Below are 72,089 nucleotides of genomic sequence, written 5' to 3'. Positions count from 1 at the left end.
GCGAGAGAGAGTAAGAACAGGTGGCGGGGCTCTTGGATTTGGGATTTGGGAGGAGCGAAGAGTCTAGGTTTGTCCCTATACTGGTGGGCCAGGCAAAAATTTGTGCGCGAACTGCTGGAGAGACGGGACGCGTGAGCTGGTGGTGGGGACCATTTTTCTAGCGACAGACGGATCAATGCTATATCTATTTTTAGCGACAGACGGACTAACGTTAAATTTGAATATCTATAGCGACAGACAATAAATCGCTAAACAAGGATTTAGCGTCAGATAGTCTCTGAGTTATCTTTTGGGACAGATCATCCATTGACAAGGTTGCGGTGCGGTGGGAATGGTTTCTATAGTTTCTTGTGATGAAATTAGGGTGTTACAGTGATGAGAGCATCAACATCGTTCACCACCTTTTTCTTCTGAATCTTCTTGGAGTGCTTCAGAAACCTGATTGTCTTGTGCACCAACAACTACTGGCGTGGTAGCTAGCTTCTCATTGAACACCATGTCATTTCTTGTTTTTCCAAAGCGACCACATAGCAACCTGCACACACAAACAGAATCAGTGCTCTAGCTCTTACTGATTTTCCTGTTAGAAGGACATAAAAAATCAGTGCTACATGTAGGTATTGTCTACCATGCCCGGACTTCTATGAGAAAGGACTAGTGGAAAATGGCAATGGGACATTGGAAAATGGCCTCAGCCCCAGGCCATTTTTGCTTCTTCAGTTGAATTGCATATTGAACTCTATAGTGGAAAAGCATCCACATAAAATCTCTCACATTTGTCTGAGCGGTGCCTTCCTCTCCCAGCGAGTGGGCGCGAATCGACCAAGCGTGGCCTAGAAGCCCATCACCTCGCCTGCGCCTCCACCCGAGCTCGCCGGCACCGCCCTTGTCTCCATCTCCTGCAGCTCTCTCCCTCCCTCATCTCCAACTTCGGCGGGCTTAGAAGAAAGAGGGGGCCGGGGGAGGCAGGGAAGCCAGGCGGTGGGGATGGTGACCGGGCAGTTAGGGGCCCTAGTGGCGGCTGCGGCGGCTGGGCTAGGTCAAGGCGGGGGCATCGCGGCGTGTAACACCCTAAAACTTGACCTAGTTTAAAAATCTCTAAAAATTTGAACTTTTTAAAACATTGCATAGGAGCTAGCATTTATAACCAACATAGATAATTTTTACAAATAAATTAACATAGGAAAATAAAATTTGATGCGTGAATGTTTGCTTGGCTTGTTGAACTTATGGTGGTAAACCTTTACATACTCATGCATTCAAATTTGAATTTAAAATCAATTAAACATATGCATACTTAAGCTGGGAAAAAGAAAAAGTAAATAGAAAATGGATAAATCCCCACGGGCTCATTTCCTCCTCCTCTCCCCTTTCGGCATGCAGCAGCCCACTCCACCCCTCCCCTCCCCTCTCCCCCTTCTCCCGCACGAGCTGGCCCAATCAGCGCTATGGCCGCCGCGGCCCAGCTCCGGCCCAGCCTCGCCCATGCCCCTCTCTTCCCCTCTCCTTCTCGTTGACACCCAAGTCCCACCCATCAGCTTCGTCGTCCACCTCATGGCTGGCAGCCGTACGCGGCGTAGCTGCGCGTCAACGCCCGCCAGCGCCACCCCGGTGCCAGCAGAGGTAAACGGCAACAACGAGACCTCACGGTGCTCCCTTTTCCCCTCCTATCCCTGTTGGCGGTCACTAACACATATTTAGAACCGCCAATTTAAGTCCAAAATGGGAGAAATAAGCAAACTTTCACACATATGCCTTTACTATTGACCTATTTCCACTTGTATTCGAGAGAACATGTTTTGCATGACAAATTCTAGAAACAAGTGGAAAGTGCACAAAAAGAGAAGAAAAAGCGCAAAGCGGAAACACATTTCAGAAGTGCGCAAGAGGAGAAATAGAGAAAGCCCACTTCAACATCAAATCTGGGCCATTAACCACCGTGGGTAGGGTCAGGGCCCACCCAGGAACCAACCAGGCGAAGGCGGTCACGAGGTGGGCCCACCAGGGTGCGGGCGCACCGTGGGTGCGGCCGCACCCCCGCTGCCTCTACTCGGTCCCACCTTCCACCGACTGATGCATGGTGGCATGCAATGACAGTTCCTGGTGGTTTCCTTTTCTATTGGCGCCAAACCGACCCTGTCACTAGTATAAATAGAGGGCTAGTCTCCCCTCTCAGACACACCATTTTGGAGCCTCTACCTCACCACCTCTCTTGTACTCTTCTTCATAGTTTTAGTATTAGTATTTGGAGCTCGCAAGAGCTACAAGGAGAGCTTGTGTCCTTGGAAGAAGAGATACATCTCAGTATGAATACAATGAGTTCTTCCAAGTGCAAGTTTTTATCTTATTCATATAGCAATGCATATGATTTAGAGTATAGTTATGATCATGTTATAATCACGATATATGAACTAGCATATAGTTTGTATGTTATGATCTTGACATGTTTAACCTTATACTTAACCTTTCATACTATATATATGTGATGAGGATTAGATCTAAGTTGAGGTGGTGGTTCGTCGTGCCTTCGGGTGTGCCCATGTGCTATGCTTGTCGATCCGTAGGGTCGGAGTCCGAGGGGGATGTGGGTAATTTCCTTGTAAACGGGCGTGGTGCTCGGGTACAAGGGAGTAGGCGGATACATTTCCCTTGCCACGATTGAGGGGTAGGTGGCAGGTGCTGATAGCCCTGTCCATCCTTTGTATTCCCCCACGTTCATCTGAGGTGTAGGAGTCTAAATCATCACATGAGGATGCTGGCAGACCAGTACTCGGTGGCCTCCCGATCCATCTCATGCCTAGCTCTAACTCTTAATCACGTATATGTATGCTCACTCACTATTCTTTGCATGGCTATTTTAGAACATGCCTGCTCCACCTAGGGAGTATTCTTTTATTCTTTGTTTTCCTTTTATCCTTGAGGTTGGCCCGAATGTGTGTCACACTATCTTGAAACATATCATGGCTTACCCCTGTAATGAGTATTGGTCTGGTATATAGTCATGTTATCATGTTTATATCCATGCTAGACTCTTAACACCATGCCTTCCTTTGGGAAAATGTAAATAACGATACCCTAAATACTTCTGGGTAAAATGCTACAACGATAATTCCGTGCGCTTGCGGATTCGTTTTGTGATCGTTCAGAACTATCGTAGTTGGTATTTCTTGGCGGCGTTGCTAAGATTAACTCAATCTTAGTAATGGTGTCAAGGATTACCAACTGGCGTTTCTAGCGTCGTTACCTAGAAAGGATTTAAAACCTCCTTACTTGGTGATTGCGTTAAGAAACACCAATAAGCATTTCTGACGCCGTTGCTGAGGAAGGCATTGGTTAAAATAATCTAGTTGGACATGTCCATGATGATATGCATGTATGGTAGCCATTGTTCATGCAGGGTAACTCTGTTTGCTTTCATCCTCTTATGAAATGAAAACAAGATAGTGTATGGAAGTCTTGCCAACAGGCTATAAACGTTGAGCCCTTGGAAGTCTTGCCAACAGACTATAAATGTTGAGCCCTTGCCGAAGGTAAATCAGTAGTTATCTTCAAAAAAATTGAAGTCTTGCCAACGGACTATAAATGTTGAGCCCTTGGAAGTCTTGCCAACATTTTAAAGAATTTATGCATTGGTTTTAGCCCTTAAAGTTTACACTTAATAGTTTGGAACAATGATTAAACGTGTCGTTTAATCAAGGTAGGCAATTTAACCTAAGCTCCATGGTTAATTTAAAAAGCCTATGAAGATATGATCGTACACAAAACCATACTTCAAACAAAAACATGCTTTGTGCAAAACTTTAAAGACAAACCAAGATTTTAAAAAAGGTTTCCTTTTTTTATTTTTTTTTTGAATTTTTAAAAGATAACTACCGATTTACCTTCGGCAAGGGCTCACCGTTTTAAACTTTGAATGCTAAAATCAATGCATAAATTCTTTACCTTAAAATAAATCTTTGTTATCTTACCATGTTCTATACAAGTATGCTTTGGTTTGGGTATGACCTTCGTTAGCGGTCTTACTTTCATAGGCTTTTTTAAATTAAGCATGGTGCTTAGGATGATTAGTCTACCTTGATCAAGTTTAAACATGTTGTTTAGTTTGATCATTGAACCAAAAAGTACAAATATAGACTTGGGTAAAACAAAGCAAAAATATGCAATAAATAAAAAAACAATGTACCTCCATCGGGGACTTCACCAAGCAAACTCCGCATCACAAGTTAAGAGCTAGCTTGGGGGAGGAACCCCACGAGGTAACAAGTATCTTGCACTCTCACCATTTTCCGTTACCTTGCATAAAAAACAATAATAAATAATAATGAAAAAAAACTTATGGTTATATATTGTTCACCATTCAAATATTTTCACCTCTGTTGGATGAATCTCAGTTATCATTTCATGCTTCCTCTCTTTATGCCGGTATGTTTTGGTTTGGGTGTTGGTCATGCATGTGATGATCATAGTCCCATAGGCTATCTAAATAAAGTGTGGTGCTTAGGTTATATAGCCTACCCTAATCAAATTAGGCATGGAGTCGAGTTTGATTATTGAACCAAAACTACTAGTGTAGATTGTGCTTGATCATATGGACTAACCCTTATAGGAATTTATCAACTTCATGAGGGTAAGTCTTTGAGATGACAACATAATTGAAAACTTATTTGGTGAATCTTGGTAATAAAAACAATAACAATAATAATAATAATAATAATAATAATAATAATAATAATAATAATAAAAATAATGGTAAAATAAATTTTGCTTGCAAGTTTGCCTCTTTTTAATAAAAGTAGCTGAAGGACTATAGGCCTTGGGCTAGCTTGGGGAGGACCCCCACAGAGGTTCTTGAGCCCCTCCTCTATCTCCCTTGCTAGCTAGTTGGTTGTTTCTCTCTCTATGTTGCGCTGCCACCGTGAGCCCTGCTTCGCCGAGCCGCCATGGCCGTCGGCCATCACCGGCAAGGCCACCCCGTGGCACTCCACCACCACCACTACACTCCCAACTCTCTCGCACACATGTACACGTAGTTAGTTGTTTAAGATAGGGCCTCTAGGGCCAAGGTCCCCGCAACGCCGCCGTGACCTCTCCAACGAGCCACCACCGCCGTCGTAGGCACCCATTACCGACAGCAACCGCCCCATCGGCCGAGGCGTGACCCCGCGGGCACCATACACCTATCACACGCCAACACTAAGGATCGACGCAGCTGGCGTTACCAACTTCGATGAGCCAGGCCTCCCCCTCCCTATTCTGACAACGCGACGACCACCTCCGTCCATTGCCATCTCCCCTCCTCCCCCTCCTTTATCTCTGCCATGTGGGGGCAGGTGGAAACGACATTGCCATCATCCCTCCGTCCCCATTAGTCTCCCCTCTCTCTCCCTTTTCACTAACACGTGGGCCTGTGGCCATAACGCTGACGCCGCCGTCCCTGCTGACGTAGGCCGGGTAGCCACCTGTCATCCATACACACACAGCATGGGTACACTTTATTAGAAAATACTGGGTACACCCGGCTAGTGTACACATAGAGCTAAAAATACATCTTCCTAGCTTAGAAAAATTCCCAGAAAAACTTTAAATAAACTAGATGCATTAGGGAATTTAATCATGTAGTTTGCACATATTTTAATGCACTAGAAAATGCATATAAAATTCCACCTTGTTAAATCACTATAGGATAAACTTGTAAAATATATAACTTTTAAACCCTAACACCTTTTTATGTGAAACCACCTCTAAAATTCATCTAAAATCCAACTCAATCATTTGCACTTAGTATCACCATATTGTTCCATGTTTGCTTTTGCCTTTCTATTGTGGTTAGCGGTAGTCTTATTTCAATCGATACGCCAGACGATGGTAATCGTCAGGAGGACGAGGACCCAAATTTTGTGGACGTGTCAGAAGGTGACAACGACGAAGGCAAGTCCTAGCTTTCCTCCCTACCTTCTTGCTTAAAACCAATAAATGCTAAAACTTGGTTGTAAGATTATTACTCTAGAAAATGAACTCGGTTATTGTGATATGATTAAGATAAATGGCTATCTTGTCACTTTATGAGCTCCACATTATGAATAGAAGTAGGGATAATAATGGAACTTAAAATTGTTAAACCTAAAACTAAACCCCGACATGGGGCGAGTGGTGGTAAACTATGGAGGTAGTTTACCATGGCAGGGATACCTAGAGAGGATTTCTGTGGAAGATACTTGCCTCGGTCACATAAGGACCGGTTCGTAGTCCCTCCCGACTAGTGAGTTATTACGTACAGTCACATGTCTATATGGGTAGGCTTTATCTCACACCCCGTTAGATAGAAGTATAATTTCTACTAGGAGGCTGGTGTAGGCAATGGAATATCAGGAGCCGACACAGGGGACAAGTTTCCTTCCGTGGTCCGGTTGGCGTGGATGCTATGTGATTTTCCACGTTAAGCTTTTGGTTTTCGGATGCGTCTAAGCCCTTGATTTTCTTGGCCATGTTCGAGCCATGTTTTCTTTTGTGATGATTTGGTATCATCACGTTGGGGGGGTTCGTATCTTCCCGGTTTTGTGTTTTCAACCCCTGAGAAGCCGTAGTAGAGTTATATGGTTATCTAACGTCGCGTACATTCGGGTACGAGATCTCGTTAGGACTATTTCGCCCACTGATCATGGATGAGGTCGCACCTATCGTGTGGGGAAATTTGTACACCTTTGTAGAGTTTATTAAATCTATTCGAATAGTCACGTCCTTGGAATGGGAAATGCTAGGATGGGATACTATGATTAGTTTTACTTTTATATGTGTAATGAAACTGGTAATGGAATTGATGCTAACCCGGGTACTAGTGGGAATGGCAATACTCCGCTAGGACCCAACCCTTAATTACAATCACCGCTAGACTTTTATTTCCACCCTATTGTTAGGGCTTGCTGAGTACGTATGTACTCACCCGTTGTTGACTCACAGACTGATGAGGACATGACACCATCGGATACGACCATTATTTATAAGGTGAGCTTGTTCCTATATTTGCATAGTGATTTTTTGTATAATTCACTTGGTTTCACATGTACATGTCATTATTTGAATGTAGGTACAAATGTGTCTCAACGTGCAAGTTCATCAAAGTTGAATTTTCGGTTCATCGGCAGCTCGACAGTGCTACATTGGGAAGGCCATAACTCAGCCATCCGGAGTGCGATCGAGGTCAATGAGCACTTGATGGAAAACTTGTTTGATAAGCTTTCAAATAGATCTGGTCACATCTCAATATCACGTTGGCAAGGCCTCCAAACCATCAAGATATTCTGTCCCTGTTTCTGCTGGGAGCTACACTGTCGTCATGGGCTTGTTATTCATCCTTGGGACCCTGGCCCAAGTGGGAGCACACCCCAAGGACTTGGGGAACCCACCAAGGAAGCCCTTGGATGTCCTCCTCCTTGGCCACCACCTTGGGAGGTCAGCAAGGACGTCCAAACCAAGCCAGAGGCCCAATCCAACTTGAGTTCGAGTCCATCTCGGGCTATAGGACCAGCGTGTAGTAAAACGGACGTCCAGGTCGCATACGGACTCCGTTTTCGATGATCCACATATGGATGAAAATATAATTTCATAAGGAAACCAATGGAAGTGGTCCCACATCAAAATTCCATTAGAATCAACGGAAATCGTCGAAACAAGTTGATGTCCAGAATCTATCACAGCGCTGCGTCGTCGTCTTTTGGGCCGTTGGGCCTTGTAATATGTTGGGACACCTTTAGGACGTGAAGAGGGATCCTTGGACGTCCCTTAGGCTATATAATCAGTAGCCGCCACCTACATTAGGTTTTGGGTTTTGTTTTAGATCAATCTGTCATTGAACAGCCGCCGTTATCGGTTTGCAAGACCCCAACTTCGAGTGCTTAATCATTCATCTGCAATTGTCACTTTAATTGAGTTGCGTTTTATCTTGTTCTTACTTGTGTTCTTCGATTTATAGCAGGGATTAGCCTTCTTGGCGAGGTCAACCGGATTGTGATACGGTTGATAACCAGAGGAGACGTGGTGCTAAGGTTGCAGGGTTCGAGTCTTTGTGATCTAAAACCAGATTGGTGTATCGCTCTCCGAACAAATCGTTGTTTATCTTGAACCTGACGGAAGATCGGGAACCCCGTCCCTATCAAGTGGTAATCAGAGCTTCATGTATACTGTCAAGTTTGCATCTTACCCTTAGTTTGAGTGTTTTTGCTTTTATCCCACAGTCCAATGCCATATTTGTTTCCTGTCCTATAACCATCCGCGCCATAGCATTTGCATGATTCAGTTTTAGAGTCCGCTTTGTTGAGTTTGTGTCCTAGGTTGAAGTCTTGTTGCTGGTTTAGATTGTGTTCTTTTCTAGTTTGTGTTAATCCCTCCACCCGCCGCTATTCTGTATCACCATCGGTTTGCATCTTGTGTCCACTAAAACCCTGATTCGAGCAGCTTCCTTAAAATAGTCATAACTTTTGCATCCGAACTCAAAACGGGAAAAATTTTATATCTATGGAGAATGCTAGAAAATTTTAGATCTATTTGATCCCAGCATTACTGGGTTCGCAAAAATTAGATTTGCAAAATTCGATTAGAAAAATCGAGTTTCTAGGTCCACAAGTTTTGGTATGCTTTTTAGAGCACATTCCTAATTTTCTATAGGCCACATCTTTTATCCAATTGAGCTCAATTTTTTTGTAGTTTATTCTTGTGTGCTCCTTGTTGAGAAAAAATATCAAAAGAGCAAAATAAAGAAAAAAAAATTGGACAAAAAAATAAAAAAAATAGTAAAAGAGAATAGAAGATATCGAAAAGGAGCACATAAGGAACACCCAATAGCTCTATTGTTTGTGGTACATTTTGCCTTGTTCATATACGTTGCTACCTTTGATATTTGTTTCCTTTCATCTTTGTTTCCTCTCTTATTTATCACAACTGGTGATAGGAACATATATAGGCCAGCAACTAGGATAAGTGCTCTGGACATTTATTCAATATTATTGTCTGTCACTGACTTATGTGCCACATATACATATTTGTTCTTTTGTGTACCTCCCAAGCTCCACATATACTTCAGATCGGTACAGAAAAAGACCCTTGCAATCTTTGTGTCATACCCTCACAAGTATCACGTACTAGCCACCGGTTGTACCGTCCACTGCTTTGCGTTGGTAAGACCCTTGTAAGAACTTGGTAAGACGTGTGAGAGTGTGATTCCACTTACCCATAAATAATTGATAGGGGATTTATATTGATTTCTAACAATATCAAACAATGAGTTTCTGTTTAAGAGTGAATTGCAGGAAATCATGTACCAGAAGTTTGCAAGGATGGACCGAATGAAGAATAATGAGCCCTCACATATAGACTATAATCATCAAGGTATGAGAGGTAAATTGACCATACCATCCTTTTTGGGTCATTATGATGCTGAGGGATATCTTAATTGGGAGATAATGGTAGAACAAAAGTTTAGTGCCCACCTTGTACCTAAGCAATATAGAGTTTGACAAGCTACTAGTGAGTTTAAGGACTTTGCATTATTCGGTGGTATAGGCTAGTTGCACAAGATGTTTTACCTGGTACATGGGAAGAACTTAAGATAGCTATGTGTGATCGTTTTATTCCTCCTTATAAACATGAATGACATAACAAATTGCAGTACTTAGAGCATGGCAATATGTCTGTCCAAGAATATTATACAGAGTTTCAAAAGTGTGCAATACGTTGTGGGATAGTAGAGGACATGGAAGATACCATTGTTCGCTTTTTTGGTGGTTTGAGGCATGAAATACAAGATATTGTTTTTCATAAAGAATTTTATACTCTCAAACGTTTGTTCCAGCTTGCTATGCTTGCAGAAAAAAAATTGCAGGAATATCAGCAAAAGAACCATACCAACATTGACGACAACCTCAATCAGATTTTAGTAAGGGTGGAGCAACCATTTGTGAAGGTTGAGACTGCGATAAAAAGGCGAGTGGTTACTTCCGCCACTACAACAACATCTTCACCACCACCACCTCCCACACATACTTTGAAGTCTGGTAAAACTTTAAACCATGCTGAAAATGCACAAACTAATAGAGATAGAGCTGCTAATGAAAGGAAAGAATTAGATGTTAAATCTGAATTGCCTTTGTCACAAAATAATTATTCTAATAATGCTAGTAATAAAGAAGAGCTGTGAGAAAATACTTTTATTATACGTATGCCACAACTAGTGAATGAGTATGATGCTTTGGCTTTGGAACCAATTACTTATGCTGAACATAAAAATTTGCTTTCCATTGCTACCGAAAAAGATGAAAAGAAATTATTGTATTCTTCAAATACTTTGGGTTATATTGAATTTGATACTTTATATGCTCTTAGTAGTTTAGAAGAGAAACTTAAATGTGTTGAATTGCCATGGTTGTCTACTTGTACATATCATTTTAATGGAAAGTATAATTGTAAAGGAGAGTATATGGTGCATCGTGTCTATATTTGTTCAAATTTGAAATCTTCTTATATTGTGCAAAAGTATGATCAACCAAAGGATTGCAATTGCTATAATCTTATCATGTCGAGTTTCCCTAGTTTTGTTATAAAGAAACATGTTAAATTTCAAGAAGGGGAGCAATGTTGGCTACTACCAACAATGTTTTCTTCAGCTAATCCCAAACCGAGGAAGGTTTGTTGTCAAGAAGAGGAGGATGATGATGACATGACACCATCGGATACGACCATTATTTATAAGGTGAGCTCGTTCCTACATTTGCATAGTGCTTTTTGGTATAATTCACTTGTTTCCACATGTACATGTCGTTATTTGAATGTAGGTACAAATGTGTCTCAACGTGCAAGTTCATCAAAGTTGAATTTTCGGTTCATCGGCAGCTCGACAGTGCTTCATTGGAAAAGCCATAACTCAGCCATCTGGAGTGCGATCGAGGTCAATGAGTACTTGATGGAAAGCTTGTTTGATAAGATTTCTAATAGATCTGGTCTCATCTTAATATCACGTCGGCAAGTCCTCCAAACCATCAAGATATTCTGTGCCTGTTTCTGCCGGGAGCTACACTATCGTCATGGGTTTGTTATTCATCCTTGGGACCCTAGCCCAAGTGGGAGCACACCCCAAGAACTTGAAGAACCCACCAAGGAAGCCCTTGGACCTCCTCCTCCTTGGCCGCCACCTTAGGAGGCCAGCAAGGACGTCCAAGCCAAGCCGGAGGCCCAGTCCAACTTGAGTTTGAGTCCATCTTGGGCTTCAGAACCAGCGTGTAGTAAAACGGACGTCTAGGTCGCATACGGACTCCGTTTTCTATGCTCCACATATGGATGGAAAGATAATTTCATAAGGAAACCAATGAAAGTGGTCTCACATCAAAAATCCATCAGAATCAATAGGAATCATCGAAACAAGTTGACATCCAGAATCTGTCACGGCGCCGCGTCATCGTCTTTTGGGCCGTTGGGCCTTGTAACATGTTGGGACACCTTTAGGACGTAAAGAGGGATCCTTAGACGTCTCTTAGGCTATATAATCAGTAGCCGCCACCTACATTAGGTTTTGGGTTTTGTTTTAGATCAATCTATCATTGAACAGTCGCCGTTATCGGTTTGCAAGACCCCAACTTCGAGTGCTTAATCATTCATCTACAATTTTCACTTCAATTGAGTTACGTTTTATCTTGTTCTTGCTTGTGTTCTTCGATTCGCAGCAGGGATTAACCTTCTTGGCGAGGTTAATCGGATTGTGATACGGTTGATAACCAGAGGAGACGTGGTGCTAAGATTGCAGGGTTCGAGTTTTTGTGATTTGAAGCCGGATCAGTGTGTCGCTCTCCGAACAAATCGTTGTTTATCTTGAACCTGACGGAAGATCGAAAACCCTGTCCCTATCACATACCTCGGCACGGAAGAAGACTATGACTTCGACGAAGAAGCATACCACGAGGATTAGGGTTCCCGCGAGGAGATACGTTCATAGGAACATGACATCTTCAACCGCGCTCAAGTTGCCTGTGGAATAGGACACCGCTTTGCTGTATAATAACCCGGTGAGACCACCAATAATGCCGTTTCATGGCCATAGTCCTTCGCTAGATATGTAGCTATGACCCTGCCCCTTGGGCCACTGTTGTAAGACTTTATTTTTCTAGATATCAATAAAGCTCAGAACCTTTTATTATATATCTGTGTACTATTCCTGCGAATTTATGCGTGATCCTGACGCAAATACGGATGCACTTAGGACTCTCAAATTGAGGGGCCGACGCGGCGGCTGGAGGTCGAGCTTGGCCATGGCAACGGCGGGAGGAGTGGGGGCAGGGAGGAGAAGAAGGAGGCCACTACGGGCGCGGTAGGGACTCGCCGGAGCTCCGCGGCAGTGGCGACGGTGACGGAGCTCTAGTGAGACCCTACAGCGCCATGGGAGGAGGGGGGGTGGGTAGCGGTGGGCGCGGTCAAGGACGAGGGCAGGTCGAGGATGAGGAGGACGGAGGCGGGGTCGCGGGGGCGAGGACAAGGGCGCAGGGAAGATGAATAGTAGCGGCCGACGCGGGATTCCGTCCGAATGGGTGGACCCTAGCCCCCCCCCCCCCCCCCCCCCCCTGCTCTCTTCCCTCCTCCAAGCCTGTAAACTTGATATGTTTGGGTTTTTCCCCATTAATACATCCATTAACAGAAAAACTGACCCATGGGCCACAGCTAAATTTAATCGGGCAAAATCTATCTCGGGGTTTCGGCTCATTGTCACGTGTGTTTGTTCCGTGGAGCCTGGTTCCGGCTCGTGATAACAGAGCGTGCAGGCCTGAATCTCGGAGTGGGCTTGGGCTGGCTCGGTTCTGCTGACAATTTTTAGTGGGCTTGCTAGCTCACACTCCACACCAACCAACCACCACCGCCCGCTGCGCCGATTGGCCTGTTCCGTGTTCCCCTCTCCCCCCACCGGCCCTGCCGCCGCCGCCGCCGCGCCCTCACGTCCGTGGAGAGCATGCAAATCCCCTCGCGCCCGATTGTTCGCCTCCTCCGACGCCCCAACGGCGCACCTTCTCCTGCCCCGATGCACCGCATCTCCCCTCCCTCGCGATCTCTCCTCTCCTCCATGGCTTCTGGTGCGCCTCGCGGGTGGCTACCGACGCTTGCCCAACGAGTTGCTTCAGTCAGGGCGGTGCTCAACCCTCCTGTTCGTCATGTTTCCCGGTGCGTTCTCTTATTCTGATGCTAAAGTTCGCACCTTTTACCTGTTGCTAAAGTTTTTCATGTCGATTCTGACGAATTTTGGATTTGTATTGAGAGATATTCGTTCTTAATTTTTGTTATTATTAAGAATGCTCATTCTTATATGTTTATTATCGACAGGCGTACTAGGAATATTCTTCTAATTAATCTCATCTCATGTATGTACTACAAAATCAGATAATCAGATAAAAATAGGGCGACAAATTCGATTTCAAACAATATTACAGTATGATTTCAATCCTAACTGAGAGTTGGATGCTAAGATTTTCCTTTTGTCCTCTTGGTCATAGGTTTCCCCATGGATCTCGGAACATGGCCATCAGCAGTAGAGTGAAAGGCAAGGAATTGGGTAAACCAGACAGGTGCCACCTCATCCCTTCAGCCAAAGATCCTATCCACACAACTAAAGATAATATGATTTTCGTTGACAAGCTTTTTCCCATCACCAGACGCATGGACAATGAAGAGAATAGGGCTGCAATTGAGGAGTTCATTGCTCATTATGGCGAAGGCGGTCCTGCCAACAATGACGATGGGAGCAAAATTTCCATGTACGGTGATGAAGATGTTTATAGGACAATAGATCCCAGTGGAGCAGTCAAAGACGTAGGAGATGGTGAAGATGAAAAGGACCAAGGGGTCAGCAAGGTTAGTGATGACAATGCGTATGAAGAGTTCACTGACTGTGAAGATAACTATCCCCGTGACGGTTCTGTCCGTTGGACGGCACTTAGAAGGAGCAGTCACCATGATGGTTCCATATACTGTACCAGGGGCACCTTTGGATCTGGCTGGAAAAATGATTATCGTATTGCAGACCGTAATGAGAGTAAGTGATCAATATCTCTTTTCCTATTGTTATCTATTTCGTTCTTAGAACATTTGTCAAGCTATAGGGTCAGCTAATATATTCTTTGTTGAAAGGTTAAATGCGCAATGCTTTTTTTTTAACTTTATAAAAGGATAAAATTACTCTTCGTGTACCAATTATGGGACAAGTTGCAGAACACCACATGTATAAAAAAAGAAATAGTTATTCATGAATCGTGGCATAGCTGACTATGAAGGAGAAAGTAAGGTAATGACTAGGGGCGAAGTTAGATCCAAGAGGTGTACATATCCATGGAAGATACTTGGTGTTTCCCCTGGCAATGACTAAATGGACAAGTTCCTTTTGTGAAGCATTTTGGCATGAATAAATTGGGTACATGGAACTTTTCAATAGAGTGCACATTTTGGGTGGTCGTGGTGGTGGTGGGGGGGGGGGGGGGGGGGGGGGGGGGGGGGGGCGGGGGTAATTTTTTAGGAATAAACTGGTGCCAAGTGATGCTACCTATTACAGAGGAAGGAACCTTACATTACACCATAAGGGATTGGTGTGGAGGGCAATGCTACCGCTTATGCATCCCTAGGGTGTGAGCTCAGCATCCACCAACAATCCGACAAGTTCCTTCTATTAGAAAGAGCCTGAAGTCTAATAGATTAGGAGCTTGCCTTTTAAATTGAAATGTATCTCCTGTGTTAAGTTAGGGAAGGGCAGCACAATAAATGAAATTTGTATCAAAGCCACAACTCTAAATATTGGAAGAAATTTTTTACTTGCCACTACAAAGTATTATAATCCCAGATCTTCTATTGGAAAAGATGTAATATGGTCTATGGCATCAACATTACAAATTTCAAGACCTATCAAGACGTGGCTTATAATTCCACTCTCTTGCCTTTCTATTTCCTCTTTCTTTGTTGATCTGTGGTCATGGTCAGTTCCCACCTTGCATTAGGACGCCATCACCCTCTACGTCAACATCCACCTCCCATGTCCCAAGTGGTCATTCCCATGGCGGTCGCGATCGAACTGATGATGTAGAGGCCAGGGTTGATGAAGTGTTACAGAATGAAGTTGTGTGCTTGAGGTGGTCAACTGTGGACCTTTGCAGCAGAGCCCCCTCAACTCCAATCCATGGTGGTTTTTTCCCCAATTTGGGGTCAGATCTCCTTTTACCTTTTTTTTCTTTTCTCCTGTCTTGTCTGGATTAAGGGGGTGTTTGGGACTGCTCCGCTCCACGTTTTTTAGCCAAACGGTTTCAGCTCCACACACTCCGCTTGAGGAAAAAGGGTGGAGTTGTGAGAGCACCTAAAGAAGTGCTCCACAAACTCCAGTTTTTTGTGGAGCTGCTCCACGGTGGAGCAGAGTTTGTGGAGTAGTCCCAAACACCCCCTAAATTCGTTACTGGAAATTATGTTGGACAAAAGCTAGAATTTTTCCTTCTATTGTCCCACATGAAGTGATCTGGTGTTAGTAATTAGGTGGTATAGGGGTAGGGGAGTAAAGTAAGCCGAACAGACAACTGAAAAGTTGAGTGAGTACAGTGGATTTTCAAACTTTTACTTTTATTATACCATGCAGATTTTTTTCTATTGTTAATTTACTGTTACATTTTTGCATGTAATCTTTGATAAAGCTCGGTTGGAGGCAATGATGTTATCGGATCCCAACAAAGATTGCATCCTGGTGGATGGAACTTGCAGATGGCATAGAGCACAGTCCATGTTGCAAATTTTCTCAGTAAAGTTGGCTAAAATTTCTGTGGTCGATGGCCCAGTACAGTTGTATGGATACATTGCGGCACGGGATCTTGTCGACCCATTACTTAATTATATTGTCAATATTGGCAGGGATGATCCCATCACTGTGGAGAAGGTACACTTCCACACTTGTCTGTAGTTAGTTCAAATTACTTTATTTGTTTCATAGAAAGGCCAAGTTTATAACATGCATAGAACAAATGTGAATAGAGCTTACCTTTTGTTGGTATCTTACAGCCACTTAGTCTCTGTTACACTTCCACACTTGTCTGTAGTTAGTTCAAATTACTTTATTTGTTTCATAGAAAGGCCAAGTTTATAACATGCATAGAACAAATGTGAGTAGAGCTTACCTTTTGTTGGTATCTTACAGCCACTTAGTCTCTGTTACATTAGTGAAGTTAGGATAGAGTGGAGATGTATTAACTGTGCTCTTATGTGATAGTTGTAGGCTCAGTTTGCAATCTCATTGTCCTTAATTATTTGAAATAAGATTAGTCTATGGTCGTGGTGCCATGTAATTTTCATCATAAAAATGGAGAGTTTCTATTTTAGTAGAAATGAATAACATATGGGCCCAAAAGGGGCAGCTAAAATACGCTAGTGTTATATGAGTTGACAATTATATCTAGTACTGTATTGTGAATGATTACGATGAGAACAGACCGAAATTAACCATGAAACGAAGCGCAAGTGAGTATTACATGCTCCAAACAAAATCGAATAGAATAGTTTATAATCCTTTGGTTTATGCTTAGTACCACATAAAATTGATAGTGTGTGCATATGGAGATGACTTGAATGGTCCCATTGACCAATCACAAGGAAGTCCTTTTCCCTTTACATTTCAAATAAGCTAGCATAATTAATTTGTTGGAAATTTGGGATTCAAAATCAACTCATATATAGCTTGGGACAAACCTTTCCTCTCTGACAGACACTCTTACACACTTCATAAACATTATGTTTGATATGTGACAAACGTTTTGGGTATCAACTGTAAAATAATCCCTTCAACTAGATATTTTTATTACTACAACATCACAAGCGAAGCATTTAGCTTTAGATACCCTTTACTTTGCTATAAAGAGCTACTAAACAATAATCTTTTTGTAGGGCTCCCTCATTGAAACGACTGGCCCTAAACGAGGGATTGAATTGTCTTGCAATGTTTTAATTGAATATGACATGAGGATCAAGACAGGAGAACAGGAGAAAGGTGATCTACAGCTGATTGATGGTGTATCTATCGTTGATGAACTACTGACATCAAGTAACCCATGGACGAATCGCATTCATGGAGATTGTGGCGCAATTGACATAACTCAAATGTGCATTGATTATGCATTTGAGGCGACTGTAGAAGTTGTCATATCAGAAGTGCAGAGTAGCTTTGATTTGCTTCTCAGCTGTTTTACCAGTGGACTGCATGAGGAAATTCGGCTCTTTGATGGTGTGATTGGCAAGTCACTTGGGTTGAGGAGGCATGTGCTTGCTGTTAGGAAAGGGAAGTGTATGGATTTGAAGTTCAAGGTAGGCTTTGGGTCTGACTGTTGCACTGAACATTGCCGTTCCTTCGAAGCGACCAATCATGGATGTTCCAGTGAGCAAATAAAGATGGAGTCCGCTTTAGTCTTGGTGAAGGTGACTTGGTCGTCTTTGGAATATTCTCTAAATTGATTCCTCATATGTATTGAAAGGATCAAGATGCCCAAGAGGGGGGAGGGGGGGTTTTGAATTGGGCTTTTCTAAAAATTCTTGCAATGATTAAGTCCTAAGCAAAGTCCACTTCACCCCTAGTGCCTAAAAGTATATACTATTGTTCTATGGCACAAAAGAGTTTTGCAACCTAGTTCCAATCCTATACTAGCAAGTTAATTCTATGAATGTAAATGACAAAAAATGAATTGCTCAAAGTAAATGCACAAAGTAAAGGGAGGAAAGTAACATGGTGACGTTTTGCCGAGGTATCGGAGAGTCGGCACTATCCATTAGTCCTCGTTGGAGCACTCGCACAAGGGTATGGCTCCCCCTTGATCCGCACAAGGATCAAGTGCTCTCTACGGGCTGATTCTTTGCCACTCCGGCTTGGTGAATCGCCCACAACCGTTCACAAGTTGAGTTGGATCATCCACAACCTTCAATGGATGATCACCACACTCCCAATCACCACCAAACCATCTAAGTGATGCCAATCATCAAGAGTAACAAGCACGAACTCTTACTTACCCAACCAAGCCTAATGACATGAGTGAATGCACACTTACTGCTCTCAAAACTCTAATGAGGTCCTTAATCTTGAGATTATCAAATCACAAACTTTCTCACTAGGCACTTGCTCTCCCTTGGACTCAAAGGTGTTCTTCAGCTGATCAAATGAGCAAGAGAAGTATTTGGAGTAGTAGGAGAAGTATAAATACCCCTCACAGCCAAACATACCCGTTGAGGTTCAAAACAGCCTATTAAGTGACGACCGGACACGTCCGGTCAGTAGCCAACGGCTACATGACGTCAACTCAACAACTTTGACCGGACTCTGACACGCGTCCGATCAACACTGACCGGACGCGTCCGGTCAACGATTTCACTCTCTGGAACCTCTCTGTGTAACGACCGGACTCTGGCCTACGTCCGGTACGGAAAAACACTCTCTGGAACCTTACTGTGTAACGACAGACTCTGCCCTCGGACACATCCGATGCAGGGTCCGGTGCTCTTTGGAGAGCAACACCTACTTACAGTCGCGTCTGGTTCGCTCTGGCACAACGTCCGGTGCCTTAACCTGGCCTTGTTGTACTGACCGGACGAGTCCGGTCATTAGGACACCAGCGTCCGGTGGATTGTAAAACACTCCATTCACTTCCAAATCAAATTTCTTTGTGAATGAAAGATGTTCTATATGATCTTTAGGGCATCCCTGAGCTACCTAGTGTTATGTTTTATCAAGTGTGCACCACACCTAAATCATTAGACTCATCTAGGTCAAGCTACCCCGCTCATACCCCCTTTATAGTATGGTCAAAGGAAAAAACAAAGTCATAATCTACTCTAAGTGCCTCTTAACACCAAACGACACTTAGAACTAGATCGTCCTTAACCTTGTCAATCATCCTTTGAAAACCGAAACGATTCCATTGACAGGGGCATGAACATCATTGATTGCCCAATCAATCACCATTATCATGACCTAACTCAATTTGCCAATGCAAAACACACGTTAGTCACAATAATCTTACGTTATCATTATTCACCGAAACCACTAGGGGCCTAGATGCTTTCAATCTCCCCCTTTTTGGTGATTGATGACAACAACCTCGAGTATGTGTATAAGATAGATGGATGAGGTTTTCAACATACTTGGTTCATATAAGCATGAGACAATAAGAATAAAGGGTTAGGCATGCTTATGCGAACCAAGCCACATATAGGTACTCAAAGGATATGAAATAAGCACGAGTACTAAACATTGTGCTCACAATTAATTGGAGTGAAATGCGGAAGCATAATAATCAAGAGCATAAAACGAGTGACATGATATATATATATATATAAAGTAGAGAGCACACATTTCACAAAGTCTCGATGCATGAAAAGTTGCATGAAGTGTATATCACACAAAAGAACGAATCCACCTCACAAACTCCCCCTAACTCCCCCTAACTCTAACATACTCGTCCTCTCCCCCTTTGGCATCAAGCACCAAAACCTAAGGGTCTAAAGGTGGGGCTGGAGCAGACGAGCCGGCCTGAGGCGTGCGTGGAGAGATCTCAAACTGGGATAGGTCCACGTCTGAGTCTGAGCTCTGTGCTGACTGCCCCTCTAGAACTGTAGGTGAAGGTGAAACAGTCTGGGTTTGCACAGGTGCCTCTAAAGCTAGACCTGCCGGTTGTGCCTTTGACACAGGAGTAGCTACCACAGAATCTGTCTGAACGGCCTCTAGAAGTGTAGAAGCTGGAGTTGACTGGCTCTCAAGCTGAGGCGGCTCGGAACTGGCAACTGAAGAAGGTAGCGTGCCGGCTGTCACAATCACTGGATCTGTCAAGGTAGTCATGGTCCCCTATAGGTGTGGAGGTGTGGGGTGACCCGTAAGCTCACTGAACGTAGCAAACAGATCTCATGAAGTCTCGGCTAATGTCACTGAAGGAGTGAAGCTTGTGACGATAGGTGAGAACTGCGGTGCCTGCCCAATGCCTGGTGTAGCAAACCACTGAGAGACCTGAGCAGAGGGCGAGGCAAATTGTCCCTAACTTTGAAGTCCACTGGACTGAAAAACTGGAGTCGAGACAGTGGTAGTAGCGACCAAACCAGGTGTCTGAAGCTGTGGAGGTCTGTAGGGTGGTGCAATAGTGGCCAAAAGTATGTGCTCCATGAAACCAAAGGTGGTCTACTGGAAAGCTAAGAGCTGGGCCTAGAGCTGATCCTGTCTAAGCTACATCTGAGCCTGAGCTGCTGCCTGTGATGCGGCCTGTCACTGCTGCTCCTCTGCCTGCCTCTCCTGCTATCGCTGCATCCGATCTAGTATGGCAAGCAAAGTAGGATTCGTCTGTGGTGCCTGTGGAGCCGACCTAGACCCTCCAGCCTTAGAGTCATGTGCCCATGGGGGCATGCATGGGAGCGGCTCATAGTCCTCATCTGTACTATTAGATGGGAGGTCATTAGGTACTGGGTCATCCTGCTGAGCCTCAAGGTCTGCAAGCTCTGTCTCAACAAGGCCCCTGATAGCCTCGTCTTGCTCCTCAACTGACTCGAGAACTGGGGCTCTCTGGTGTTGTTGTCTAGCGGTCCTGTTCCCGCTTCACTGACCCATCAACTAGCGCATATCATACTTAGGAAAGGCTGTAGATGAGTTCTTCATGGCTGAAGCAGACTCAGGTGCCATCCTATCGATAGCTCTCATCAAGAGAAAGCAAATCCAATGAGCAAACGGGAGCTGATGACGGCCCATGAAGCCCTCTGCTATAGTGTCCTCCATCTCTGAAACTATCATATCCTAGACATCAAACTCTGTCTGAGAGATAAGGTAGGAGACAAGCCATAGCTATATGCGAGTCAGACCCTCTCTGTATCCAATCCTAGGAAGTAGAGTCCTCATCACTTCGTTCAGAAGACGAGCCATCAGCGTAAGATCACGCGGTGTGCGTCTTGAGCCCTCTCCGAATGGCTCTCTGAAGCACGGTCGTACAAAGTCTATAGGAGGTACCTCTCCACCGTGAGGGCGTCGAGGTGGCCCAGTGTCACGGTAACAGACATAGTGCAGACGAGTGGCTGACTCTGTCAATCTGAGGATCTCTCTGGCCCTATTGCTATAGAGTCTGTGATCAACACCTCTGAAGGTAAAGTGAATGAACCAGTGATCAAGGTCGATCCAAAGTGAGACATAGAACTCTCTGACCCATAACTCGACATAAGTGCCAGTCCGCCCAAGAAGATCTGCTAGGCCAGATAGATAGGTGAAGTACTGGCGGACCTACTCTCCTCCAGTAGCAATTATCACCGTCAGTGAACAAACTCGGTGAGGTCGAATGAAAACTCCATTGTTGATATATGCATTATAAAAAATCCTCTTGGAGAGGTGTGTAGAAACCCTCTGAAGCTCTAGGGTCCCGCTGAGGTGGGAACCACTGTGCAAACTCAACAAAACGAAGCTCTTGCACCCGCTTCGCTGTAGCAGACCTCAGGTCAAGGTGAATCACGGGCGGTGGACCATGTGGTCTAGGTGGAGCTCGAGCACCTCTCCTCTATACCTCGGGTCAAGGTGACACAGTGGTACAAGAGCGAGACGACCTTCTGAGGCCCTGCTCCTGTGGCTGCTCTAACTGCTCAGCAGTCTCTGTCTCTGTCTGTGGCTGCTCTTCCTCTCCCTCAGCTAGAAGAGTCTCTGAAGTATCATCCAATGAAACACGTCGGCCCTCAATCATGACAATGCCTCGGGGTGCAGGAGTGGCCCTAGCTGCTCTGGCTGCTGACCTTGGACTGTCGCCAAAGCACATGCACGCCTGTCATCCTGCTCAACTCTATCAAGCATGCGAGCCACTCTCTCTGCCTTCTCTGCCTCCTTGTCAACTAGCTTGCGTTTCTTGGTGGCGAGGACCTTCTGCTTACCCTTGCCATGATCTGAAGGAGGAGGTGGTGGTCTATCACCATCATCACCACCTGGACTGCCACCAACATTCTTGACACGAGCCATCGCTAACAAGAACTACTGTCAAAAAGCAACAGCTACAATAGAGTTCCCCCTGACACACTGCCATAGACACTCGAGAGGCTTGGCCTCAATCCAAACTCGCGAGCATGGGCCCGAGTAACTGACACTGTCAAACTGCCAACCGACTCGCTGCACGATAGAATAGATAGAGATATGTATAAGCAATATAATATCTAGAGAAGCGAAAAACCTAATTGAAGCAAAGCATTTTAGATAAGAAAAGATCGATGGGCTTTGCTACCTGTGACACGCGACGATCCGACTCAGGAAAGAAAGGAACAACACGGTGTAGAAAATGCACCGACGGCAATGCCTCGAAGATCGCGAGAGCTACGGCGACACGACGTGGTCACGAGCGGCACACGTGAATGAGAATGTGGCATGGGACTATGGTGCGGAGTGGCACGCGTTGGAGTAGCGTGAATAGCGTGGAGCAGCGCGGTGCGGATAGGCGAGCGAGGTGGCACAATGCAGCGTGGAACAGCAACTTGACGGCGCAGCATGGTTCCTAGGGTGCGGCGTGGCGCGGTGGTGGCCAGGACAGCGAGTGCGGCACGGAGGCGGCCAGGGCGGCGCGACGCGAGGGCATCTGGGGCAGCGAGCGCTGCGTGGAGTAGCAAGGGCAGCTGGGGCGGTGTGGATTAGCACAGCGAGCAGCGAGCGGCATGGCTAAGGGTGGCGGTATGACAACGCGGCTAGGGTTAGGATGGTGGCGTACGGAGAGAGAGTGGACTATATATGACATCGGGCCCACATAGCTCATTTGCCCTAGCGTCCGGACGCATCTGATGAAACGATCGGATGCACCAATAGTGGAGTCCGGTGCATGAACAGAGAGCTCCAAAATTGCCTTCGACTCGACCGAACACATCCGATGTATCATGACCGGACGCTGAGAGAGTCCGGTGCAACATTACAGATCGAGCGGACGCTCTCGACTTCAATCGACCGGACGCGACCGTGACACTATTCACGGAGTCCAGTCCTCCATAACTGACCGGACGCTGCTTCCCCCGAGTCTGGTCACAGAGTCCGGTCGCATTCAGCTGTGCTGCTCCATTAACAACTGACTGGACGCCGCAACAGGCGAGTCTGGTCACTACGTTCGGTGCACAAAAAACAGCCTTTTCTTCAAATTTCTTCACGATGATTTCTCCCAACCAAGTTCCAATTCAAATAGGAGCCAAATAAGCACCAATTGGAATTGGTATGAGTGACCTCTCTCAAACCCTCAAATTTTTTAAATATTTTGCCTTAGGCTTAATATCTTTTTAAGAAAATAGGCAAAGAAAATAGACAAGGAGCACCTTAAGGCCACTCAATAGGGGACATGACCAATTTGAGCCTCAAATGCTCCCCCTGAATGTGATTGAACTTAGCAGATGCTCAAAACTTTAACAAAAAAGAAACGACAAAGCAATAGACATTCATATGCAATGCAATACAAGTAGATAAATCTAGTTGCTTGTCAAGTTTGATCCAAGGTTAAGCTTTTTCACACGCTTTTGGGCGGTTATCTTAACCATGTTAGACAAGCCCTAAGTGCGTTACAAAAAATTAAACATGTTTTATCTTACAATGCAATTCAAGAGACAACACAAGCTCATCTTTTAGTAAAGCTACTTCGATCAAGTACATTAAGCTCATTCCTCAACTTACAAAACCGAGATTCATCTAAAGGTTTTGTGAAGATATCCGCCAATTAATCTTCGGTCCTTACACCTTCTAGTGAAATATCATTTTAGCCACATGATCTCTAAGAAAGTGATACCGAATATCTATGTGCTTGGTGCGAGAGTGTTGGACTGGGTTATTAGCAAGTTTTATGGCACTCTCATTGTCACACAAAAGAGGTACCTTTTTTAGAACTACACCATAGTCTAGAAGGGTTTGTTTCATATAAAGTATTTATGCACAACAAGCACCGGCGGCGATGTATTCCGCCTCGGTGATGGATAAAGCCACACTATTTTGCTTCTTAGATGACCAAGACACAAATGATCTACCAAGCATATGGCACCCTCTGGATATGATTTTTCTATCAATCTTACAACCCGCATAATCTAAATCGGAATAGCCAACGAGCTGAAAACTAGCTCCTTTGGGATACCAAAGGCCAATGCTTGGTGTGTGCTTTACGTACCTAATGATTCTTTTGACGGCACTTAAATGAGATTCCTTAGGATTAGCTTAAAATCTAGCACACATACACACACTAAACATGATGTCGGGCCTAGATGCGGTCAAGTATAACAAGCTACCAATCATAAAACGGTAAAGAGTTTGATCAATCGGTTTACCTCCCTCATCTAGGTCGAGATGTCCATTTGTTGGCATTGGTGTCTTGATTGGCTTACATTCATCCATATTGAACTTCTTGAGAATATCCTTGGTGTACTTCTCTTGAGAGATAAAAGTTCCTTCTCTCATTTGCTTGACTTGAAAACTAAGGAAGAAAGTAAGCTCACCAATCATTGACATCTCGAACTCCTTTGACATCAATTCACCAAACTTTTTGCAATCATCTTCATTTGTTGAGTCAAATATGATGTCATCAACATATACTTGACAAATGAAGATTTCTTCATCCAGCTTCTTGGTGAATAGTGTGGTGTCGACCTTCCCAATGGTGAAGCCCTTCTCAATGAGGAGATCACGAAAGCGCTCATACCAAGCTCTTGGGGCTTGCTTAAGCCCATGTAGCGCCTTGGACAACCTATAAACATGATTAGGGTATCTAGGGTCTTCAAACCTAGGAGGTTGATCAGCATAAACTAGTTCATTTATGAAACCATTTAAGAATGCACTTTTGACATCCATTTGATATAATTTCATATCATGATGAGATGCATATGCAAGAAGGATATGGATGGCTTCAAGTCTTGCAACCGGTGCAAAGGTCTCTCCAAAATCTAAACCTTCAACTTGAGAGAAGCCCTTTGCTACTAGTCTTGCCTTGTTCCTTACCACAACACCTTGATCATCTTGCTTGTTGTGGAACACCCACTTTATTCCAATTACTCTTGCATCTTGTGGTCGCTCTTCAAGTGTACAAACTTGATTGCGGGTGAAGTTATTTAATTCTTCATGCATAGCATTCACCCAATCTAGATCCTTGAGAGCATCATCTACACAAGTAGGCTCAACACAAGAAACAAAAGAGTGATGTTCAATGAAAGAAGCAAGTTTTTGTGATCGAGTCATTACACCCTTTGATGGACTTCCTATGATGAGATCTTGTGGATGTGATTGTAGTAGGGGAGTTGTTCTTCTTTCAACCACTTGGGGAGGAGGTTGTGGAGCATCAACATCTTGAGTTTGTGCCACTACTTGATTATGAGAGACATATGTGGCTTCATTTGTTTCTCTCACGTCTTTATCATCATCTTGTGGCACACTTGATGATGAAGGCTTGTCAATTACTTGCACTTGATCATCATCATCTTTAGGCTTGATGTCTCCAACGGGTATGTTCTTCATAACCTCCCTCAAAGGTTTTTCACCTACATCATCAAGATTCTCATATGCTCCTTGGGAGCCATTAGTTTCATCGAATTCCACATCATATGTTTCTTCAACTAAGCCGGTGGCATGATTGAATACACGATATGCTTTGGACTTTGATGAGTAACCAACTAGAAAACCGATATCACAACGTCTTTGAAACTTCCCTAGGTGTTGTCGCTTCTTGTAGATGTAGCATTTGCAACCAAACACCTGGAAAAAAAGATATCCAGCTTCTTCCCATTAAGCAACTCATAGGGAGTCTTCTCAAGGAACCGTTGAATGAATAAGCGGTTAGAAGCATAGCATGCGGTGTTGATAGCTTCGGCCCATAAACTTTCTGGTGTGTCATATTCATCAAGCATTGTTCTTGCTAGGGTGATCAATGTCCAGTTCTTTCTCTCAACTACACCATTTTGTTGAGGAGTGTAAGTTGCGAAAACTTCATGCTTGATCCCAACTTCATCACAATAAGCTTCTATGTTTGTGTTGACAAATTCTTTTCCATTATCACTTCTTATCTTCTTGATCTTCACATCAAATTCATTTTGAGCTCTCTTGGCAAACTTCTTGAATGATGAGGTCACTTCGGTCTTGTCATGAAGAAAGAACACCCAAGTGTATCTTGAATAGTCATCAACAATTACTAGACAATAGAGGTTGCCTCCCAAACTTGCATATGTTGTAGGTCCAAACAAATCCATATGGAGAAGCTCTAGCACTCTTGATGTTGACATGTAAGCTTTGCGTGGATGAGTATTTGCAACTTGCTTGCCGGCTTGACATGCACTACAAAGCTTGTCCTTCTCAAACACAACATCTTTCAAACCTCTAACCATGTCCTTCTTCAATAGCTTCTTGAGTGTATTCATCCCAACATGAGCGAGCCTTCTATGCCATAGCCACCCAAGTGATGATTTGGTGAATAGGCATATCCTTAAATTTTCCTCATCGGAGGTGAAGTCGACTAGATATAAGTTATTGTATCTAAAGCCCTTGAATATGACTTGATCATCATCCTTCTTTGACACAACTACTTCTTTCTCGGTGAATAAACATTGAAAGCCAAGATCACATAATTGTCCAACGGATAGCAAGTTGAAGCTCAATGAAGCAACTAGAAGTACATTTGAAATTGAGTGATCATTTGATATTGCAACTTTGCCCAACCCTTGCACTTTGCCTTCTGAATTGTCACCAAATGTAATCCTTTCTTGATCATCCACATCTTCATCTAGTGAGGTGAACATACGAGGGTCACCAGTCATATGTTGAGTGCACCCACTATCAATAACCCAATAACTTCCACCGGTCTTGTAGTTCACCTACACACACAAGAGATCAAGCTTGATGTTTAGACACCCACACTTGATGGGGGCCGACAATTCTCTCAACTAGTGACTTTGCTACCCATATTTGCCTAGGCCTATTCTTGTTGGGTGGACCTAGAAACACAACATGAGGTCTTCCTTTTGTGTCCTTTCTAACCATATAATGAGCATTGAAGGCAAAAGGTCTAGCATGCTTGGGCAAGGGTTGTGGTGGTGGAGTCTTGCACTCATGTGCAAAGTGACCTTCTTGTCCACACTCAATACATCTCTTTGGCTTTGGCTTTGACTTGTGTTGATGTTGAGCTTGATATTGAGCCTTGGCCTTCTTCATTTGATTTGCCTTGTAGCTAATACCACTCTTATCATTCTTCATCACGGTGTTCATGAGTAGCTCACTTTGAAGATTGTGACCTCTTGTAACCTTCTCAAACCCAGTGGCAAGGTGAGTCTTCTCAATCTTGAGCCTCTTGTTTTCTTCTTGAAGCTTCTCAATGTCAAGAACCAAGTTGTAGTCATCATCTTGTGTCTCTATGACAATTGAGTTGGTTGTTGATAGCTTTTCAAGATCTTTCTTTAGCTTCTCATTTTCATTCTTGATCTTGACATAGTTATCATAGTGTTCAGCCACAACCACTTGCTTGCCCTTGCCACTAGATCCTTGCTCAATGAACTCATCAATCAAATCATCACATGATGTAGCTATATCAATCTTAGCAACAAGGTTAGTAGCATCATGCGGCTCATTGTATAGATATTCATTTGCAATAACAAGATTGTCATGATTGACTTTGAGAGTAGTATAATCATCTTTTAGCAAGTCATATCTAGTGTTAAGCTCGTTGTGTATCCCCTCAAGTTTATCATGGTTTTGTTCAATCTCTTTTATGTTGGCTTTCAGCTCTTTGAGGGTAGATGACACAATCTTATTTTCATCTCTAAGCTCATCACTAGCTTTTTGAGTCATTTCATACTTAGCTAAGATAGATTCTTTTTCGAGCTCAAGTTTGTCATTTTTGGCTCTTGTTTTTCTTATGATTTTAGTATAGCTATTTAACAATTCAACTAGTTCATCATAAGAGGAAGCTACAAATTCATTGTCACTATCACTATCACTACTATCATCATCACTTTGTACCTTCTGGTCACCCTTGGCCATGAGGCATAGGTGTGTAGGGGATGGTGGTGGTGATGGAGGTGGAGGCAATGAACTCCCAATAACAAGAGCGGTCACTCTTTCTTTTTCATCATCACTATCTTCTTTGGATGAGCCACTTGATGATTCAATATCTGTGAGCCAATCATCAACAATGTAGGCCTTGCCATTTTTCTTCTTGTGATATTGCTTCTTCTTTCCATCTTTCTTCTTGTATGGCTTTTCTCTCTTCTTCTCATCATCACTTGAGTCATCTTTGTTGTCCTTGTACTTCTTCTTGAATTTGTCTTTCTTGGGCTTAGGACATTGATGAGCTAGATGACTAAGTTCACCACAATTATAGCAATCCATTTCCGAGATGGGCTTCCTCTTGCTACTAGTGAATAATTTCTTCTTCTTTGAATCAAACTTGACACCATTCTTGTTTAGCTTCTTTAGCATCTTGGTGGTCCTTCTCACCATGAGAGCAATGTTGGTGTCATCTATCTCTTCACTTGAGCTATCAAAGGAAGCTTCAACTTTTGCTTTGTCTTTCCTCTCTTGACTAGCCTTGAAAGCCAAATCTTTCTTCTTGTTTGAAGAGAGAGAGCCATCTTGTGGTGTAATATGCATGTACATCTCATGAGCATTAATCTTTTCCAATATTTGAGTTGGTGTAGCATTGGAAATATCTCCTTGATGAAGTACGGTGACAATGTGTCCATATTTGTCAATGGGAAGAACACACAAGATCTTTCTCATGACATCGGATGGTTGCAATTGTGTGAATCCAAGCCCATTGACTTCCTCTACAATGACATTCAAGCGAGAGTACATTTCATTAGCACTTTCATTAGGAAGCATTTCAAATGAATTTAGCTTTCTCATAACAAGATGATAGTGTTCCTCATGCTCACTCTTGGTTCCCTCATGGAGCGCACAAATGTTCGACCATAGTGCATGGGCGTCCTTGTGGTTCCGGACACGGTTAAACACGTCCTTGCAAAGGCCTCTAAAGAGGGTGTTTCTTGCCTTTGCATTCCACTTCTCATAGTGAATCTCATCACCAACAAGGTTTGTAGGATCCTTAGGTTTTGGAAATCCTTATGCGGCGGCTCTAAGCACTCCAACATCTAAAGCCTCTAGATACGCCTCCATACGAATTTTCCAATAAGGAAAATCATCTCCTTCAAAGAAGGGAGGGGGGCTATCTCCATGGGACATCTTGCTCTAGGCGGTTAAGCCTAATTCTAAGAGCACTCGGTTCTGATACCAATTGAAAGGATCAAGATGCCCAAGAGGGGAGGTGAATTGGGCTTTTCTAAAAATTCTTGCAATGATTAAGTCCTAAGCAAAGTCCACTTCACCCTAGTGCCTAAAAGTATATACTATTGTTCTATGGCACAAAAGAGTTTTGCAACCTAGTTCCAATCTTATACTAGCAAGTCAATTCTATGAATGTAAATGACAAGAAATGAATTGCTCAAAGTAAATGCACAAAGTAAAGGGAGGAAAGGAACATGGCGATGTTTTGCCGAGGCATTGAAGAGTCGGCACTCCCCACTAGTCCTCGTTGGAGCACCCGCGCAAGGGTATGGCTCCCCCTTGATCCGCGTAAGGATCAAGTGCTCTCTACGGGCTGATTCTTTGCCACTCCGGCTCGGTGAATCGCCCACAACAGCTCACAAGTTGAGTTGGGTCATCCACAACCTTCAACGGATGATCACCACACTCCCAATCACCACCAAACCGTCTAGGTGATGCCGATCACCAAGAGTAACAAGCACGAACTCTCACTTGACCCAACCAAGCCTAATGAGATGAGTGGATGCACACTTACTACTCTCAAAACTCTAATGAGGTCCTTAATCTTGAGATTATCAAATCACAAACTTTCTCACTAGGCACTTGCTCACCCTTGGACTCAAAGGTGTTCTTCAGCTGATCAAATGAGCCAGAGAAGTATGTTGGAGGAGTAGGAGAAGTATAAATACCCCCCACAACCGAACATACCTGTTGAGGTTCAAAACAGCCTGTTAAGTGACGACCGGACGCGTCTGTCGGGTTGACCGGACGCGTCCGGTCAGTAGCCAATGGCTACATGACGTCAACTCAACAACTCTGACCGGACTCTGATACGCGTCCGATCAATACGCAGGTGTAGTAGTTGCATGCTATGTGGGGGTGAATGTGCAGGCGCAACAGAAACATGCGGGGCAGTAGTTGCATGTGTGTCAGGCGGGACAGGCTTAGCAGCATGCGTGGTAGGCGTAGCAGGCGAGGTGAGCGTTGGCGTCCGGACTGGGGCTAGCGTCTCTAGGCGCTAGCCACGCCAAATATATTTTCTTGACTATGGGACACTAGGTTGCTGTAGGACACCGCTCAGTGTACCTAGAGCAAAGAAAAAATACAGTGTCCTACAGGACCGGTGTCCTGTTGCAAAATTTGCCTGTTGTTTCGGACCTCACTCAAATGGGTGAATTTCACCAAAATTTGGTTTTTTTTTTGGCCAGAAACGTATGACAACTGCATGCTCATCAATGATGACTCTGTGCTCACCCGGTGCAATTACTTCGAGGAAGAAGGCGTGATTAATTCGAGGAAGAAGATGCCAGTAGAGATGGACACAGGAGAGGTCATTGCCAAAACAAAAAAAAAGGGAGGATAGCGAGGGCTCGAAGTTCACGGGTATTTCCGCATGTAGAGCTCGTTTTTGGAAGTACGCAAGATTGGGAGTTATGATAACGATAATATTATGCTAAGGACGTCTATCCACCCTCACGCTCCCATTGGTAGGCCGACACTAGCCCAACACTTTCCACTCGCCCCAACCATATTTGCCCACCCGTCGTCTCCATTCTCTAGACCACCACTCTTCTCCATTCACCGCACCGCCGTAGCATGGTCTAGCACAACCACATCGCTACGACACTCTCCACCACGCCTGACCGGACACCGTCCTCCTGCTCCACCATGCTCCAGTGCCACCTCTTGCTATCCTTCCTCTCAACCGGGCCATCCACTCGTCACAGCGTTCAACACTACGCCGACCGCCTTCTCCACCAGAGCGGCGTGCCCCTCCGCATCGACGAGCCTCCATTTGTCTAAACAGTGAGTAGATATTTGCGCTAAAAGTGCATGTTGGAAGCATATGTTTAAAGTGTTTCAGATATGTGTACAAGTGTTTTATCTAGATGTTGTAAAAGAAGATCCGGATGTTGCATATGTTGTAATGGTTATATATACGTATGCTGCAAGTGTATGTTCCAAATATTTCATGTGTTTTTAGACATATGTTGCAAGTGAATGTTCCAAATATTTAGACCGGGGACATGGAACGATAGGGGACGATGGCGGCGCGGCAGGGACGGGCCGCCGCGAGTGACGCACGCGTGCTCCGTTCTATTGCATGGGGACAAAGAGGGATATAAGTGCTCCAATCTTTTTTTGTTGTTATTAGGCTGAGATTGGATGGGTGAAAACAGACGGCTGGGAGCTACGTCCGAACGCTGCTTGGGCCGGACGTCTGGGCGCTAGCTGTCCCATTAAGATAAAGAGCCGTTGGAGTATGTTTCTTTCTTTTTCTGCAAAACAAAAACGATCTTTGGAGTAGATTCACTAAACTATTGGAGATGTTCTTAGGTTGAGAAAGATCGTATTGTAAATTTAATCTGTATTTTGATAACCCTTAAAACAATCTTACTCAAAATAGGCACACGAGTACACAAACCAGTAAATAATAAAGACTATTGCATTAGTTTTTTACAGGCCTTCCTTCAATCCAAAGGCACCCGCCTACCATGTCGAATAACATAGAATTCTACTTTAACATTTGGTGGGTAGAAGCTGCGGATCTTCTCCGTTACCTCATTGCTTTCCACATGAACACGGAACTTCTCATTATCATGGACACACTAGTAGAAAAGAGCTCATAGCTGGCTCCCCCAAAACATACCACAGGCGGTTTTAGTTATCACGCACCTATGGTATGAAAGGGGCCCGTCCAGAGCTATCAACCGCCAGTGTAAATCCATTACCACAGGCGGTTGACTTAACTCAACCGCCTGTGTAACTCAACCGCCTGTGTAAATCATTTACACATGCGGTTGAGTTCAGTCAACCGCCTGTGGTAATGGATTTACACTAGCGGTTGGCTTAACTCAACCGCCTGTGTAAATGAATGATTTACACAGGCGGTTGAGTTAAGTCAACCGCCAGTGATATATCTTGTATAAATACCCCTTCTTCCTCCCCGACCAGCACTGTTTCTCGCAGCCACCTTCCATTGGAGGTGATTTTGGAGGTCCAGATTTGTCAAAATACAAGGGGGGAGGTTTTGATCTTCATTTCTTGGAAGGAGATTGCTAAGAAATGTTAGTTTATGTCCCTTTTGCCTCATTTTGCTCAATTTGAGCCACTTTTTGGATCTAGGGTTTCACCGTGAGTGAGAGAGAAGAATACCTAGGTTATTGTCTTTATTTCTTCAAGTGAGGTTGCTTAAGATGGTTATATAATATCTCTCCTCTCTCCCTTTTCATGTTTGCTTCTTAATTTAGTTTATGCAAGATATATTTCCTTGTTTCCATGCATCAATGGTGTGTTAAAGAGTATTTATGTAGAGAGGGAAGTGTAGATTTTTTTGTTAGTTTTTTTTTAATTATGCTACTTAGGTTTTTTTATTATGCTCTTTATTTCTCAATTTATTTCATCCACTATGCATTTATGTTTCATGAATGGTATGTTTTTAATAATGATACTTAGGTTTTTTTAATTATGCTACTTAGTTTTTTTACTTTAAACCCTACATAAACCCTAAACCCTAGCTAATAATCCCTAGCTAAATCCTCTCTATACCCTAGCTAAATCCTAAATCCTAGCTAATATAATCCCTAGATATGGTTACTTGTTTTACATTGATTACAATCAATTCATTGTATTTTTTTTACAGGTAATGATGGAGATGTCATTCTGGATGTATAAGTTATCAAGACTAGATCCATCATACATACCCGAGGTCCATAGGTTTATTGATGCCGCTAAGAACCATGCTTGGAGAACAAAGAAGACGCACATACATTGTCCATGCATGGACTGCAGGAATGTTGTTGTATTTGATGACCATCAACAAATCCTTTCTCATCTGGTCCGCCGAGGATTTATGAAGGATTACTTGATTTGGACAAAGCATGGAGAGGGTAGCTCTGCGCCTTATACAACTAGAAACCCTGCGAACATCGACGCCGATGGTCCAGATATGCTTGTTGACGGGTTTCAGTTCATACACGAGACACAACAACCTGACACCGATGGTCCTGATCATGGTTTCGCTGGAGGAAATGAAGGCGTCAGAACTCATGTGATGCCAAATAATATGGCTGCGAAAGGCGCAGAATTGCTGGAGGCAATGTTGCATCATCATGCGGAAGATCCATCAATGTTCTTCATGAAAGGTATGGAGGCCCTAATGAAGGCAGTAGAAGAGCTTTGTACGATGAGTCTAAGGGTTGTACCAAAGAGTTTACGACACTGCGGTCTGTGCTAAAGTTGTTGGTGTGCAAAGCTAGGTATGGTCTTTCTGATGCTGGCTTCGATGCGTTCTTGAGTATTATCGCAGACATGCTTCCAAAGGAGAACAAAGTGTCTGCTAACACGTACTATGCAAAGAAGCTAATCAGTCCACTGACGATGGGTGTTGAGAAGATCCACGCGTGTAGAAATCACTGTATCCTATATCGAGGTGCTGATTATAAGGACTTGGACATCTGTCCAAAGTGTGGTGCAAGTAGGTACAAGACGAATAAAGACTACAAAGAGGAAGAGTGTGCTGCTTCTGTGTGTAAAGGAAAGAGGAAGAGGACCCAACAGAAGACCCAGAAGAGTAGTTCAAAACCCACCTGCAAAGAAAATGAAGAAGTAGACTATTATGCGCAGAAAAAGATTCCTGCTTTGGTGATGTGGTACCTTCCTGTGGTCGATCGATTGAGGTGTTTGTTCGCTAACCCAGAGGATGCCAAACATATGAGCTAGCATGCTTCTGATGAGCACAAAGACGATGGGAAGCTTCGGCACCCAGCCGATGGCCAGCAGTGGAAAGATTTCAATGAAAACCACAAGGACTCTACAAAGGAACCAAGAAATGTTAGGTTCGCACTGAGTACTGATGGAATGAATCCATTTGCTGAGAGGAGCAGCAAGCACAGCACACGGCCGGTGATCCTCACCATCTACAACCTCCCGCCATGGTTGATGCAGAAGCGAAAGTACCTCTTGCTAACCAACCTTATCTCTGGACCTACACAGCCTGGAGTTGACATGGATGTTTTCTTGGAGCCCTTAATGGAGGACATGAAGATATTGTGGGAAACAGGTGTTAAAATGTTGGACGAGTACCGCAAAGATTCATTCATGCTGAGAGCAATTATCTTTATTACGATCAACGATTACCCTGCTCTCTTCATATTATCAGGGCAGTTCAAGGGAAAGGTTGGTTGCGTGGTATGCATAGATGGAGCCGCTTACATGTCCCTTACTGCATCTAAGAAGATAGTGTACATGAGGCACAGATGCTTCTTATCGAAAGGACACAGGTACCGCCAGAAACAGATGGATAAGTACTTCGACAATAACGTTGAACTATAGTCTACTACTCCATCAGGTAACAGTAAAGGCAAAAGAGTTTTCAACATAGTCAGCAAACTCAAATTTGTTTTTGGGAAGAAGACAAAAGACGGAAAACCAAGAAAGGATGTCAAACCAACTCCAGGGGCTACATTCAAGAAGAAGTCTATTTTCTTCGAGTATTTGTCATACTGGCCAGAGTTAGACGTCCGCCACGCGATCGATGGTATGCACGTTTAGAAGAACGTGTTTGAAAGCCTAATTGGAACCTTGCTAGATATGAAGGGCAAGACAAAGGAAGGACTAAATTCACGCATGGACATGGTACAGTTAGACATAAAAAAAGAACTTCACCCTGTTCTTCAAGAAAATGGGAAGTACCACCTCCCGGCAGCAAGCTACAACCTCAACAATGATGAGAAACATGCGATGTGTGTGTGGTTGAAGAATTTGAAAGTCCCATCTGGATTCTGCTCTAGCATACGGAGTATTGTGTCAATGAAAGACCTTACACTCACCAACTACAACTCACATGATTGTCATGTCATGCTGACTACTTTCCTCCCTATTGCCATCAGGGCTATAAATCCAGTGTGGATAAAGGTTGCAATCACACGGTTTGCTACTTCTTCAACAGGATGTCACAGAAGGTGATTGACCGTGATGAGTTGGCGTCTCTTAAGGAATTCGCAGTGGAGACAGTGTCACAGTTTGAGATGTGTTTTCCCCAGCATTCTTCGATATTATGGTTCACCTTGTGGTGCACTTGGTTCCACAGATAGAGGCACTGGGTCCCATGTACTTGCATGAGATGTGGACGTATGAGCGTTTCATGTCAATACTAAATGGCTATGTATCAACTCGTGCTCGTCCTGAGGCGTCCATGGTAGAGGGGTACTTAACCGAAGAGGCAATTGAGTCCGGAGGTCCATTCTGCAACAGGGTCCTAAAAGACCAGGTTGCAATAGGTTTGCCTCCGTCACGACACGAGGGTAGGTTGAATGGAAGAGGGAGGATGGGAAAGAAATCAGTGGAGTTCGATGTGAGGCCTTAGACTCTGAAACTGGTGAGGAAACTACATACTTTGGCTTCGTTGAGGACATATGAGAACTAGACTATGGTACATTTCAGATCCCTGTGTTTCGATGTCAATGGGTTGAAGACAAACATGTCACAGTGGACAACTATGGGGTCAGAGTTCTTAATCTAAGTAAGGTAGGCTACAAAGATGATCCGTGGATAATGGCTAACCGTGCTGCACAGGTCTTCTATGCTGAACAGATCCTTTCTCCTAATGAGAAGAAAAATACCGACAAGCCAAAGCATGTAGTTTTTCCTGGAAAACAACAAGCTATAGGAGTTGATGGTGTATCTGACCTGGATGAATTTAATGAGTTCAGCGACATGTCTCTCTTTGTAGACGACCAAATAAGGAATGTTGAGCGAAGCATCCCACAGAAATCGTTACCCTGGGTGCGCCACGATGGACAAGGAAGAACAGTAGCTGCCTAGATTATTTTTGTTATTTGCCATGTAATCCATTTTTGTTACAATGTGTACCTTATGCTACGTACCCTTCCATGTTTCTACATGTGAGACCCTATGCTTATTTCACCTTCATGCAATCTATTTCTATAATCCGAGCTGATGAACCCTAGGCTAAACCCAAATGAACCCTAGCTAATCCCTAGTCCCTAATCTACCCTAGCTAAACTCTAGCTTAATTAACCCCAAACCCTAGCATTTAATTAGGAAAAACACAAACCCTAGCATTTTATTTATGTATTAAACGAGATATGAGACATATATTCAATTTAAATCATTTTAAATATAGCTACATATAAAAGTATCTCAAACATGGCATTTCATATTTTTAACATGTATATCTTCTCAAGACAAACACCACAAAATTTATTTCACTAATTTTGGAAGAATATTTCTCAAGATATGAATTTTTGAAGCTTTTAAACTATTTCTGCAAATTCCTTACTACAGGCGGCGGTCAATGCCATCCGCCTGTAGAAATGGATTTCTACAGGCGGTGGTCAATGCCAACCGCCTGTAGAAATACGTTCTAAACTATTTCTGCAAATTCCTTACTACAGGCGGCGGTCAATGCCACCCGCCTGTAGAAATGGATTTCTACAGGCGGTGGTCAATGCCAACCGCCTATAAAAATCCATTTCTACAGGCGGTGGTCAATGCCAACCGCCTGTAGAAACCATTTCTACAGGCGGTGGTCAATACCGACCGCCAGTAGAAATACGTTCTATATTTATATCCCGCGCACTCGCCCGAAATTTTTGTAAGTCTGAGGCGCTAGTCGATTCGTTTTTACGCCGTCAGGCCGCTGAAAAATTCTATGTCGCCGTCTCGTCGCCGCGCCGCCCTCCCTGCGCTTCATCTCCGCACGTGGTAAGTGCTCGTGCTCTCTCTTCTTCTCTCTCTGTGGGCGCGGCTGCCGTAGCTGTGGCGGTGGCAGAGGCCGGGAGGCTGGGGCCAGCGATGGCGGTGGTGGTGGCGGTGGCGGTGGCAGAGGCCGTAGTGGTGGCGGAGCGCGCGGTGGCGGTCGCGGCACTGGAGCGGTGGCCGTTTCGGGACGCCACCACGCGGGAAGCGGCGTCCACGAGCGCGGCGAACGAGGGCTGGAGACGCGAGGCGGCCGTGGACAGGGGCACGAACCACGGCAGCGCGACACCGTCGTCGGTGCGCGAGTGGAAGAAGCCGAGCGCGAGGCTCCAAATGCAGGGGTCCGAGCGCGGGGTCGCGCGGGGGCAGATGAAGGCGGCGGGCGCGGTGGCCGTGGTGGCCGGTTGCTGGCGGCAGCGGGGCGTGCCCAACAGCGTGGGCAGTTGGGCCGGCCTGCAAGCCAGTGGGCCGGCCCAATTTGCTTGGACTCACTTTTTTTTGTTTTTTTTATTTGCTGTAGTTGATGTATGTAATGATGTAATGATGTAATTATTATTTCTTTTTATGTATGAAAATTAATGAATATATCTTTATAATATATGTAGCTTTATTTATGTAGCTTTATTTAAAATGATTTAAATGGAATATATGCCGCATATCTTGTTTAATACATAAATAATTCTAGGAATACCAGAAAAATGTGAATCCTTTTTTGTTAGCTTTATTGTACTGTGTAGATGCTATGAAAAATGATGTAATGATGAAATTATTATTTCTTTTTATGTATGAAAATTAATGAATATATCTTTATAATATATGTAGCTTTATTTATGTAGCTTTATTTAAAATGATTTAAATGGAATATATGCATCATATCTTGTTTAATACATAAATAATTCTAGGAATACCTGAAAAATGTGAATCCTTTTTTGTTAGCTTTATTGTACTGTGTAGATGCTGTGAAAAATGATGTAATGATGAAATGATGTAATCTTGTGAAATATATGTATGAAAATATATGTAAGTATATGTCCTTAATATATGTCAGATTTTCGCGATGAGTTCTCCGCGCAAGGACCAAGCACAAGGGTCCGAACACACGGAACAAGCCCCAGGGCCCGGCCCCATGGTACAAGGGACCCACTAAACGGGTCAAGCCCTGGGTCGTCCGACCCCATGGAGCAAGTACAAGGGACCCACCAAACGGGTCAAGCCCTGAGGTCATCCGACCCCACGGAGCAAGTACAAGGGACCCACCAAACGGGCCAAGCCCTGGGGTCGTCCGACCCCACGGAGCAAGTACAAGGGACCCACCAAGCATCAGGGGCCTCTACTCCGGAATACGAAAGCGTTAGCGACGACATGGAGCCTCCCGAAGTGAGGAAGGCTCGTCTTGAATTGGAACGTGACCCTGATTATAATCCACAAGCCGACGAGGTAATTATTCCGTGTCTATTATTACATGATTTCATGTTTTCATGTTTGTATGTAATTACATGATTTCGATCCATAATGTCTATATATAAACCCATCCATACGATTCACAATGTCTATATTCAGGAGGCATTGTCTCAGATGCAAGAGCTGATTTGGCAACACGAAGTGGCACATGCCGAAGACGCACCGGAACCGACCGCGACGACGAGCACTGAGAGATCAAGGAAAAGGAAGCGGAGCGGTTTGAAACGAGGCGAGAGAGGATTGAATAGGTTTCCAGACGACGTATATGCCATCTCAGAAGTCAGCCCGATCGGACAGCCCCTAGCTCCAGAGGAGGCCCTACCCAAGTACCGGAACGCAATTGGTTTCTGTGTTAGGGACCTTCTTGACATCACTATTCAGCAGTGGTCCAGTGTGTCGGACGATGACAAGACAAAAATTTGGGATAAAATCAAGACGAGGTTCCAGTTTCCTCGAAACACACCAGAGGCACTGATAAAGGAATATACAGTGAAGCAGTGTGCGATCAGTTTCCGAAACTGGAGGTCCGAGATGAATACCAAGTTTGCGAAGAGAGGGTTGGACCCTACAACAAGATACAAGATTTCTAAAGGGCAGTGGGTGGTCTTTCTAGAGCAGAGGAGAGAGCCAGACTTCTTAACTCTGAGCGAAGCCAACTCCGCTCTCGCTATAAGAAGAACAAGTACCACCACCGTCTAGGCACAGGTGGTTACCAGCGCCAGGTTCCTAAATGGAGGCAAGAAGAGGCTACGAAGAAGGCGGCAGGGTTGCCGGCGCTGTCCGAGCAAGTTGGTGAAAGGTCCGCGAATAGGATTCTTGCTCGGAAACCAAAGGAAACTGAGAGCGGTGTGTTCTTTGATGACCCAATGGTTGAAGAAGTAGCAAAGAGCATCTTTGCGGTGGCAGCCAAGCAGCAGGAAGGTAAATTCAAGCCACGAAGGGAGAGGGACATCCTTAGTGCGGGCTTGGGTAACCCCGAGCATCCTGGCCGTGTTCGAGGCATCTCATCCAAAGAAGGATGTAAGGATGGATTCGGCCCTCAGTGGCAAGGTGAGTACAAGAAACGTGATCGATACAAGGAAGAAATGGCAAGATATTTAAAGGAGGAGGCTAAGAAAGAGTTCACAGAGATGATGGGGAAATTGCTACAAGATCCTCCTCCTGAGTTGATGCAGAAACTGGCGAGTGCGGTGTCAAATCAACAGATGAGCGCTCAGGCACCCCAGATGCAGCTAGTCCCAGTTGTGTCACAGTGTCCAACCGACATTCCAAGCAGTGTCGCGTCTACAACGAACAAGGTTCACTATCCGATTGACGACATTGTTGCTCCCATGCCTTGCTCCCTAGTCATAAGATATGGCATTAATAATCATCGTACAAGGGAAGTAGCCACGGGCAAAGCGATCCTAGGAGGACGCAAATACCATGGCGCTGACATTCCTGAAGACTACTGCAGAGTACAAGTATCGACCGTGGTCCAAGGATATGAGAACGAGATTTTAGACATCCCCGGTCCCGAGGACATTGAGAAACTCGGACAGGCTATAAACAATTTCATCCTTTGGCCTCGGCGGGACGTCCAGCTGAGGGAGCCACCACCATCCTCTCAAGAGATACCACCAGCTGAGGAGTCATCAGCACCTACCGATCCTCTTCCTAACCCACCACCATCACCTCCCCATTCTCTTCCTGACCCTCAATCATCACCTCCGCCACAGTCAGCACCATCTCCGCCACCATTCAATTCCCCACCTTCCCCACAACCCAAAGATCCTGAACAAACAAGGGAGCCACCACTGCGGCCAAAGAAGAAATTTGCGGTACCCAAGTTGGTTTCCACCTACGAGCCAAAGAAAAAAAACAGCTGGCACGGCCAAATTTTTGTCAGGAATTGGACGGAAACGCACTACAGAAGTCGTCGAGTTGTCTCAGTCTGAGCTCGCGAAGTAAGCGAAGCCAGTGCCTATAAGGTAATTCCCTGCACAATCAAGGTGCCAACTGCAGAAGATTACAAGTATATCCCTAAAAAATTTGTGGTGGGAAGGCCTCTACTAAAGCGGGAGAAACTATTAAAGATCCCAAACAATATAAAAAGGCTGCATGACTGGTACATGAGAGCCTCTTCTGCTGGCATCGACACCTTCAACGTGTGTATACCACAAAAGGCATTTCTTAGTGAAAATAATAAGTGCATGATTAACTTTGAAGACATTTGGTTGATGATGAACCTCGAGAGACTGGACGTACAGATCATAACGACGTTTGCATTGTAAGTGTTACATAGTTACACATGCATTGTAGTTGCATCAATGTTCAATATCTGACATGCATGTGCCTTGCAGAATGCTATATGATCAGCAGGAGCTGTATTATGGTCTGGATTTTAATTATTGTGCCAATGAAAGGATTGGCTATCTGAACCCAATTGATATATGCGAAGAACGGCACACATTCAGAATCGGGGATGACAACATAGAGTTATTGGGCTTAGAAGGTGAAGAACGGGTCAAGAAAATCACAAAGTTGAAGATGGAGTTTAGAACTAATATTTGAACCTGGTGATTTAGTTTAGTTGCACTTGAGAAAGGATAGGTTTCCTCATTTCAGAAAGTCTAAATTGATGCCTAGGGCTGATGGACCATTTAAAGTGTTAGAGAAAATTAATGATAATGCATATAAACTCGATCTGCCTGTAGAATTTGGGATTAGTCCCACATTTAACATTGTAGATTTGAAACCATATTTGGGAGAAGAAGACGAGTTTGAGTCGAGGACGCCTCAAATGCAAGAAGGGGAGGATGATGAGGACATCAACACCAACGATACATCCACGCCGACACGAGTACCAGTTTCTGATCCTATTACTCGCGCCCGTGCTCGTCACATTAATCATCAAGTAAGTTCACTCTTGAGTTCCTGTCCATCATATTTAGACCATGGAGACGCGTGCACTCTTGTTTTGGTTAGGAACCAGGGAGAGGATCGAAAGGAACAAGGATTCGCGGAGGCTGAATTCGGACTCCAGGACAGCTCCAACTTGTGATGGTCACCACCGTCGCATACGGACTCGGATTGGGGCGTTCAAGTACTTCATGGAATCCTTATGAAGTCTATTTTCATATGGATCTGGAATCAAGTCCATATCTGTTTTGAGGCGGCCACAATGACTGAATTACTACTGAGAGCTTGTCTGTCCAAAGGTGCTGCGTCACCTTAGTTTGGTCCAATGGGCCGTGTATCAAGTTGGGTCTATTAGGGACGCGTCCTAGGGTTGGAGAATGACCCCAACACCCCCCTGGTCATCCTTCCACCTTCATATATTCCTTAGCCGCCACCAAGAATAGTCGGGTTTTGTTTAGATCAAGTTTAGTTCTCGCTACTTGCTTATAAGCGCGCGTACTGGATCAGCCGCCCGTCTTCTTGTCTTCAGAACCCCAGAAGAGGACATCAACACTAACGATACATCCACGCCGACACGAGTACCAGTTTCTGGTCCTATTACTCGCGCCCGTGCTCGTCACATTAATCATCAAGTAAGTTCACTCTTGAGTTCCTGTCCATCATATTTAGACCATGGAGACGCGTGCACTCTTGTTTTGGTTAGGAACCAGAGAGAGGACCGAAAGGGACAAGGATTCGCAGAGGCTGAATTCGGACTCCAGGACAGCTCCAACTTGTGATGGTTACCACGGTCGCATACGGACTCGGATTGGGGCGTTCAAGTACTTCATGGAATCCTTATGAAGTCTATTTTCATATGGATCTGGAATCAAGTCCATATCTGTTTTGAGGCGGCCGCAATGACTAAATTACTACTGAGAGCTTGTCTGTCCAAAGGTGCTGTGTCACCTTAGTTTAGTCCAATGGGCAGTGTATCAAGTTGGGTCCATTAGGGACGCGTCCTAGGGTTGGAGAATGACCCCAACACCCCCCTAGTCGTCCTTCCACCTTCATATATTCCTTAGCCGCCACCAAGAATAGTCGGGTTTTGTTTAGATCAAGTTTAGCTCTCGCTACTTGCTTGTAAGCGCGCGTGCTGGATCAACCGCTCGTCTTCTTGTCTTCGGAACCCCACCTTAATTGAGATTGAGTTTGAAACTTTCATCTACATCTAGTAATTCAGTACTTGCTATACTTGTTCTTGCTAGTTCTTCGATTGCTTCAAACTTTCTCAATTTTTTACCACGGCCTTCACATGCGATAACAAGACACCTCGACAAGTTTCGTGATTTTCGGACTTCATTTGAATTTTATATAATTTAAATACACTTTTACCACAAGTACATCGCCATGTTACGACAACAAGATGCTCGTAATTTCATGCGAGTTCATGGATACGGCATCAACATACGCCAAACATCATGAATACCATTTTTTGGGTGACCAAATTCCATTATTTCATGTACATGCAGTTCAAATTTGAAACAGTAAAAAAAATTCAATGAAACAAAAATAATTAAGGAAATATAGTAAAAAACTCAAAATTGTCCCAAATTTTGAAATGGAGTTTCAATTACTGTAGCAAGGCCCAGGAAAAAATGGGGAGAAATTTTTTTTTTAATTTGCCGAGTGCCAACCTTGACACTCGGCAAAGACTGTCTTTGCCGAGCGCCAGGTCACAGGACGCTCGGCAAAGGATTTTAAAAAAAAATTACAAAAACGGTTAAAAAGTCTTTGCCGAGGGCCTAACGGTGATGCCCTCGGCAAAGATTGACGGTAGAAGACGGACATCGTGTCAGGCGGTGTTGTCGAGGGCCGACCCTTTGCCGAGGGTTTAGCCCTCGGCAAATAATTATTGTTGCCGTGTGCTTCCCCTCGGCAAAGAGTCTTTGCCGAGGGCTGTTCTTTGCCGAGGGTCAGGCCCTCGGCAAAGACTCTTTACCGAGTGCCCGATTATTTGCCCTCGGCAAAAGGATAGGCCCTCGGCAAAGATGCTCTGTCCGGTAGCGCTCGCCGTTGGGGCGCTTCGTTGACCGAAGGCAGGTTGCTCGAGGACACCGATGGCCTGCGACCGGAGCGGCAGCACCCATGGCTGCAAGTCGCTGGCATACGACACCATCGTAGTAGACGCGCAGCTGTATATTGCTCCTGAACTCGTGCTGTCGTTCTCTGTCACAGACATCGCCGTCGGAAGAACGCGCCAGCTGCTTGAGGTCGTACCACGATGGGCACCGACGGCGTGAACTTCTTATTCTCGTCGAACTGCAGCACTGCACCTTGATGCTTCCCTCGCGGAACGTGAGCTCGCCCAGCACCTCGTGCCGCTCCGGCGAGGCGATGTCCATGACGGCGATCTCCAGCGGCTTGTCGAACGGCCACGCCGTCGACGCCTACTACGTCGTCAAGTATGGGCAGCGGCTGCGCTTGGGTTGGACGGAAAGGGCTGGGGTCCAATTGAGATCCAAAGCAAAAATAATTTTAATTAATTATCTCGGTGCTTTAAGATCCGTGTATTTTTTTTAAAAGACGACCATGGGAGCAAAACTCAAACAGATATTATGTATATAGTCCCGAACATATCTCTAAAAGAATAAAATAGGCCAACATCCCTTGATTAATTAAGAAAGGAGGTGCAGGGGATGAACAACCTCTGTAGAGAAGGCATACAGGTGGTTCACAGCACGGTGCAGCGAGACAGCTGCCCGTGGACACTCAGCACTAGCGATTTTCAACAGCCACTGTAATCTTCAGTTTATTTAAGAAAAACAACTGTACATTGAACGCATAATATCCCAATTTTTCTGGAACATACCACACAGGCAGTAGTAATCGGATCGGAGTACATGATTTCAGGAGATGGATGGGAGGCTTCTGCTCCATGGAGCTCAAGTCAATTCTCAGGTCACCCTGGGCATTCGGTCAGACCGAACCGATCGGTTCGGTTCCTCGGTCATTCGATCAGTTCGGTCATCAGAAACATGGGATCGATCGGTCTTTGCAAAAAACGAAGACCGAGGAAGTTCGGTCTCGGTTAGTTCGGTTCGGTCTCGGTCACGACCGAACTAACCGGACCTGAGTAGCAGCCACAAACAATAGCAGAATTCATAGCAATTTTCAACAGCATGCTTGCTATTTGAAGACAAAAAAATAACAACACAATATATAAAACAAACCATACATTATTATGACAAGTTCTAGCACACAACTTTTTCAGTTCTCACAAATCACAATCACACATAATGACATAACAGAAGTACAGAACAAGAACTACGGTCAGTTCAGTCACTTCGGTTAACCGACACATATGACCGAACTTCTATCGGTTACTTCAGTTAGTTGGGAGCCAGGACCGAACTCATGACCGAACTTTTCGGTCTCGGTCTTTTCGGTCTCGGTCTCGGTCTTTTCGGTTCGGTCTTCGGTCTTCGGTTAATTGTGCCCAGAGTGATTCTCAGGCGACGGGACGGTGGCCCTGCAGCAGGGACAGGTGCGGTGCACGGCGAGCCATGGGAGCACGCAGCCGGGGTGGTACGCGTGGGAGCACGGCAGCGTAATCGCCTCCGCTTCCGCCGCCGCGGCCCGCCAGCCCCGCACCTCCTCGAGGCAGACCGCGCAGAGCACGGACGAGGCCTCCGACGACGGCGCGCTCGCGTTCTCCTCCACCTCGCCGCGAGCATCGCCAGCAGCCGTCGCCTCCAGCGTGACTGCGGCCGCTGAGCCAGTACGTCCTTGCTGCCTGCGGGCCCCTGGAGCCAGAGCATGCTCGCCGTGCCCATGCACCGTCTGATGACGCCGCCGCCCGGAGTCTGGTGCCGAGCCTGCGTCCTGCGGGCGCCGCAGCCGTCCCTGCTGCGTGCCGGCACTCCGTCCTGCGGCAGCCGCAGCAGCCGACCCCGCGGCGTCGCTGCCGCGGCAGTGCATGCGGCGGCGCCTTGCGAGGCAGGTGACGGACAACATCGCAAACCACTTCAGCGCCACTGCCTAGTAATTCTGGTCGAGGTACATAGACACTCTACAGATATATTTAGGATGTACTAAATCCGTCCAAAACTTTAGGACGTTTTGGTTTTTCCACATCCTTTGCTTTTACTAAGTATTTAGATACAGTGTATATCTATATGCATAGCAAATACAACGTATAGGTTTGTCACTTCATATATACTAGATGAGGTGCTCCATCGTGACTCCATTTCTCAAATTTTTAATTATTAGTTTATAAGGAATGAGGTGACGATGCATAAATAAACTTATTCTATTTCATAAACCAAACAAATAATTTAGGAATGAGTACATGATCATATTAACTCATTCCTCCCCTCGGTTTCTAAATAATTGTCGTTTTCGTTTTCCGAGAAACAACTTTGATTAAATATATATGAAACAATGTTAATATTGATGGTACAAAATTAACATCATTAGATAGATTGTTGAATCTATTTTTATAATAAATTTATTTTGAGATACAAATATTGCATTTTCTATAAATCTAGTAAAACTTATGACACGAAAATCAAAAGCAATAGTTATTTAATTAGAGACAGATGGACTACACCCTTAACAACCCGTGGCCTGTGCGTCAGAGATGAATCTGCTCATCCATCACTTATCAATTTGATCCAAGTTTCCTAACCAACAAGGCAACAGCAACTCGTTTCCACTAGCTACTCAGCCCTATACACAACATCATGGGTTCATGACTCATGTTGATCCACTCCTGTTAACTGTTATGTCACTTTGTCAGCATCTGAGGCCAGGGTTTGCTTTTTCTCCCATTCTAGCAAGACAAATGATGATATGTGTCATGACGACACGTCTACCACTTTTCCACGCTACACACGGACCTCGTCTCGAAAAGAATTCAACTATTATTATGTATAGTAACGTTGTCTTGTATTTGAACAAGTGCGTACCAAAAACTAACAGTATTTGTCATACCAAATTAATTCCTTTAGATCTATTACAAAATATATTCTCATAATACATTTTATTTGAGAGGAAATTATTTCCTTGGCCCTAAAAAAGGTGCTGCATAGTTTTTTTGCCCTTTTTTCTCAAACTTGGCTATTTGGCCCTAAAACGAATTTTTCTCGGTTTCTTGGCCCTTCCATTAGTTTGATGGCCTAAGGTGTTAAGTTGTACGCGAAATTATTCTTTTACCCTTAGCGCCGAAAGCAACAGTTCAGCAATCTACACATATGCTATACAGGTCTTTTAGGCTGCCTAATAATTTCCCAAAACAAGGTACAATATTCTTTTTCAAGCATGGAATCATTATTTTTTTATATATATTCACACATGCCTGACAAATCAGCTTATAGTCAACTTTTTTTAAAAAAATATTTGGATAGAGTTGCATGTAGTCAGCTTAATCCTGCTATGTCTGACAAATCACAATGGCCTAAATCCACTCATGGATTTTTTTCCACAATGGCCTAAAAATAATATTTTAAAAATAAGCTGACTATAAGTTGATTTTCAGACATGTGCGAATATATATATAAATGATTCCATGCTTGAAAAAATATTGTACCTTATTTTGGAAAATTATTAATATTTAGTAGGCAGCCTAAATGACCTTTATAGCGCATCTATAGATTGCTGAAGTGTTGCTTTCAGCGCCAGATGTAAAAGAATTTTTTCGCATACAACTTAACACCGTTAGCCCATCAAACTAACGGAAGGGCCAAGAAACCTAAGAAAATCCATTTTAGGGCCAAATAGACAAGTTCGAGAAAAAAGGGCCGAGAAAATAAGCAACACTTTTTTAGGGCCAAGGAAATAATTTCCTCTTTTATTTGATGTTATTAATGTTCATAGTTTTACTATAAGTTTGCTTAACATTTAGAAAGCTTGACTAAAATGAAGATAGAATTGCATCCTATTAGCGACCGAGACACTATTTAGATCTATATACAAACGAAGAAGATTTGGTGTGTGCAGTTCCGTTGGGTAAGAACGAAATTGTCAAGGCGAATTTGGCTGGGTGTCTATGGGCCAGAAAAGACCAATTCCAGTCCAGCCCAAAGTATAAGGCCTGACCTAAATTGAAATTAATTAAGACTAAAAACGTCAGAACCAACAAAAGTTCAAAATTTCATCCTTCCTCTAATCTGCTACCTCTATCCCAGAAAAATGATCGTTGTAGCATTTGAACTGTGTCCCAAAAAAAAACCCAGTGGTTTTAGTTAAGGGTCCTACCTGGATTCCCTTCATCCCCTCCTCTCTTCCAGTCTTCCGCCACCCCTTCTCTTCCTGTCCATGAACGACCCCAACCTCTTCACCTCCGCCGGCCGCCCTCTCCTCCTCCACCGGCAGGAGGCCGACACCCACCCTCCTCTTCTCCTCTGTTTTGGCTTGGAGGCGACGCTGCTTCCGAGGCTACACCGGAGCACGCAGAGATCTAGCGGTCTCACCCCTCCCTCCTCTACTTCTCCCACCCTCGCCGGCGGCCTCCCCTTCCCTTGCGCCAGCGGAGAGGCGGCTGCACGCGAGAGAAGCGTGGAGGAGGCCAGGCACTGGTGGTGGGATGGGTCAGGGAAGTGCATGAATCGTTAGATCCGAGCGGGACTGGGCAGCAGCAGGAGAGCAGGTGCTGCCTCCCTGGCGGTGCCCTACGCAGAGAAGACGGGTGGCGCGGGCCGTGGCCTCCCTTGCGGAGCTCGACGCTGAGTGAACCGATGGCGAGGTGAAAGCTGCAGGCACGGCTTCGGGGGCGTAGGTGACCGGCGAAGGCGGATGTGAACGAGGAGAGCAGGAAGAGAAAATTTAGAGATATTTTTGTCTTTTTCCTTTCTCCTTGATTGTCGTACGTGTCCATCTCTAAGACGTCGGTATTTTGGGATGGAGGGAGTATGTACGAAAACAAAAACCGCAAAAAAATCCATAGTTTGATACAAAAAAAAGAGATTTGTGTGTATTTGTTTAACACTAGTAGTTCATTTCTTTCAATTTTTCTCTTTCTTTTATTTTTTCCCTAGGTGATTTATGAAAACCGTCATTACCACACCATTTTTTACTTGTTAGCTAATTAATAAGGGGGGGAAAGGATTGAAAAAATTATGATTTTTATTTATATTTCATTTTTTCCCTCGTCGTTGACTTATCGAAACTGCCATTTTCACGTCATTTGTTAGCTAATCTATGATCTACAGTATATGATTTTTTACATTACACTACAGCCACACAACTAAAGAACGTCAAGGCCTTGTTTAGATTGGGGTCAGAAATCAGTATTTGGCACTGTAGCACTTTTGTTTGTATTTGACAATTATTATCCAATCATGGCCTAACTAGGCTCAAAAGATTCGTCTCGTAATTTACAATTAAACTATGTAATTAGTTATTTTTTATCTACATTTAATACTTCATACATGTGTCCAAAGATTTAATGTGATGGAGAAAATGAAAAAACTTACAATCTAAACAAGGCCCAGATGTCATCGTTTTTATCTAGAACGACGAAGTGTGAAACAAGGCCCAGGTGTCATCGTTTTTATCTAGAACGACGAAGTGTGGGCGACCGGCGCACCCTCTGGCCGATTTCCTCTTTCCCTGCATCATCTCACGGTTATTTTCTCCGTGCCAACCACTCGTGTTTTCTTTTCTTTTTTTTCTTTTTTTTTCCGTGCGTTGGAGACTTGGAGTGCACGCATGCAAGGGGTGGCAGATTCGCCCGCGCATCTTCCTGTTACTCGTGTTCGTGCAGCCTCGTGGCTGCTGCCGCGCGCCTGTGGAGGTGACGGACGTCGAGGCCACCGTGGCATGGGCCCATGGCCGGCCGGGATGCTGGTGCTGATGCTTTTATGGCCTCACCGAGTTGCGCCACACGTTCGTCCAAAATATGGAGGAGTAAATTTCAATATTTTTTCTTGTAAAATTGGTCAAACTTAGAAAATTTTGAATTATCCAAAGCCTAGAATTGCGTTCTTTTTAGGACTTGGGAAGTTTATATCAAGAAAGCCCTGTAAATTGTCTTCAGTATTTCACATGAAAATGACTAAGCTTGCCAGCATATTTGATTTACTCAATCTGGGCACTAAGGACAAGCGAGAAGTGGATAAACCAAGATCTAGCAAAGTCGCGGAACTTCATACCGGTACCAGGATAGCGTATTAACTGTTCATTGTAAATCAAGATGCAAATATATAGCTAGGTCAAGCTAACATAGTAACATGAATTCAAATAGCAAAGTCAAGCTAACATAGTAACATGAATTCAAACGGGCAGCTGAAAAACAAATATTCACAAGCTAACTTACAAATCTTCAATTTTGTCCAAAAGTTTATATAGCATATCAACATTTTGAGCACATTGAATGAACATTTCCAGAGACTCAGCCCCACCTCAAGAAAAAAAAAATACTAGGAGACTCTCAATTACCAAATAATAACAAGTCGAAGGTCACAATCAATAAAAATATTTAACGACCAACATTATGAATCAATTTGATTCAAGTTTCCTAAACAACAAGTTTCCAGCTAGCCAGCCCTACACGTCATAATGGGTTCATGACTCATGTTGATCTACTCTTGTTAACTGTTATGTCACTTTGTCAGCATATCTGAGGTCTGCTTTTTCTCACATTCTAGCAAGACAAATGATGATATGCATGTCACGTCTACTACTTTTCTGCTACGTCAGGGCGTGTTTAGTTTCCAAAATTTTTTGCCTCCTACAGTAAAAGAGCATGTTTGGACACATCTATGGAGTACTAAATATAGACGAAAAAAAACTAATTGCACAGTTCTTGGCAAAATCGCGAGACGAATCTTTTAAGCCTAATTAATCCATGGAAAGCCTTAAGTACTACAGTAACCCACATGTGCTAATGACCGATTAATTAGTATCATTAGATTCGTCTCGCAGTTTCCTGATGGGTTCTGTAATTCGTTTTTTTATTAGTATCCAAAAACCCCTCCCGACATCCTTCCGACACATCCGATGTGACACCCAAAAATTTTCACCTCCTCAACTAAACACACCCTCACCTTGTCTCGAAAAGAATTTCAATTATTATATAGTAATAACACCATCTTGTATTATTTGACCAAGTTCTTTTTGACGGCATATTTGACCAAGTTCATACCAATAACTATCAATATTTATAATACTATATAAGTACTTTTAGATCTGTTATGAAATATATTTTAATAGTACATTTTATTTGATGTTATAAATAAATATTCATGTTTTTTATAAATTTGATTAAAATTTAGACAGCTTGACGCAAATGAAGCTTGGATGCGATGGACTGAGACACTATTTGTTATAGAAATAGAGTACAGTACTAACCAAGAAGAAGATTTGGTGCGTGCGGTGCCGTTGGGCAAGAACGAAATTGTCAAATGGAGAGGTTCGCAGGGTGTCTGTACGTGGGCCAGAAAAAACCAATTCCAGTCCAGCCCAAAGTATAAGGCCCGACCTTAATTGGAATTGATTAAGACTAAAAAACGTCTGAACAAACAAAATTTTAGATTTTCATCCCACCTCTCACCTATGTACCAAAACAAAAACTGCAAAATTCCATAGTTTGGTAAAAAATAAGTGTGTGTGCTTGTTTAACACAAGTACAATTTCATTTTTTAATTTATTCATTTATTTTTTTCCTTTATTTTTCCCCTAGGCGACTTAACAAAACTGTCATTTCTACGCCATTTGTTACTTGTTAGCTAATAAGGGAAAAAAAGGAGCGAATGGGCCTGTGGTCCAGTGGTAGGGCTATACAGGGTCTAGTGATCGCATCTTTTTCTGGAAAATTTTCAAAAATTTTACGCACATGTGCACATTTGGTGGTACTGCGCGTTTCCCACGTACTAGAGGCATCGCCTCCCAATCTAACACACACCGGAGGCATCACCTCCCAATCTCTTCTTTGCGTGTGTACAGACACGCACATGTGTGTGCGTGTGTGTGAGTGTGGAGTGTGTGGGTTGTGTGCATAAAGTTGTACCAGATAAAAACAAGAAAAAAAAGGAGTGAAAAAATGTAGCCACTACCTTTTCAATTTTAGTTCTTTCAATTTTTCCCTAGTCGACTTATCAAAACTGTCATTTCCAGACCATTTGTTACCTAATCTACAATATATATATTTTACATTACACCACAACTACGCTACACAACTAAAAACTGACAAATGTCATCGTTTATCTAGAATGACGAAGTGTGGCCGTGTGCCCGGCCGACACACCCTCCGGCCGATTCCCCCCTCCCCTACATCTCCCGGTTTTTCTCCATATGCCAATCACACGTGCTTTCCCTTTCATTTTCTTTCTTCCTTTCTTTTTTTTTTTTGCGTGTAGTCAAGGAAAGGAAATGCATAAAGATAATGATTCTCCATGGGTGTCCGTCCCGTGCTCCCGTCCGGACGTGGCTTGACCTGCGTAGGATCGGCTCCCATCTCTCTCAAAAAACCCACTTCGCTCATCCTCCAACACCCTTCCCTCACCGTGGCTTTTCCCGTTCCATCGGATGCGATGCGCCTCTGCCTGAGTAGCGCCCCGCCTCCGCACACGCTACGCCTCTACCCGAGTAGCGCCCCCCCCCCCCCCACACACACACCGTGCCTCTCCCCGAGGCACGCGCGCCCCGGCTGCGCCACGCTCCATTCACTGTCACGCCCCACTCCGAGATCCGTAGTTGCGGGACCCAGAGCGGCGAGATCCGAGCGCCTCCATCCTTCTCCGGTACCAGCTCGTACAAGACCGGTGGCCTTCCCCCCTCTCTCCACGACGACGAGCCTCCATTCGCCCAAGTAGGAAGAAGATGTTGCGCTAAAAGCATGTTGCAAGGGTATGTTTCAAGTGTTTGAGGTGTTTCATATGCATGTTGCAAGTCTTTTATCCGAATGTTGCAAGTGTTTCATACGCATGTTGCAAGTGTTTCAGGTGTTTCATATGCATGTTGCAGGTGTTTCGTATGGATGTTGCAAGCGTTTTATTTTAATGTTGTAAAAGTATATCGGGGATGTTGTATGTGTTGCAATGGATAAACACGTATGTTGCAAGCCAGACGGATGTTGGAACTGTTTTATTTGGATGTTGTAAAGTAGATCTGGATGTTCCATGAGTTACAATGGCTTTACATGTTTATTGTAAATTTATGTTCTAAATATTTTATTTGTTTTCAAACGTATTATGCGTGTTCAGTAGCCACAGGCGCTGGACGCAAGAAAGAAGATGAGCACCTCAAACAATCGTTACTTGGGCCCTGTCCTTGTGGGCTATGAGTCTTTGACTTTGGGCTGCAGACGGCCTGGCATGACATACGAGCTTTCGTTAGGTGCCATCCGTGACTTGCAGATTGCAGTCCACCCACCCGTTCCCTTTCGGCTTTTCCTCGACGCAGCGAGCACGACGCTTTGTATGTATTCTCGATCGTGAATCTGCCGGCGGTGAGGGCGGCGATCATGGCATCAGCCAGCCTGTCACCGTCGCAAGACCACCTACCTTTGCTACGGCATCTGAAGAACCTGAAGGTGGCACAGGAATGAAGCAAGTGGAAGCGGGACGGGCCGAGCGGTCCAAAAGGACCAAGAAGGCGAACACTCAAGTATACGGGCCAGACTGGGTGAATTGAACAACGGCCCTGTGTGGCCCAGCTCGGAAGCGAAAGCTCACACGGCTCCTTCTTGTACCCTTGCCTGAGAAGGCAAAACTCGACTTGGTCATATTTCCTGAACCGTGCCGGTAGGTGACGGTGGCGGCGGGCACGGCGAGTCGCTGGTGTTCCGAGACCTTGTTCCACTTACCCTATCAATATAAAGCTGAACTCGTGTAGTCGGTAACAATTTGGTATCGAAGCCATCGATTCCTGTTCTTACCCTCGCTGTTTCGATCCGGAGTCGTAATCCTCGACGGCTGGCTCTCCTCTGTGATTCGCTCTTGCAGCGTCGATCGCGAGGATGCATAGGTCCGTGCCGAGGTCGGCTTGATCAACAGCGGCGGCTACAGTGAATCATGATTCTGGCCTATCGTCAGTACCTTACCCGTCGTTAGATGGCCATGGCGATGAGAACTCCAAGGGGATCAACGAACTCAAGAGTTCTATGTCGGAGATGCGGGCTCTGAAGACGGAGATCGCTACTTGGAAGCCTCAAGTTGACAACCTCGTCAACGAATTGGAGCATGCAGTACTCGATCTCGGCGAGCGGGTGGAGCGCGCGCTGGGAGTCCTCCTTCCTCCTTCCGAGCTGGTGGTGGAGGCTTCTCTGGGTTCCGTCACCATCGCCCAACCCTCTTCATCGACTGGCCGGGAAGAAATCTCTGCTTCCCCGGGCGTGAAGGTGCTGGGCTCTACTCATCTGGAGCCAACTCTGAAAGGAGCAGCATCTGGGTCGTTAAACCACGGCAAGGGATCTACCCACCGGGGTGCTAGCTTCGGGGCGGTGTAAACCGTCGCCCCGAACCCAACCCCAGTCACAAGTGCGGTGAAGCTTCCAAAAACTTCTCCTATTGCTTACAATTTGGATGATTATGTGCCCCGTGATCGGTTGATTTACACACCTGTTCATCCTCCCATACCCAATATAGAGTTCCCTACTTTGATGGTTCTAACCCTCGGTTGTGGATCAAAAATTGTGAGACCTTCTTTGAACTATATGCGCTTCATTGGCTCTGCTGCTCTCTGGTACCAAACCGTGCAAGCCACCCTTAGTGCCATGAATTGGGAAAACTTTGTTAGCACTGTTTGCAATAGGTTTGATAAAGACGAGCACAACCATCTACTTAGACAATTATTTCACATCAAACAAGTGTCCACAGTCTCTGATTACGTTGAGCAGTTTAGTGACTTAGTACACCAACTGTTAGCCCATGACCCATCTTTTCCTCAAACTGCCATTACAAATCGTTTTGTTGATGGTTTAAAGAAAGACATTCGTGCAGTTGTTATGATGCACAGGCCTCAAGATCTAGATACTGCTAGCTCCTTGGCCTTTTTGCAGGAAGAAGCTGTGCATGATCAATTCTCCGGAAGAACTGAATTTGGGTCTTATTCTAAGAAACACTCTTCTGAAGCTGTGAAGCAATCCTCTGCAATTGCTCCAAGTCCTATTAGAATAGTGGATGACAAGAAAGTTGCTGATGCACTTAAGCCGAAGACTGGGGATGACTAGCTGACATCTCTGAAGAATTAGAGGAGAGGAAAAGGTCTGTGTTTCAAGTGTGGTGAGAAATGGAGTCCACAACACAAATGCCCAGCAATTATTTCACTGAATGCTATGGAAGAAGTGTGGAAGTGTTGCAGTGATGCTGAAGAAGTACTCTGTGCCTCGAATGTAGAAGAGTCTAACTCAGATGATGAGCTTATGGCTTTGTCAGCACAAGCTTCGAATGGCACTGAAGGGGTAAGAACCATCGGACTCAGGTTATCTAGCTGGCAAATAGTTCTTCATGCTGGTTGATTCAGGAAGTTCCAACAGTTTCATCAACCAACAATTAGCTGAAACTGTTCCATGGTGGCAGAAACTTCAATCTACTGCTCAGGTGCGAGTTGCAAATGGTGAAACCATGTTGTGCACTCATCAACTGTGGCAGAACCGCACGAAATAATACGCTTTCGGAAGCGCTCGTCGTCCACTAGACACTAAGCACCCCGAAAGTTAGCTACATCGGACAGTTCCGTCGAGCACACCCCACGAGAGAACTTGAATCAATCCACGTTTTACCTTCCGAATCCAATAATGAGTACGTGCTTACGATACTTAGTCCATTTCATACAACAAGAGTTCTTGGAAATTATTTATTATAATATCAGGGTTCAGAGTGCGATAATTAAACAGCGGAATGAAAATAAACATCTAGTGGAAACGATACAAGGATCCGTCTGTGCCCACCAAAAGAATCCTTCATACAAGAGCTACTTCTCAAGCTGCACCTGTAATAGGGTAAAATAAACCCTGAGTACACAATGTACTCGCATGACTTACCCGACTAGTGGGAATAGTTTCCTGACTCCAAGGGGTATGATAGGCAATATGAGTTTGCTGTTTTATTTTTGTTTGCGAAAAGCATAACTAGAAGTATGTCCTTAAGATCAAGTTTAATTAGCAGTTATGATTACTTCATTAGCTAACCATTCTAGGTAAGCACCTATTTTACTTTCAAGCAAGGGTTGAGCAATCATAACCAATTTACCATCTTTCATATTCCAGTTCTTACTATGGTGCTAGACCATAGCTAAATCGTACCGTCTCATGAAAACAGCAATTCGCAAACCAATGTATCCCAGCTGGGTACCCCAAAACACATGCCCCATTTGTACCCCAGGCACAAACAAGACCAACACATTTCACTTCTGTCACGGGGTCCAGGTCCCCGTTCAAATTTGGACTCCAAGCACCCACACTTGAGACCCGGTCTCAATATGGTGCTTAGACCACCTTTCTCCGTCTCCAATCAGTCGGTCCGGAAAGAGCCAGAACCCAGGACAAGAGCGTTACGAGCATTCCCGCTCCCATAAACAAGTATGTGCTCAGGATAATAAGTCTGTGACCTGACTACCATCCACAGCAACGGACAGTCCTCAATCGACATGGACAGGAAAAATAGTGTAACCAAGCTAAGCCCCATGGCCGCGGGACACAACTCGTTACACCCACCAACACCCATACCATATCCATGTCCGATCTCTATTTTTCCTTTCATCATTTTTATCATGAGAGTAATGATAATAATCACCTATTGTGAATAACTACAGGTTACTCACGCTATCAAAAACCTAAGCATAGCAGCTTCTCAAACCTGCACTAGTAAGATTTATAGGACAGATATATCTATGCATGTGGTTTTTATAAAATTGCTGTAACGTAAATGCACATCACATATATACATATAGTGATTATCAAAAATAAGGGTTATGCACCGGGACTTGCCTTGGGCAGGCGCAGTGTTAACTGTGTCAGTCAGTGGCGGCTTCGGGACCTCCTCCCTCACGAGGACCTCCTCCATGTATTCCTCAACGATCGCCTCGAACTCGCGATCTTCTGTGGTCACTATCTCCACCAACTCGTTCTCTACATGCATGCGATGATGATGCAACCATTTAGCATTTAGGCAACAACAACTCTTAAAATAAGAATACGCACACCAAGCTACTAAGCTAGCTCTAATGACTAAGATACTAAGCTAACTATCATCTTCATCAAGCAAAGTGTTGGGGTTCAACTAACAAACATGTAGCTTTGCAATTTAAGGGTATACCTTTAGTTCCACTAAGGATTTAATGTATATTGAAATAAAGGGCATTTAACTACCCTAACGCTTAGTCTATTCTAAGGCTACAAAAATTATAGTGAGCACATAATAATACAATAAAGCTACCATAAAAATTTTAGGACTAAAGCTATCACCAATTTACCACAAAAATTTCTACAATTATTAGCTTAATAATATTAAGTATTCTCAAACGATTTAATAGCTCCTAGTTTCAACACATATAAGTATAAACTAAATACACCAACAGATAGACCATAATTTTAGGAATCTAACAAAATTTATTTCATAATTTTTGAAGACCTACATGATTTTATATTAATTACCAAAGATCAACTCAAAAATTAAATTAGAAAACCATTACTAATTTCCTAGGCAAAAGAAAAATGAATCTCCTGCGTGGCCCACACGCGCAGCCCGCGCGACGCAGCACGCACGCGCGCAGCGGCCCGCTGAAGCGTCCCACGCGACGCCGGCCCGCGCCCGAGATGGTGCGTGGTGGGGAATGCCGCGCGCGCTAGCACTTTTGCAAAATAGACATCGCACTTCTCTCGAATTACAACAAAGTCCTAACGTTATTTCCCCCTAGCTCACTCAACCCCCTGGCTTTCCTGGAATTCCCACGCGCGCACCCCAGGCAACTCAGTGCACGGCGGCTCGGCGGGTGGTGACACAGCGCGGCCGCGCCGGCCACCTGGGACCTCACCGACCCTCCTAACGGGTCGGTCACCATCTTCGACCCGAGCAGCTACGCTAAGTGGCGGTGCGGGGTGACATGACTTGCTGGGGAAGGCTGCAGCGGTGCGCGGCCAGCCGCGATGATGGCACCACTGTTCCGTTGAGCTAGGGCAGCTACAGACCTAATTGGTTAGCGCGCGAGCATCAGGAGGCTACCGTGGACCAGGCTGAGGTGACGGTTGGAGTGGAGGATGACGGAGAAGGGCTGGCCACGTGCGGCCGAGCCATGTGACAGCGCACCATGGTGGCACGGTCGCGTCAGCGATGATAGGGAGGTAGTAGAGGTTCAGCTACAGCGTGCAGGGTGAAGAAGGGATAAAGGTGAATCTAGTGGTGCACTGGAATTGGCTCGAGGTGAAGTGATGGAGGGCTGCCCTCGGCCATGGCCGAGTGCTGCCTTATTGGTACGGTGGCGGGGAAAGTTCCAAATTGGAGCTTGATCATGCACGGTTCAAGGCTAAGTGAGGTCAGGCAGCGAGAGGACTTGATGATGAAGCCATGGATGCGCTGAAATGAATGGAGGTGATCGCTCGATGCTTAATTTGATGGCGCGGCTCGACGGTGGCAGTAGAGAGACAGAGAGATGGGGCGTGATAGGTGGGTTCAGCTTGGCTCACCTTGGCGGGACACAGTTGGCGTGATCGTGGAGGCACGCGCACAGATGCTACGGACAAGCGCGCATCCACGACCGGCATGGCCCGTGGCCCGCGTGGCGCAGCGCCAAAAATGCCAAGGCGACGACAAGCTCGGCCACGTGCGTGTGGCAGTGGCCACCTCGAACCAGGCAAGTAGCGGCGCAGCGGTGCAGAGAGAGGCACAGACGTGACGGTGAGGTGATGGCACCGGCAGTGGCTGCATCGTGGCGTGAGGCGGGTCGGCAGTACGTCAGCGTGGCTGGGCCGGTGGCAGTACCGCTTGGCTACGCAAGCAGCGGCGGTGGCTCCGCGTACTAGAGGCCAGTGGCGGCCAGGCCACAGCTAGGCCAAAGCAGCTGTGGCCAGCCACATGAGGCAGCATGCATGCGTGCGACCAGCGCGTGACGCCGTGCGGCCGGGCGTGGTGATCGCGCTCACCCGACGAACAAGCCCGAGAACGTGTCATGCACGAATTTTAAAGCATCTATAAAAACTAAACGATTGTTCTAGGAATCAAACCACCTTCACCATCTCCAGAGGGCTTATCAGGCTACCAACTCAAGCTAAAACATGACACCACTTCTTAACTCGATTTCACAAAATAAATTCCCAAACATGGCATTGTCTTGCTGTCTTGAATCTTGATTCCAAGTTCCATTTCTAGGCTATCAAAAATGTTAGCTAGCGATGTTATTTTTCTGCAGCAAGGATTTCATTGTAATCTACAAAGTTCATATTCCAAACTTTATTTAAATGCCACATATATGTTCTATAGTATTTTTGTTCAATAAAAATTGGTTTTAAACCCTACTTGATATACATGGGTTATGGAATAGCCTCTCATTTAGCATTTTTATTGATCATCTTAGGTTCCAAAAATTTTATCCACACATTCTATCACATGCATTATCACATAAACATGATGCTCATGACATGGTTTAGTAATTTGTTTAGGGCGTAACACCAAGGGTGTTACATCAACTGCCTCAACAGATGTGGGGCATTCAAGGCCATTCTTTCTACACCACTTTCAAAAGCATTCCTCTTTAGGGTTATGATGTCATATTAGGCATGGATTGGCTGGAGCTCCACAGCCCTATGAAGGTTCACTAGTACAGAGATGGTTACAATTTTGTCACCAAGGTTCTAAGATCAAGATTCAAGGTATCCTAACTCAAACACAGTTAGGACCCCCACTGTCCAATCTCCAGTTGCAAGCTTTGGAGAAGACTGAGTCCATTTTATATGTTATACAACTGCAAGCAGTTAGCAATGCTGAACCTCAATCTCTTGATATTCTAGATGAACTACAACAAGTACTACAGAAGTTTGATGCAGTATTTTCTCCACCCTCTGAACTGCCACCCTTCAGAGCTAGAGACCATTCTATTCCCTTACTAGAGGGGACCTAGCCCTTCTGTCTTAGACCTTACAGGTACAATCCGGCACAAAAGATGAAATTGAGCAACAAATCATAGACATGCTGGACAAGGGGTGGATTCAACCTAGCACAAGCCATTTTCTTCTCCTGCCTTGTTGGTTAGAAAGAAGATAGGAGATTGGCGCCTCTATGTTGACTTCAGATGCCTCAATGCTCATACCATTAAAAACAAATATCCATTGCCTATTATTGAAGTGTTACTAGATGAATTGAGTGGGTCATCTTGGTTCACTTCCTTTGATCTTTGCTCTGGATTTCACCAAATCAGAATGGCTGAGGGTGAGGAGTATAAGACTGCTTTTTAGACACACCATGGACATTTTGAGTATATAGTTATGCCCTACGGTGTTATAGGAGGCCCTGCTACATTTCAATAGTTATGAATGCTATCCTGGCACCCTTGCTCAGATAGTGTGTTGTTGTCTTTATTGATGACATTTTGATCTATAGCAGTTCTTGGGAGGAACATCTTTAGCACATCACTGCTGTACTTACCATCCTCCAGCAACACAAGTTTCATGTCAAAAAGTCCAAATGCTATTTTGCCAAGCAACAGCTCACCTATTTAGGTCACATCATCAGTAATCAAGGGGTAGCTACAGACCCAACCAAGATTGCCACTATCAAGGATTAGCCTTAACCCCAAAATCACAAATACCTCAAGAGCTTTCTAGGCATGTGAAAGGTCCTAATGGCTAGAGGGGGGGTGAATAGCTTATTAAAAATTTCTACAACACTAAGACGAATGATTAGTCAATAAGATGGCGAAGCAAATTTTGCGCTAGCACTATACTTGGGGTTGTAAGCCACCTAACAAATTCCATTTTTTATGATCTCTAGTATATCACAACAAAGCTATGTCACTAATATACACCTAGTTGATCAACCTAGTGAGAGTAATACAATTAAATGATACACTATCTAGTCTTAACCACCACTAGCTCTATCCAAGTGAATGTATAATCAAATACAAGAGAATGGTAGAGAGGTACACCGTAGCAAGTGACCAATGAGTGAATACAAATGAATACCAACGAGACAATCAAGACACAATGATTTTTCCTCCGAGGTTCACTTACTTGCCGACAAGCTAGTCCCTGTTGTGGCGATTTATTCACTTAGATGTTCACGCACAAATTGGCATCACACGGCAAACCCTCAATAGGGTGCCGCACAACCAACACAAGATGAGGATCACACAAGCCACGAGCAATTTACTAGAGTACCTTTTGGCTCTCCATCGGGGAAAGGTCAAGAACCCCTCACAATCACCGCGGTCGGAGCCGGAGACAATCACCAACCTCCGCTCGATGATCCTCGCTGCTCCAAGCCATCTAGGTGGTGGCAACCACCAAGAATAACAAGTGAATCCCATAGCGAAACACAAACACCAAGTGCCTCTAGATGCAAACACTCAAGCAATGCACTTGGATTCACTCCCACTCTCATAAAGATATTGAATCAATGATGGAGATGAGTGGGAGGGCTTTGGCTAAGCTCACAAGGTTGCTATGTCAATGCAAATGGCCATGAGAGAGAGCTAGAGCCAGCAATAGGGCTTAAATAGAGAGCCCCCATGAATAAAGCCATCGGCTCTCTATTCCCTAAAAAGTCGGGGCATCCGGACGCACCCGGTCCAGCATCCGATCAAAGGATGCATGCCACGCATCGCCTCCGTTCAACCTTAGTCGTGGGATCTCAATGGTCGGCTATCGTGCGCCAACGGTCAAGTAGCGACCAAACATAGCATGGTGACATGACTGGATGCTGCTATGCCTGAGTTCAGTCATTTCCAAAGAGCTCCTCGAGCCTCTGTATTGCGACCGGATGCATGAAAGCTCTAGTTTGGTTTTGGTGAATTGATGAAACCCTAAGTGCTAACCTAGTTTATCAAAGTAATTATGAGATAGGTAGCACTACTCCAAGTGATGAAGCAAATAAAGATCATGACATGATGATGGTGATGGCATGGTGATGATCAAATGCTTGGACATGGAAAAGAAGAAAGAAAAAGAAAAAGAAAAAGCTCAAGGCAAACGTGAAATTAATAGGAGCTTTTTGGTTTAGTGATCAAGACACTTAGAGAGTGTGATCACATTTAGGATCAATAGTCATACTATTAAGAGGGGTGAACCTCGTATCGAAATGCGGTTATCAAAGTGCCACTAGATGCTCTAACTCATTGCATATGCATTTAGGATCTAGTGGAGTGCTAACACCCTTGAAAATATTTGGGAAAATATGCTAACACATGTGCACAAGGTGATACACTTGGTGGTTGGCACATTTGATCAAGGGTGGTGAAGTTACGGGTCAAAAGGAGCTATTTCGTATTGACCGGACTCTGCCTTGGGCAGTGACCGGACTCTGACCCTGCATCCAGATAGTGGCACGCAGTGAAGGCTGCCCTCGGTCCCTTGACCGGCCACTGAAGAGAAAGAGGGACCAGACACGCAGGGGGTGCGTCCAGTCACCACATGACGTATGCCGATGTCTTGGCATGAGGAGCAACAGTGACACATGGTAGGCAGTGAAAGACCAGACTCAAGTGCTGTGTCCGATCGTGACCAACCTAACGCATCCGGTCGCAAAACTGAGGCTCCAGGAGCTCTCTGGAAACGATCAGACTCTGGTTGGTCTGCATCCAGTCGTGCAGGAGTGGACGCATCTGGTTAGGGTGACGTACAGTGACGTAGGCAGCACCGAAGTTGGTGCGTGGGCATAGAGCTAATTGGACGCTGGTCTACGTCCGGTCGTGCAAGAGCGGACGCGTCCAGTCACAAAATTGAGGCTCGAGGAGCTCTATGTGAATGACCGGACTTAGGCGTGGTAGCGTCTGGTCATCTCACTGTGCTACGTCCGGTTGCTACTTGACCTTTGACGTGCGACAGACGACCGTTGAGATCACGCAACTGAGGTTGAACGGAGGCGACGCATGGCATGCATCCATTGACTGAACGCTGGACCGAGTGCGTCCGGTTGATCTGATCGGAGCGTCCGGTCGCCCCAACTTTTTAGGGAACAGAAAGCCAATGGCTCTATTCATGGGGGCTCTTTATTTAAGCCCCATTGCTGGCTCTAGCTCACTCTCTTGGCCATTTTCATTGACATAGCAACCTTGTGAGCTTAGCCAAAGCCCTCCCACTCATCTCCATCATTGATTCATCGTCTTTGTGAGATTGGGAGAGAATCCAAGTGTATTGCTTGAGTGATTGTATCTATTGAGGGTTTGGCGTGTGATGCCAATTAGCACGTGAACCTCCAAGTAAGTGAATCGCCACAACGAGGACTAGCATGCTGGCAAGCAAGTGAACCTCGGTAAAAAAATCATTGTGTCATCATTTGATTCCAAGGTGATTGGTCTTCATTGGTATTCATTCTTGTGGTTGATTGGTTCATTCCTCAACTCGGTGGTATAACCATCTTGCTCTCTCTCTTTACATTACCGCAAACTAGTTGTCAAGCTCTTTAGTGTAGCTAGTCATGAGAGCTTGTTAGTTTGGTTAGTGTGGCTCTTTAGTTAGCCTTTGAGAGTACACTAACTTAGTGTAGTGACATAGCCATTGTGTGGATTGAGACTATAGAAACTAGAATTGTGGTAGGTGGCTTACATTTTTAGTAGGCTAGTGCAACACTCGTTTCGCCTCATATTTGTCTAACTAGTTTGCTAAGTGTTGTTGTAGAAATTTTTAATAGGCTATTCACCCCACCTCTAGCCATTAGGATCTTTCAAGTGGTATTGGAGCCGTGGTCACCGTGATTTGAGGCTTAACAACCTTTGGTGTCAAAATGGCTCAAATCAACAACACCAAGAAGCCACCCCAATTTGATGGCACAAATTATCCATATTGGAAGTCAAAGACGACCATACATACCAAGTCAATCAATAGAAGGGTGTGGAAAGTGGTAGAAACCAAAATTGAGATTGCCGATACAAAGAATCCCACCGCGGCCGAAGAAGTGCTTCTCCAAAACAATGACATTCCTCTAAGTGCCATTCATGATGCAATTGATGTGAGAATATTTGAGCAAATCAAGAACATTGAGATGGCTCTGCTTGGAATAAGTTGGAAGAATCATTCGAGGGCACCAAGGCAATGAAGGGTGCAAAGGCATACATTCTCGAGGAGAAATTTGCTAGCTTTAAGAAGAAAGAAGATGAGAGTGTGCCAGACAAGTTCCATCGGATGGAAGAGCTTGTCAATGATCTCAAAGCACTTGGTGAGAAGGTGGAGGACAAGGACTTCTCTCATAAGTTCTTGAAATGCTTACCCACAAGATTAGGCATGTTGGTCACCTTGCTATTGAGGACTAGTTTGGACACAATGACACCAGACCAAATCCTAGGAGATATCATGATCGATGATGCTTATAGAGATGATGATGAGAAGGAAGAAAAGAGGGAGAATAAGGATGACAAGAAGAAGAGTGTGGCATTCAAGGCCACATCATCCAAGGGCAAAGCAAAGCAAGAATCATCAAGTGAAGATGAAGACTTGAGCTTTGATGAGATGGATGATGAGAAGATGGCTCTCTTTGTCAAGAGATTTGGCAAGTTCATGATGAAGATGGGCTACCATGCTAGAAGAAAGAAGTCTTCATCCAAGAACAAGGAAGAGTCAAGAAGGTGCTTCAATTGCGGAAGCAAAGATCATCTTGTTGCTCAATGCCCATACAATAGTGACAATAATGATGACAAGAAAAACAAGAAGAAGGACAAGAAGGAAAAGAAAGAGAAGAAGGACAAGATGACCCTCAAGAAGAAGAAGAAGGGTGGTTCAGATGTGGTCACTTGGGATAGTGATGCTTCCACAAGTGATGATGATGATAGTGATGATGACAAGACCACCAAGAAGAAGGCACTTGAAAGCATTGCTATCAATGAGAAGCCTTCTCTCTTCGACACTCCATAATGCTTCATGGCTAAGGCCACTAAGGTACAAACTTGTGATGATGGAAGTGATGAGGAAGATGAAAATGAAAATGAAAGTGATAGTGATGATGATGAACCAACTAAGGATGAACTACTTGACATGCTAGATGATGCTAAAGAACACTTCGACATTAAGACAAGGGAATGCAAAAGCTTGTGTAAGGAACTAAAAGCCCTTAAGCAAGCCTTTGATGAGTTCAATGCATCTCATGAGAGGCTAGAGGAAGCCCATGAGAAGCTTGGCAAGGCTCATAAGAAGCTTGAAAATGCTCATTCCTCTTTGCTTGATGAGCAAAATAAGAAGAAGTATGTTGAGACATGTAATGTAGGCTTAACTTGTGACTTAATTGATGAATCATTATATAATCCTATCATTGTTGCTCCCACTAACCCTTATTGTAGCACTTCTACCTCCACCTCATCTAGTAGTGATGGTTGCACTTGTGATGCCTCACTAATGGTTGAGAATAAGACCCTCAAGAAGGAGGTCAATGAGCTCACTCACACCTTGGCTAAGGCCTATGGTGGTGAGGACTAGTTGCTTATGTGCTTGGGTAGCCAAAGAGCTTCTCTCTACAAAGAGGGATTGGGCTATACCCCCAAGAAAGGCAAGGTGGCCTTTGCTCCTCACAAGACTAGTTTTGTGAAGAACAATGGTCGGTTTTGCACTAGTTGAAAGCAAGTTGGTAATAAAGAACATGAATGCAAGAACAAGAGCAAAAATGCTAATGTATCCTCAATTAAGATTAATTCTTTCTATGTGCTTACCAAGGGTGCAAATGGTGAAAAGGCTAAGCTTATTGGTACACCATGGATGGGCTCAAAGAAGAAAGTCATTTGGGTGCCAAAGAGCTTGGTCACTAACCTTTAAGGACCCAAGCAAGTTTGGGCACCTAAAAAGAATTGTTCTTCTTTTGTAGGTCAATTACAAAGCCAGAGGAAGGCATTGGGTTCTTGATAGTGGGTGCACTCAACACATGACCGATGATGCAAGAATGTTCAACTCAATCAATACCATTGATAATCATGGTTATGATAGTATCACATTTGGTGACAATGGCAAAGGCAAGGTCAAAGTGCTTGGTAAGATTGCAATATCCAATGACATGAGCATATCCAATGTGTTGCTAGTAGAGAGCTTGAACTTTAATTTGCTATCCGTGGCTCAATTGTGTGACTTGGATTCAAATGCATATTTGGGGTAGATGATGCAGAGATCATAAGTGTAGATGGCTCTAACTTTATCTTCAAGGGCTTTAGATATGAGAATCTATACTTAGTTGATTTCAATGCTAGTGAAGCTCAACTATCTACATGTTTGTTCACTAAGTCTAGCATATGTTGGTTATGGCATAGAAGGCTTGGTCATGTTGGAATGAAACAATTGAATAGATTGGTCAAGCATGACTTGGTTAAAGGCTTGAAAGATGTAGTGTTTGAGAAAGATAAGCTGTGTAGATCTTGTCAAGCTAGAAAACAAGTTGGAAACACCTATCCTAAGAAAAGCATGATGAGCACTAGTAAAGCATTTAAGTTGTTGCACATGGATTTGTTTGGGCCAACACAATATACTAACATCGGTGGAAATAAATATGGCTTTGTGATAGTGGATGATTACACTAGATACACATGGGTATTCTTTCTAGTGGATAAAAGTAATGTGTTTGCAACATTCAAATAATTTGTCAAAGGCATTCACAATGAGTTTGAAACAACCATCAAGAGAGTTAGAAGTGACAATGCTAGTGAGTTCAAGAACACTAGAATTGTTGAGTTGTGTGATGAATTTGGAATTAGACATTTATTCTCAGCCAAGTATACTCCACAATCAAATGGCATTGTTGAGAGGAAGAAAAGAACACTCATTGATATGGCAAGGTCTATGCTTAGTGAGTACAATGTGAATCAATCTTTTTAGGCCAAAACTATCAACACGGCTTGCTATTGTAGCAACCGCCTTTATTGTCACCCATTGAAAGAAAAGACACCATATGAGCTCTTGAATGATAGAAAGCCCAACATTACATATTTTTGGGTCTTTGGTTGCAAATGTTATATCTTGAAGAAAGGCACTAGATTGGGAAAGTTTGACAAGAAATGTGATGAAGGATTCCTACTTGGATACTTAACTACTAGTAAAGCATATAGAGTTTGGAATTTGGATAGTGGTACTCTTGATGAAGTTCATAATGTTGAATTTGATGAAACCAAGGGTTCACAAGAAGAGAATGAGAACTTGGAAGATATTAGAGGCATTCAACTTTTAAATGCCATGAAGAACATGGATATTGGTGAATTGAGGCCTAGGCAAGTGAATGATGATGAAGATGATCAAGTGCAAGTGCTCTCTAACTCAAATGTGCAAAATGATACAAATCAAGCTAGTACAAATGGCTCTCATGATAATGAACAAAATCAAGTGGCTAGTATATCATCTCAACCCAATGATCAAGCAAGTGCAAGCAATCAAGTTTCAATACTCTAACCAACCAATATTGCAAGGGATCATCCATTGGACACTATCATTGGTGATATTTCAAGAGGTGTACAAACTAGATCAAGATTGACTTCATTTTGTGAGTATTTCTTATTTATGTCGTCCATTGAACCAAAGAAGATAGAAGGAGCATTGAAGAATGTTGATTGGCTAAATGCTATGCATGACGAATTGAATAACTTAGCAAGAAATCAAGTATGAGAATTGGTAGAGAGACCAAAGGGACACAATGTGATTGGAACCAAATGGGTCTTTAGAAACAAGTAAGATCAAGATGGGATAGTAGTAAGGAACAAAGCAAGATTGGTAGCACAAGGCTATACACAAATTGAAGGTCTTGACTTTGGAGAAACATATGCCCCGGTTGCTAGATTGTAAGTAATTAGAATCTTGCTAGCCTATGCTTGTGCCCACAACATCAAACTCTATCAAATGGATGTCAAGAGTGCATTTCTCAATGGTTACATAAATGAAGAAGTATATGTTGAGCAACCTCCCGGTTTTGAAGATGACGAGAAACCCGACCATGTGTACAAGTTGAAGAAGGCTTTGTATGGCTTGACGCAAGCACCTAGAGCATGGTATGAGAGATTGAGGGACTTCCTACTCTCTAAATGGTTCATGATGGGCAAGGTTGACACCACTATTTTCATCAAGAAGATTGGAGAAGATTTATTTGTGTTGCAAATCTATGTTGATGGCATCATATTTGGATCAACCAATCAAGACTTTTGTGAAGAGTTTGGAAAGATGATGGCTAATGAGTTTGAAATGTCAATGATTGGAGAGTTAAGTTACTTCCTTGGTCTTCAAATCAAGCAATTGAAGAATGGTATATTTGTGAGTCAAGGCAAGTACATGAAAGACATACTCAAGAAGTTTGACATGAGTGATAGCAAAGCCATTAGTACACCAATGGGAACAAATGGTAACTTGGATAGTGATGCAAGTGGCAATATGGTGGATCAAAAATTATATCAGTCTATGATTGGAAGCCCACTCTATGTGATTGCATCAAGGCCGGATGTCATGTTTAGTATATGCATGTGTGCAAGATTTCAAGCCTCGCCAAGAGATAGTCATTTGAAGGCTACAAAGAGAATATTGAGGTACTTGAAGCATACACCAAATGTTGGTTTATGGTATCCCAAAGGAGCAAAGTCTGAGCTAGTTGGTTACTCTGACTCGGATTATGTGGGATACAAGGTTGAAAGGAAGAGCACCTCGAGCACATGTCAATTATTGGGAAGATCACTTGTTTCATGGTCATCAAAGAAGCAAAATAGTATTGTATTATCAACCGCCGAAGCTGAATACATATCCGCCGGTAGTTGGTGTGCACAATTACTTTGGATGAAGGCCACCTTGAATGACTTTGGAATCAAGTTCAAGAAAGTGCCATTGCTATGTGACAATGAGAGTGCAATCAAGTTAACCAACAATCCGGTTCAACATACAAGAACAAAGCACATTGATGTCCGCCACCATTTCATAAGAGATCACCAACAAAAAGGGAACATTAGTATTGAGAGTGTAGGCACCGAAGATCAACTTGCCGATATATTTACCAATCCATTGGATGAGAAAAGGTTTTGCAAGCTAAGGAATGAGTTGAACATATTGGATTTCTCAAATATGTGTTGATGCACCCCCACTTATATGACATGCCTCTTCTTTGAGCAATCCAAGGTAAAAGTTGATTGGCATGGCATACATCCTTGCTAAGGACATGTTTAGTGCATCTAGACATCTTTCATATTTGATAGGCTCATTCATGAAATCAAAATAAATTTGATGATTGTATGGTATCACTATTGCTTCTATGCTTAATTTGGTCTAGTGGTAGCATATGACATGTTTGTGGGCTTGTAAACCTAGTGTTTGATCTAGAAAATGAGCTATAAGTGTTTAACTCAACATGATACAAGATAACCCTTATTTGAAGGTGTGAAGAAGCTTGTTCTTGGATCAAACCGAGTTAAATATCTTTGGCAAATGATCTCGATTGGACCAAATTTGGAAAAATAATCCTCACCCGATTGATTGACATTGATAATCTCAACCTATCTATAATTTAAGCCTTTGTGGTCATTGATGACAAAGGAGGAGGAAAACAAAGATATAAGTGATAGGGGGAGAAATAAAAAGGGAAGAAATAGTGAAAATTGACATAGGAGGAGAGATATGACAAAGAAATGGATCAATTAAAATTTTGAACACACAAGTAGGGGGAGCAAGCTCATAAACTTGGTGGATGCATTTGAATGTGCATTTCATATGTTTGCTTGCATGGCACAAGTTTTAAATTTCAATATCCATGCTTGTGTAGTGTATGCTAGTTGTAGGTTTGAATGATAAAATGAAAAACTAGCATGCATAGGTTAAGTAACTAGACTCATGCTCGTATTATGAAAACTAGACCCTTGCTTCTAATGTTGATCTCATGGGATATTCTAGTTTTTGTGTATATCTAATTACTCATGGTGCTAAGGATGGTATATTGGCGCACTCCGATTGGTATCACGCTTCAAAGGTCCATCTTTTGTTCCTTAGCATTATTTGGTAGACATTGTCTCCTATATTTCCTATCTAAGCATATGTGCAAGCTACAATCCAAACTCTTAGCACATATGTAGGGGGAGCAATTAATACCATTTGGGATTCATGAAAATTGTCCATATCCTTTTACACATGGTAAATATGCTTGGGCAAGCAACATGGATTCAAATAAATTTCAATTTATATCTTTGTGAAAGGGTTGTCATCAATTACCAAAAAGGAGGAGATGGAAAGCTCTAGTTTGCTTTTGGTGAATTGATGAAACCCTAAGTGCTATCCTAGTTTATCAAAGTGATTATGAGATAGGTAGCACTACTCCAAGTGATGAAGCAAATAAAGATCATGACATGATGATGGTGATGGCATGGTGATGATCAAATGCTTGGACATGGAAAAGAAGAAAGAAAAAGAAAAAACTCAAGGCAAAGGTGAAATTAATAGGAGCCTTTTGGTTTAGTGATCGAGACACTTAGAGAGTGTGATCACATTTAGGATCGATAGTCGTACTATTAAGAGGGGTGAAACTCGTATCGAAATGCGGTTATCAAAGTGCCACTAGATGCTCTAACTCATTGCATATGCATTTAGGATCTAGTGGAGTGCTAACACCCTTGAAAATATTTGTGAAAATATGCTAACACATGTGCACAAGGTGATACACTTGGTGGTTGGCATATTTGATCAAGGGTGGTGAAGTTACGAGTCCAAAGGAGCAATTTCGTATTGACCGAACTCTGCCTTGGGCAGTGACCGGACTCTGACCCTGCGTCCGGACAGTGGCACGCAGTGAAGGCCGCCCTTGGTCCCTTGACCGGTCGCTGAAGAGAAAGAGGGACCGAACGCACAAGGGGTGCATCCGGTCACCTCATGACGTACGCTGACGTCTTGGCGTGAGGAGCAGTAGTGACACATGGCAGGCGGTGAAAGACCGGACTCAAGTGCTGCATCCGATCGTGACCAACCTAATGCATCCGGTCGCAAAACTGAGGCTTTGGGAGCTCTCTGGAAACGACCGGACTCTAGCTGGTCTGCATCTGGTCGTGCAGGAGCGGACGCATCCGGTCAGGGTGATGTACGGTGACGTAGGCAGCGCCGAAGTTGGTGCGCGGGCGCAGAGTTGATCGGACGCTGGTCTGCGTCCGGTCATGCAGGAGCGGACGCATCTGGTCACAAAATAGAGGCTCGGGGAGCTCTATGTAAATGACCAGACTCAGGCGTTGCAGCGTCTGGTCATCTCACTGTGCTGCGTCCGGTCGCTACTTGACCTTTGGCGTGCGACAGACGACCGTTGAGATCCCACGACTAAGGTTGAACAGAGGTGATGCGTGGCATGCATCCGTTGACCGGACGCTAGACCGGGTGCGTCCGGTCGATCTAACCGGAGCGTCTGGTCACCTCAACTTTTTAGGGAACAGAGAGCCAATGGCTCTATTCATGGGGGCTCTCTATTTAAGCCCCATTGCCACTTCTAGCTCACTCTCTTTGCCATTTGCATTGACATAGCAACCTTGTGAGCTTAGCTAAAGCCAGCCCACTCATCTCCATCATTGATTCATCATCTTTGTGTGATTGGGAGAGAATCCAAGTGCATTGCTTGAGTGATTGCATCTAATGGCACTTGGTGTTCGTGTTTCGCTGTAGGATTAACTTATTACTCTTGGTAGTTGCTGCCAGCTAGATGGCTTGGTGCAGCGGTGGAGGATTGGCACGAGTTGGTGATTGTTCGTGGCCATCTCCCGGTGATTGTGAGGGGTCTTGTGCCTTCTCCGGTGGAGCGCCAAAAGGTAACTCTAGTGGATTGCTCATGTCATTGAGTTATCTCACTTATGGGTAGGTTCTTGCGGTGTCTAATTGTGTGGACGAGGTTCGTGCAACACCCCTTAGCCACCAAACCACCAAGTGTTGGTCGACACAATGGGGACTAGCGTGCCGGCAAGCACGTGAACCTCGGGAGAAAAATTGGTTGTCTCTTGCCCTTTGGTATTCTCCCGGTGATTGAGTTAGTATTCATCTTGTGATTGGTTCACTCCTCTATGCGGCTGTATAATCACCTCACTTACTCATTTACATTCCCGCAAACTAGTTGTAGCAAGCTCTTTAGTGTAACTAGAATTGAGAGCTTGCTTTGTAGCTTAAGTTCATCTAGTGGAGCTCTCTAGTATAGCAAGTGCGAGAGCTCTTAGTGAGTAGTGACTTAGTAAATTATGTGTCTAGTTATCATAGTAACTAGAATTGTTAGATAGGTGGCTTGCAACCCTTGTAGAGCTAGAGCAAGTTTGTTTTTCGCTATTTGTCATACTAATCAAATTGCTCTAGTTAGTTTGTAGATTTTTAAATAGGCTATTCACCCCCCTCTAGCCATATTAGGACCTTTCACATGATTTGAAGACCAAGGAAGTAACTTAACTCTCTAATCATGGACATTTCACACTCATTAGCCATCATCTTTCCAAACTCTTCACAAAAGTCTTGATTGGTTGATCCAAATATGATATCATCAACATAGATTTGCAACACAAATAAATCTTCTCCAATCTTCTTGATGAAAAGAGTGGTGTCAACCTTGCCCATCATGAACCCTTTAGAGAATAGGAAGCCCCTCAATCTCTCATACCATGCTCTAGGTGCTTGCTTCAAGTCATACAAAGCCTTTTTCAACTT

General features: G+C 44.2%; 2 protein-coding genes and 1 pseudogene across 3 annotated transcripts; 2 read left to right on the top strand and 1 right to left on the bottom strand.

Annotated features, from left to right (window-relative positions):
- Positions 1-12,893: 12,893 nt before the first annotated feature.
- On the top strand, positions 12,894-17,557 carry LOC136482494 (uncharacterized). 2 transcript variants are annotated; one of them, XM_066479705.1, is made up of 5 exons: positions 12,894-13,191; positions 13,521-13,592; positions 13,680-14,059; positions 15,693-15,931; positions 16,933-17,556. In XM_066479705.1, the coding sequence occupies exons 1-5, from the start codon at positions 12,983-12,985 to the stop codon at positions 17,494-17,496; spliced, it is 1,464 nt and encodes a 487-aa protein (XP_066335802.1). In that variant the 5' UTR covers positions 12,894-12,982; the 3' UTR covers positions 17,497-17,556. The 2 variants fall into 2 exon arrangements, with proteins under 2 accessions (XP_066335802.1, XP_066335801.1); XM_066479704.1 differs by having other exon boundaries at positions 13,521-14,059; positions 16,933-17,557.
- Positions 17,558-33,146: 15,589 nt separating this feature from the next.
- On the top strand, positions 33,147-36,915 carry LOC136480447 (uncharacterized; annotated as a pseudogene).
- A 7,930-nt stretch (positions 36,916-44,845) lies between these two features.
- LOC136480446 (E3 ubiquitin-protein ligase RING1-like) lies at positions 44,846-45,373 on the bottom strand. Its single transcript, XM_066477984.1, has one exon. The coding sequence runs from the start codon at positions 45,371-45,373 to the stop codon at positions 44,846-44,848; it is 528 nt and encodes a 175-aa protein (XP_066334081.1).
- Between the last annotated feature and the right edge of the window lie 26,716 nt (positions 45,374-72,089).

Source organism: Miscanthus floridulus, chromosome 9, assembly GCF_019320115.1.
Source record: "Miscanthus floridulus cultivar M001 chromosome 9, ASM1932011v1, whole genome shotgun sequence".
Taxonomy (NCBI): Eukaryota; Viridiplantae; Streptophyta; class Magnoliopsida; order Poales; family Poaceae; genus Miscanthus; species Miscanthus floridulus.
This window is presented reverse-complemented; position numbering and strand designations above follow the sequence as displayed.

Coding starts and splice junctions, on each gene's coding strand:
- LOC136482494 (XM_066479704.1), top strand. CDS start 12,983: ATGCAAATCCCCTCGCGCCCGATTGTTCGCCTCCTCCGACGCCCCAAC. Junction 14,060..15,692: donor TATTGCAGACCGTAATGAGA/GTAAGTGATCAA, acceptor TCTTTGATAAAG/CTCGGTTGGAGGCAATGATG. Junction 15,932..16,932: donor ATCCCATCACTGTGGAGAAG/GTACACTTCCAC, acceptor ATCTTTTTGTAG/GGCTCCCTCATTGAAACGAC.
- LOC136480446 (XM_066477984.1), bottom strand. CDS start 45,373: ATGTTGTCCGTCACCTGCCTCGCAAGGCGCCGCCGCATGCACTGCCGC.